Consider the following 70786-nt stretch of genomic DNA (forward strand, 5'->3'; position numbering starts at 1 on the left):
GGGAGGGAGCAGGGTTAGTAAGGATACACAGAAGGCTTCTATTATATCTGAAATATTCTAGTTAACTCAGCAGTAGGTGCACAGGATTTTGTAATATGTATTTATAAATATACCCAAGCCTGGGATTTGCGGAGATAATTTGGAGAATGAGAAGTCAAGAAAGTGATACAGGGGCTTCCCTGGTGGTTCAGTGGTTAAGAATCCACTTGCCAATGCAGGGGACGTAAGTTCAATCCCTGGTCCTGGAAGACCTCATACATCAAGGAGCAACTAAGCCCGTAGGCCATAACTACTGAGCCTGCGCTCCAGAGCCCAACATCTTCAGCAACAGAAGCCGCCAAAATGAGATGGTCCCAGTTCCCACCACTAAAGTGGGCCCACTCAGCAAGGAAGACCCAGCGCAGCCAAAATAATTAATTAAAAGAAAAAAGAAGGTGCCACATTGTATATCAAGATTTACAATAAAGTTACAGTAATTAAAATAGGATGGGGAATTCCCTGGTGATCCAGCGGTTAGGAACCGAGAGTTCACTGCCATGAGCCTGGATTTAATACTCCCTCATAGCTCAGTTGGTAAAGAATCCGCCTGCAAGGCTGGAGACCCCAGTTCGATTCCTGTATTGGGAGGATCCCCTGGAGAAAGGATAGGCTACCTACTCCAGTATTCTGCCCTGAAGAATTCCATGGACTGTATACTCCATGGGGTCTCAAAGAGTTGGTCACGACTGAGCGACTTTCACTTTCAAGGAACTAAGATCTGTCAAGTTAGCCCCGCAAGTGGTACTGCCAAGAGAAAAAAAAAAAGGTTAGACAAATAGTGCAAATGGGCAGAATAAAGAATCACTGGATGGGGGAGATGACTACAAAGCCAGAACCCTCAGAGCCCGTAAGTCACTGGGGCAGGAGGCTCATTCGCTCTCCTGGGGATGGCAGCCCTGATGCTCGGCAGTCCCGAAGCCTCCATGACTCCTCATCATAGCCTCAGTTTCTCTCTCTGACTCTCTCACTTACTCACCCTCCCTCAAACTTTGTGAGGTTGAATCCCATCTCTGCCTTTTAACATGGTCCCCTGAGCCTCTTCATCTATGAAGCGGGAATGACACCTCCAACCTCATTGTGGAATTAGGTCTGGAAAGGACCGCGCCTGGCCTCACTCTCCTCACTCCTCTTCCTCGTCTCCTCTCTCTCTCTCTCCCTCCTTTGGTCAGGGCTGAGTCCCAAGGGCTCCCTTGTCTCCAGCCTGGGCACAACTTGGACAGCAGTGAGAACTGCTCCCCTTCCCCTCGCTTGTAAGAGGAGTCACCTCATCCTGCGCTGGATCCTGAAAGGAAGCCTCAGGGGTGGGGCAGGGCCCCCAGGGGTGAGATAAGGGGAGAAGATTCAGGCCCAGGGGACTCAAGGGAGCAGGTCTACCTGACAATTTAGGGCAAGACAGGACTGAGGATGGAAGGAGCCCTCCGTTTTCCAGCCCCCACTGCTCACCCTGCTAGACTGCCCCGTTAAAAGAGAGGCTGGGAATTTCCTGGAGATCCCGTGGTTAGGCACTTTCACTGCTGAGGACCCGGGTTCAATCCCTGTTTGGGGAAGAGAATGAAATCAGGTGTTCTGAGAACAAGGATAAGAGGGAAGCATTTCACTGTGCGTTCTTTCTTTCATATCTACTGAACTTTTAACTGGCTCCTTTGTGACTTCTTTATAACAACTTTTTAAAAATTTTGATAAAAAAGAGATGGAGTCTGGCTTCACAACCCCATGAACTGTAGCCCACCAGACTCCTCTGTCCATGGAATTCTCCAGGCAAGAATACTGGAGTGGGTAGCCATTCCCTTCTCCAAAAGTGAAATTGATAGTCACTCAGACTTACCTAGATCTAAATTCCATTGCTGCCTGCTAGCTGTGGCATATCAGGCAAGTTTCTTAACCTCTCTGAACATCTATGGAAAAATAGCTATAAAATGAGGGTTATAATACAGTATCTATCTACTTCATAAAGGTGGTGGTAGTTTAGTTGCTAAGTCGTGTCCGACTCTTGTGACCCCATGGACTATAGCCTGCCAGGCTCCTCTCTCCATGGGATTTTCCAGGCAAGAATACTGGAGAGGGTTGCCATTTCCTTCTCCAGGGGATCTGCCCGACCCAGGAATTGAACCAAGGTCTCCTGTATTGCAAAGCTGCTATTCTTTACCGACGGAGCTATGAGCGAAACATTGTATTACTTCATAAAGGTATCACATGATTAAATAAGATAGTGCTCAGGAAAGCCGTGAGCTTGGTATCTGACCCCCGGTAGGCAGGTGATAAATGTTAGCTAGATTTTTAATATCAGCTTGTGCAGAGTCCCAGGATCGTCAGGAAGCAGCACTCAGCCAGCCAGGAAAGGCGTCCCCCCAGCCCATCATGCTCCATGACGTGGCCAGGACCCCCAGCTCTGCTCCTGGCTGCCTCCTCCCTGCCCCCGTGCACAAGCAGGGCCCAAGGTGGGAGGTGAGAAGTGGGGATAGCATTGCTGACTGGGCCCCAGCCCCTGCCTTAGCTGAGCAGTACCACCGAGGACCTCGGGGCCCTGTTTGGGGATGTGAGGTGCTTCTAGGATATGTGTGTGTGATTGCATTGATCTCTGTATATGTGCGCATGTGTCTATGTGGAGTAGGTTAGTCTGCTGTGAGTGAAGAGTGGGGAGTTTTCCTGTCTGGGCGTCTTATGTCCTGCAAGGGTTCATGTGTTGTGTGAAAGTGAAAGTGTTAGTCGCTCAGTTGTCTCTGACTCTTGTGACCCCGTGGACTGCAGCCCGCCAGGCTCCTCTGTCCATGTGGATTCTCCAGGCAAGAATACTGGAGTGGGTTGCCATGCCCTCCTCCAGGGGATCTTCCCGACCCCAGGTCTTCTGCATTGCAGGCAGATTCTTTCCCATCTGAGCCACCTGGGAAGCCCTCATGTGTTATATGAGTCAGTGCTACTGTACACATGTGTCTGTAAGGATGTATTTCGTTCTGGGGGTAGATATACATCCCACGAGGGACTGTTGTGTCAACTGTGACAGCATATTGTGTGTCGTGAGGAGTCACGGGCTGAGTCAGCAGATGCTAAGGGTCTGTCGTATGATGTGTGTTTGTGAAGGGCTGTGGATGGTGTCTGTGTGGGGATGACACCGTGTTTTCTATCAAGTGTGTGAGGAAATGCCATGTCTGTTGGTGACTGTGTGTGATAAATATCTATGAGGAGTGAAAAAGGATGTATGCTCTGTGAGTGATAAGGGTGTTGAGTGTCCATGAGGGGGTGCTGAGGGGAGGGAAATCCAACGTGCGCCTGACCAGCCTCAAGGATCCCAAGGAGCAGCCAGACAAAGCAGCCAAACCTGACCCTCTCCCCCAGGCCACCAGCCTCTTACCTGAGAAACTGCAGGAACAGTGGTCCAGGAGGTGGCAAAGAGGCTGAGGGGGAGGCGGGGGCCGCCGTCCTGCCGGCTTCTCAGGGGACTCAGGAAATGGGGCCGGGAACTGGGAGGAGGCAGAAGGCAGGCCCAGACCCAGGTGCATGACTCACTTTATGCTCCAATCCCCAGGGAGCTGTGGTAGATAATGGATTAGGGAAGGCCTGGCTTCGGGCTCTACTGGGTGGGCACAAGGCCAGGAAGCCAGGTCCTTGGGTGGGGCCCCAACTCCAAGGTCACCAGAAATACCCACATCCCGCAGGGAGTCTTTCTCTCTCTCTGCACATCAGCTCAGCCAACAACACTGGACTGGTCCATCTGGTGCAGAACCGCTCTGGGAGGAAGGGCTAGGCCTGGGCTGGCAGAGGAGGAAGGAACTGGGCCCCTTGTCTCAGGGGAAGATGGGCCCTGACAAAGGTCCCAGCCCTGTCTCAGGAGCCCAGGGTTCAGTGGGTGCAGTCTCGACTCCAGTGACCTCCAGGATGCTAGAAAAGGCCCAAAGCTTCTCTCTGAAGATACCCCCGTGTGAGGGGATGCACAGCCAGTCTTGCCCACAGGAAGCCACAGTCTAATGGGTGTGACAACCTGCCCTCAAGTGCTCCCAACCAAGGAGGAGACAGCCTGCCCTCAGGGATGCCCAGTTTGTTAGGGAAGAGGAAATTCTTCTTCCTGAAGCCAGCTCGTTGTAAGAGAAGACACATGTCTGCCCTTGTGAGCCCCCAGTTTGAGGGAAAAGAGAGATCCTTGCTCTGTGGAGTGTCTAGTCTGGCCATGGCAAAGCACCACAGTTTTGTCAAAGCCTAGGACTCTGCCTGGGCTCCAGCTTTGCACATTCTGTGCTGAGAGTTACTCTTTATCTCCACCGTCACGCCCCGCCCCAACCTGACCTTCCGAAATATCTGATGGGGCTTAGCAGGAAGCGAAGCTGTCAGGCCACAGAGAAAAGCAAAACTGGGAGGTGGCATTCTCAAATACTAACTCTATGAATCTATGAAACTAAGGTTTGACCGCTGCCTCTGGTCTTCAGCTGGAGCCTGCTCAGACCTCAATTTCCTGGGTCAGTAACAGTCACACATACTCCCTCCATTATCCTGACACAAAGCCTGGCACGTAATAGGAACTCAGTCAGTGAACCTGTCCCCTGAAAAATCTGTATTCGGGTCAAGAAGCAGCACTTAGAATCGGCCATGGAAGAGCGACTGGTTCAAAACTAGGAGAGGATTACATCAAGGCTGTATATTGTCACTGTGCTTATTTAATTTCTATGCAGAGTACATCATGGGAAATACCAGGCTGGATGAATCACAGGCTGGAATCAAGATTGCCAAGACAAATATCAACAACTTTAGATATGTGGACGATATCCCTTCTCTTGCAGAAAGTGAAGAGGAACTAAAGAACCTTTTGCTGAGAGTGAAAGAGAAGAGTGAAAAAGTTAGCTTAAAAGTCAACATTAAAAAAAACAAAGATCATGGCATCCTATCCCATCACTTCATGGCAAATAGAAGGGGAAAAAGTGGGAGCAGTGACAGATTTTCTTTTCTTGGGCTCCCAAATCACTGCAGACCCTGTCTGCAGCCATGAAATTACAAGACACTTGCTCCTTGGAAGAAAAGCTATGACTAACCTAGACAGCATTTTAAAAAGTAAAGACATAGCTTTGCCAACTCCGTATATTCAAAGCTATGGTTTTTCCAGTAGTCATGTACAGATGTGAGAGTTGGATCATAAAGAAGGCTGAATACCAAAGAATTGATGCTTTCAAACTGCGGTGCTGGAGAAGACTCTTGAGAGTCCCTTGGACAGGAAGGAGATCAAACCAGGCAATCCTAAAGGAAATCAACTTTGAATATTCATTAGAAGGACTGAAGCTGAAGCTCCAATATTTTGGCCACCTGATGCGAAGAGCCAATTCATTGGAAAAGACCCTGATTGATGCTGGGAAAGATTGAAGGCAAAAGGAGAAGGAGGTGGCAAATGATGAGATGATTAGATAACATCACTGACTCAGTGGACATGAATTTGAGCAAACTCCAGGAGACAGTAGAGGACAGAGGAGCCTGGAATGCTGCGGTCCATGGGTTCGCAAAGAGTCGGACACAACTTAGTGACTGAACAATAAGAAGTGACAACCACTTTATTTACCCAAGTTCCTGCCTGGTGTTGCTAATTGGAAGTCAAATCCATTCTCCATATCAGACTCAACTGGAGAAATTGTTAAAAATGAAAAGCAGTTTTTAACTGTTGAAAAAAAAGAAAAGCAGTTTCTCAGATTCCACTTCAAGAGTGTTTCTGAATCAGCAGTGCTGGCTATGGGACCCAGGAAATGCACTTTTTTTTTATTAGAGTGAGGAGGGACAAGGACTACTTTATTATTATTATTTTATCTTGGCTATGCTGGGCCTTCGTGGTGGCCTGCGGACTTCTCTTTAATTTCAGAGCACGGGTTAGAGCTTAGGCTCAGTGGCTGTCAAGCAGGGGCTTAGTTGCTCCAGGGCATGCGGGATCTTAGTTTATGGGCCCGGGATCGAAACCATGTACCCTTCGTTGGGAGGCAGATTCTTAACCACTGGACCATTAGGGAAATCAGAGAAATGAATTTTTAACAAGCACCCAGGTGATTCCAAGGTAGGAAGGTCGTTGCAGAACAGGCTTGGAGGGAGGCTGGAAGAAGCCAGGGACTAGGCACGGAGAGGCCGATTACCTAAAGGCTTTTGCTAGCTAGGTTTACTTGCTCTAAGTCAGAGGTGTAAGGCGAAGATTTTGACATCTCTGGCAGAAATCCAAGCTCTCTCCACCCCACTACCTCCCAATGGACTCTCTGCCCCTGCTTGAGTTTCCAATGCTGGCTGGATTAACCCGGAAGCTTGTTAAAGATCCAGTAGTCTGTCTCCACCACCCTGAATCCTAAATCCGAATCTTCAGGGAAACCCAAGAATGCTTTTTAACAAGTTTCCCAGGCGACCTCCACCCTCTGCTTTTCCACCCAACTCCTGGAGCAGGAACCACCCTCCCGGAGGAGGGTTTGGGGAGAATACCCTGCACCCCGCTGTGCCAGGCAGTGGATTCTCATCTCCTTCGCCCTTAGGGCAGCAGATTTAAGAGATGAGGAAGCTGACGCTCAGAGAAGCTTCAAGGCTCCAGTCTGCCTGACACCAAACACAGGCCTGTTGCCTGCAAGGTCTGTCTCCTCCATTTGTAAGGTCTGTTCTCCAATAAACAGAATCTCAATAAACAGAATCTCATTTGAGTTCATGGAACAGGGACACAGAAGGTATTTTTAGCCTCATTTTACAGAAGAGGAAGCTAAAACCCAGAGAAGGTAAAATGACTGGCCAGGATTACAAAGCCAGTGAGGGACAAAGCAAGGTGACCCTGAGCCCCTTCTGAGCTCTTTCCTCCACACTCAGGGCCAGATGTTCCCACTGTCCCCAAACCCACTGGTGAGAAGTGCCGGTGACCTCCTGCAAGGGGAGAGATCAGGTGGATGTGCTGGATGAAAGCGGGGCTGAGGAGTCACTGAGGTTCCACCCAGGGCAGGTCCAGACCCATCCGCACACACACACACACTCTCTCTCTCTCACACACACTCTCACATACACTCGCACACACACACACACACACTCTCACACACACATACTCGCTCACACACACACACTCACACTCTCATATACACTCGCACACACACTCACATACACACACATACTCACATACACACACCCACACACACACATTCACACTCTTACACACTCTTACACACACTCACTCATATACACTCGCACACTCACTCTCACATACACACAGATACTCTCACATACACACACACACTCTCACACACATTCACACTCGCTCACACTCTCACATACACTCACACACACACACACTCTCTCTCACACACACACACTCTCTCTCCAACCTGGAGTCCGTGAGAGGGGCCAGAAGGTGGTGCCCATCTGTGGCAGCCCCAGACAGCCTCGGAGAGTCCACAGCCGTGGGATTGGGGTGGGGGTTTTTGAGTGTCCAGACGGACGCTTTCAGTGGTTACTCCTCATTTTTTATGCCTTTTTCGGTTCCGCCGGGTCTTCACTGCTGTGCACGGACCCTCTTTAGTTGTGGCAACAAGTTACTCCTTGTTGATACACAGGCTTCTCATCACCGCGGCTTCTCTTGCTGCGGGACACAGGCTCTGGAGCATGCGGGCTTCAGTAACTGCATCTTGCAGGCTCCAGAGCGCGGACTCAGTAGTGGGGACACACAGGCTTAGTTACCCGCAACAGGGGGGATCTTCCCGGACCAGGGATGAAAACTGCGTCCTCTGCACTGGCAGCAGGACTCCTTACCACTGGACCGCCAGGGAAGTCCTGCCCCTCGTTTTATTTTTCATTTACTTATTTTAACCAGCTATCCATCTCACTTATATATATATATATATATATATTTTTTTTTTTTTTTTTTTTTTTTTTACTTTACAATATTGTATTGGTTTTGCCATACATTGACATGAATCTGCCATGGGTGTACATGTGTTCCCCATCCTGAACCCCCCTCCCACCTCCCTCCCAGTGCACCAGCCCTGAGCACCCTATCATGCAACGAACCTGGACTGGCATTTCGTTTCACATGTGATAATTTACGTTTCAATGCCATTCTCCCATATCATCCCGCCATTGCCCTCTCCCACAGAGTCCAAAAGACTGTTCTATACATCTGTGTCTCTTTTGTTGTCTCGCATACAGGGTTATCGTTACCATCTTTCTAAATTCCATATATATGCATTAGTATTCTGTATTGGTGTTTTCCTTTCTGGCTCACTTCACTCTGTATAATAGGCCCCAGTTTCATCCACCTCATTAGAACTGATTCAAATGTATTCTTTTTAATGGCTGAGGAATATTCCATTGCTACACCTCTTTTTAAAGGGACGGTTCTCACTTGACACGTGATGAAGCTGAGGCCTAAATGCCCGGGTGCGACCCCTAACTGGCTCAGTGTAGGGTGGCCCACAGGCAGCAAGCAGTGAGCTGCAGGCGGGGAGATGGGCGGTGCTGGGAACACCTCTTTGTTATTCACAGCAAACTGCAGGAAGAAGCATTAAGTGGTTCATCTAGCCTCTCATTCTTTCTGGACCCTGGCGTGCCTCCATCCAGCCTTTCCTGCCTGAGGAGCCCCCTCCACTATTCACGGATGAAGGGGCTGGACCAGTTGCTACAGCCATGCCTGGCCTAAGTAACATAGCTGGTTTAGTGCCTAACGCACACCTCTCTCTCAGGAAAAGTCATCGTTGAAAAGATTGCTCTGAGCAATGGGAATGGGCTGGGACCACTGCTGACCTCCCAAGTGGGTCTGTGGCTACCCTGTGCCAGAAGGGAAATGGAAAGGCGTTGGTCCGTCTGGGAAAAGAGGATGTCGTGGCTGAAACCCAAATTTCTTATGACTTTCTGATCTCTCTGGTCTCACCTCACCCCACTTCTCTGCTCCAGGCATGACAAAAGGGTGTTCAGTTCCATGAATTTTCTACACTCTTCCCTCCGGGGCTTTGCACACACCGTTCCCTCTGATGGAAACATCTTCCCCTCAAGTCCTGTCCTAAGCCAGTCAATCTGCCTTTTTTCCTTTCTTGCCAACAAGCCTTTACTGGAAATAGTAGGTATCCAGTCCTAAGGGCACACCCTGGTCTATGGGCTGCCCATCCTCCTTTGCTGTTTTCCCAGATTTACAGTTAGAGGTGGCCACATTGTACACTTTTGGGCCAATGACACCTCCAGGGGCAAGTTTTGCTTGCTGGATGCCTTCTGCTTGGCAACAGGTGTGAGCTATGGTGCTGCCACCACCCAAGATGCTGCAACTGTAAGGTGGTGAGTCCTGAGAGGAGAGGGGAGGCCAAGGAAGAGCCAGGCTCCTCGGTGGCACTGCTGAGGTCATGAACAACCGTGGAAACAGCCTGCCGCCAGACTTCTGTGAGAAGACAGGCCCCATTTGTGTGCAACTTCAAAAAGGTCACTTCCTCCAGGAAGCACTCCCGACTACTTAGAACAGGACCAAAGGTCCCCTCCTCGGAGAGTGGATGCACCGAACCTTTCATGCCGGTTCACCACCCATACGCTCCAGGAAGATGAGGTCAGTGGCAAGGGCCCATGGCGTTCACGTTTTATTCCTAAGCCAGGATATTTGTTGGGTTCACAAGCATACCTGGAGCTGATCACTGACACAACCTCCTTGGGGACAAAGATAGGGCCTGGTCCTCATGAGCTTACAAAAGCCAGTTGAACTGTGACCACCACATAACCTCCAGGAAAGGGGTGGGCAAGTACACACCCATCCTGGAGTGACGGGGGACGCTCAAGCTAAGAGACAATACGGATGTTCCCAGCGCAGGGAGGCCAGCATTGCCTCAGACATCACTCCGCAGGCTGGCCAGCATTGCCTCAGACATCACTCCGCAGGCTGACTAAACAGTTTCCTCTCTCCATCCCCGTCGGGTTTTAGTTAAAACCCCACCCAGCCACCCTGGTGGTCTCATCACCTGCAGTTTGGACTCAGATGGACTTAGAAGGACAGTAAGACACCCAAGCTTCTGCCCCCTCCCGTAGAGAAGCAAGTCAGAAGTTGGAGGATCTCTCAACACTACAAGACATCGTACCTCGGTGATTACTAAAATTCTTTACTGCAAAACTTTGTGAAAGTCTAGCTTCAAGTCACCCAGTTTCTATCTTCACATTTCAGGTGTCAACTTTCTTTCTGCATTGTCCCTCCCGAGGGCTAGTCCTGTCTCTCTCAGCCAGCAGGACACCAGAGTATATATACCATTGACAGGATGCATCCATATACTATTTCATTTAATCGTCAAAAGAATCAGTATTTTCATTTCACACAGAAATAACACTGGCAACACCCGCTGAGCACTACGGTAGCTACCTTATATAAGCTGTAGCTAATCCTCCCTAAAGGGGCCAGTGATCTATATTCCCATTTGCAGGTGCAAAAAACTAAGGTTCAGCACATAAATGGTCAGAAGCCAGGTCTGTCCAAATCCAAAGCACTCTGTGGCTGGGCCAAGCCCAACAAGAGACCCACCCGTGGAATAATAATACCTGAGCAATAGTACATGGGTGGTTAGGGTATAAAAATTTATTACACATACAGAATATTACCACTAACAAATGCAGACAGGCGAGGACACCACGGTACGGGATGGAGCACGGCTAGCTCTTTGGAAAGTGAACAGGTCGGGTGGCTTGGAGCCTCATGCCACGCGGGTTGGCCAGTCAGATGGGAAAGCACATGCCGAACTCCAGGGACGTCGGGGCGTTCAGTGACCGCTCTGGGTGTCGGCGGCCTTCCCATCTGATCTGGGGCTTCGAAGGACGCCACGCCCAGAAGCAAGGAACTGAAGCGAGGGGGCTTCCTAAGGTGGCCCAGGCTTGTCTCTGAACTCACGGCAACACCAGTGTCAGCAGCGTGTTTAATTGGATGATTTCCACAAACTACACACGACGCTTCTAACCAGCACACTTCAGTGAAGTACAAAACATTAAGTTACAGGCTGTGGGAAGAGAAGGCAGCCCCTTCCGGTCCCAGTTGGTCTGGGGGGTAAGAGTGGGGGGAGGTTTCTTTTTAAACCAAGCCCCCCATTTCAATGTACAAAAGAATTACTCTGATCGGTATTAAATTGTATTGAAAACAAAATGGACTAAAAAGCAAATACTACTCTATGTTGGGGTGAAAATGGGAGGAAAGAATGAGTCCTTCAAAGCAGGAGGGAGACAGTTGGGGAAGGTTCTGTGGCCGTGACCCTTGGCGGTCACTCACGCTGCTCCATTTTTACTTTTGGTGGTCTCAGGAAGGTCCGGTTTTTCTTCTCTTTCTTTCCTTTCGTATTGGCTTGGAAGTTTCGCCAGCTGTCCACGCGACCATCTCGACTTTCCTAAACACAAAAAGGGTCTGAGGTGAGGAAACCAGTTGGAGAAAGGAAGAGCTACACCTGCTCTGCCATCCCCATTGTATGCCGACCTGGCCTGGTCCTCTGGAATAATCACAGTATAACAAAGCAGAGGTTTCCCCCCACTTCCATGGGCCCAAGAAAGAGTCATACCACCCCCAAGAAGGCAGGAGAAGCCACAAGCTGAAAAGGAGGATGAGATGAGTAAAACTCATGACAATGAGGCTATCCTTTGCTGGGGACCTCTGGCCTAAGTATTTAGTGCTATTTCTAATAACAGTGCATGCTATTTCTAATCCTCATGTATGGATGTGAGAGTTGGACCATTAAAAAAAAGGCTGAGCACTGAAGAATTGATGCTTTCAAATTGTGCTGAAGAGAAGCACTCTTGTGGAGAAAGCTGAAGCTCCAATACTTTGGCCACCTGTGGCAAAGAGCTGACTCATGAGAAAATACCCTGATGCTAGGAAAGGTTGAGGGCAGGAAGAGATGGGGATGACAGAGGATGAGATGGTTAGATGGCATCACCGACTCAATGGACATGAACCTGAGCAAGCTCTGGGAGATAGTGAAGGACGGGGAGGCCTGGTGCGCTGCAGTCCATGGGGTTGTAGAGTCAGACACGACTGAGCGACTGAGCAACAGCATTTCTAACCCTCACCAAAAGCTGCGGTGTGTCATGCCACTTCACAAACAAAGACACCAGGGCTCACAGGCTGTATCCTTTTCTCAAAGCCACCTGTCTGGCCAACAGTACAGTCACTCTTTCCCCCACACCCTCCTTCTGCCCCCTAAAATTTGGACGGAGATGTGAAACCAGCATAATGCCTGGCCGGCTGTGCTGGGAGGACCACAGGAATCCTTCCCCCTTACAGAGGGGCCTTCTCATTTTCGCTCTCTGCACACATGCGGTGGGACAGAAACAAAGCCAGCATCTCTGGTTAGCCAATCCCTACCCTGAATCCTAAATGTTAACAGAAGATAAGACCAAATGTGGCTCAACTCAGGAAACCGGGCTGAGCCTCTGATGGATGAACCAGGATGTCAAAGAGGAATCAAGCCCAAAGTCTCTCTGCAGGCAGGACACTAGGGGTTACAAGAACCTCGGGTTCTACTCACAGACCTCTAAGTGGGGCACTGCTCCACGTTTATCCCTAAATTAAATGTGTGAACCACTGTCTTGAGCCCACTTGGCAGCTGTGCCTGTCACACCCCTGCCAACAAGCTCCAGAGCAGAGAGGCGGCTGAGCCAGGACTCGGTCCCCAAAGCCCCTACTCTTCCCCACACGCACCACCTCCCTGACAGTCGGCCCCAGGCAGTCCTGGGGCTGCCCAGCAGTCAAGTTTCTCAGCTGGGAAGCTTTCTCCCTCTGGAATAAGAGTCCCCCGTCACCTTGGAAATTTACCTCAAAATTTTTCTGCCACTCCCTTTCTCGTTTGGCTTTCTCTTGAGCTTCAATCTCTTCCTCCCGCTGTCGCTTCCTAGGAGGAAAACCAAACCACAGGATTTAGATGGCACTTGGAGACTGTGTTAACCATACAAGTTAGGCATCTTCCCCACAGAAGCCAGCATACAAAGTCAGACAACTCCCTAGGGTTCTCCTGGAAAGGGCTCAGAGCACTTCACGAATGTCTCATTCTAAAACACGCAGATGAGACCGTGGCAGGGCTGCGGGGCAAAATACAGACACTGCCGTTACAGAGACAGACAGATCAGGTCATCAAAGCCCAGCCAACACTAACTGGAGGTTCTGGGCTCAGACCCTGACAAAGCCATCCTGAGAACCCAGGCCACCTTACTTCCATGAGTGGCCATCACAGCAGCAAAAGTTCTCGTTCAAGAGGATTTCTGCACAAAACCCTATCCCCAAACAAGCCACTTCACACAATCCCAACTAACAAAACCTAGTTATTGCTGAACACCAATCAACAATACAAAATATGTAAACTAAATTAACCTCAAGATTTTTTTTTTTTTTTTGGTCACATTGCTTGGCTTCTGGGATCTTAGTTCCCTCAACAGGGATCGAACCAAAACCTCAGCAGTGAAAAACAGAGAGTTCTAACCACCGAACCATCAGGGAAGCCCCAGCCTCGAGATTTCTGATGAGGAAGACAAATCACATTTTAGGGCAATAAGTACATTGTAAGAGATCACACTGTACAGTACTAAATACTCACCAAAATTGCAGCCACTATTCACACAAAAGGCTCTGGCCTTAGTAACTGCCTACTCCACTCCAGGAAATCAGGAAGCAAACACACTCACTCTTGATTATAAACGCCCTAAGGACAAACCTATTCAATATTTCCCAGAAGTCTGACAGAATTCCTTACCCTGGTGATTCCAAAGTTTTGCTATTTCAAGTACTTAAATGATGTACTGCAGAGTAATTGCTTCATCAGAAAAATCCCCAAAGACCATCTTGGTTAATCTAGGTATTCAGACATGGCTTAAACGAATATACCAATATATACCTTTCATGCATCTCTTTGGCTTCTCTCTCTTTCCTTTTAATTTCCAGCTCAGCAAAGAGTTTCATTGTCTGTTTGTATACTGCTTGTTTGAACTACAAAAAAAAGAACAAAAGAAAAGTAAATATTTCATCAGCAATTTGAATTAAATATTTTTTGATAGAGCCTAGGACAAAGGCAAATTAGACCAACAAGGAAAAACTGATGCTGGCTCTCTCCTGGGAGATAAATAACACATACATCTATGAACTCTTCCACATGAGGATGATACAGAGGAGCTTTGCTCCGGTAAAAAAGCATCAGTGAGGAAAACAAAAGCAACTCAACCTGCTTATCAGAACCATGGAAATTTCAGAGGGCCCTTTCCAACTTGCAAAAATAATCTCCAATTTTTCTTTCTACACATATTTCATAATTAGTCTGAGTGAGGCCACTTGAGGCCTAGTTGTACCACTTGAGGGTGCCATCAAGCAGACTGGTCCCGGAAGTCTCTCGACTGAGGCAGAGCTACTAGCTATCCCCATCTTCACCCCATTATCTCTTCCCCCTTCTTGCACAATCCCTTATCTCAAGGCACATGGCCACCCAGCATAAATGCCTGCATCTCCCAGGCTTCTCTGTAGCTAGTTGTGGCCATGTAACTGAAGTTTCAGCGAATGAGTTGTAAGGAGAAGTGATGCAGCTACTTTCTGGAATGTTCTTGGAGGGAGCACACATCTTCCTTCCTGCCTTCTCATTCTAACCTGCCGTGCGTGAGGGTGACCACATCTCCTGGACTGCGAGAATGAAGTCGACACACTCGGCAGAGCTACAGAAAGGAGGACACCGAGGCCTCAAATCACACAGTCCAGCAGCCATGTCCCCAAAGACGGCTACACTGGGGAGAGAAAGAGCACCGACTCGTTCAAACCACCATCATTTGGGGTCTCAGTTGTATGCAGTTGAACTTGTATTCTGACTCACACATTGACAGAAACAGATAACACAATATTATATTTGTAACACAATATAAACACTTTGTATATTTCAATATACGAAGAAATATAAAAAAATAACCCATCATGCAGATTTCATAGGGTTTATATCCTAAACTCAAAGACACTAGAGCAACGGGTGATATATGGAGAAAAAGGGAAACAAAGGAATCCTCAAATTACTATCACTTCTGAACACTGTTACCTGCCAGGCAGTGCTCACGGAAAGCAATGCTGACAAAGTCCAGTCCCTAATAAGGACAATGAAAGAGGCGACGGAAGCCATATGAATATTTCAATATTTTTTAAAGTTCCTGGATGAACCGTTTCTGGTGATTTTAACTTTTTCATATTTCTCTGCTTTTTCTGAATCTTCTATCATTAGCATGTGTTCCTTTATAATCGGGGGAGCAGGGGGTGGGGCGGGGAGGGGAATAACTAAAAAAAAGTTAAGGTTCTTAACAACAGAGAAGGACCAAGGAATATACATGAGTCTTCAGAAAAGACTAAAAAGCATAAAGAGAAGGGAAAGTAGGGCTGAGGAGAAAAAAACTACAATACTGAAATGGAGTAAACCTACAATTCAGCAGAAAAGATGGCCTAACAGTTCTCAAGAAGCAGTGTTGCCACACAGAAGAGGGGGCCAGCTGCTGATGGAAGGAGCTGATAGGAAGCAGCCCTAGCAGGACAGCTGCCCCTCTGCGAATCGTTTAAGATAAGCGTGTGGGTCAAGTTACTTGACCTAACTTGAGGCAAGATTAAGATGACCTGACATTTTTCAGGCTAGTGAGGCAATGAGACACAAATATATAAGTAGAATCTCTCTCTTAACCAATCCCCACTGAAGAGCCCACAGGATCGACCGATGCTTGCCATCTCCCTGAAGCATATACCTGAAGCACGACGGGTGCCCACAGCTGGGAGACAGCTGTGCGCCCAGAGTCACTGTGTCTGCTCCCAAGCGGACCATCCCAGCTGCAACTGCACTGTGCTTAGGCGACTTAAAACATCACAGAAATGGATGAATGTGGTCATAAAAACAAATGCTTGCTGGTGCGTTTGTTTGCTGGCCCCTCCTGACTGCATGGGCTTTTCTCTAGCTGTGGCGAGCAGGGACTACTCTCAAGCCGCGGTGCACGGCTTCTCACTGGGGTGGCTTCTCTTGTTGCGGAGCACAGGCTCCAGGCCACGCAGGCTTCAGGAGCCGCCGCGCGTGGGCTCCGTAATTGAGGCTTCTGGGCTCTAGAGCCCCAGCCTCAGTAGCTGTGGCACATGTGCTTAGTTACTCCAAGGCCTGTGGGATTTTCCCAGATCAGGGATCGAACCCGTCTCCTGCACTGGCTGGTGGATTCTTTACCACTGAACCACCAGGGAAGCCCTTGTTGGTTCTTTTAAAACCAAGTGGAATGCTTCAGAAAAGAGTCAAACATAAGACTCTAAAAATAACTGCTGTTGAATTCAAGGTACAGGTGAGGTATCTGAAAACAACAATCTAGGATTCTGCTCTTGGTCTGCTTCACAGGTACCTCAGTGTGCGATGTTCTTCAGGAGAAATTAAAAGCAGGAACCATGGACGATGCTTTGAGTGTTTTATAAAGTCAAGTGTGAGCTCCAACAAGCAGACACATCCTCAAAGGAAAAGCCATAGTCCTCTGTCCCCCAAAGAGTTGGATTTTTCCAAAGGCAGAATGCATGTACGTGTTAACATTTTAAGGTAAACTGCTTCCAGCATGCGCGCATCAGTCTTCACACCTCCCTCTCTTTAACCCAGCGGCTGTGAAGCATTCACACGAGATGGCGTGGCCTTTCCCATTTCGAACCTACCAGCTCGGGGTCATCCTCCTCCACATTTGTAGGCTTTCCTTCCTTCTTTAATTGCTTTTTTCGCTCTTTCACCTAAAAAGAATTTTTTTTCCATCAAAAAATGAGCACTTATACTTTGACAATATCCATTAAGCTGCACACATATGATGTGTGCACCTTTCTACAGTTGTAACAAAAAGTCTGCATTGAAAAAAGATAAGCCCCTGCCTCCCCTCCAAACCAGCAATGCAATAGAAGAAAACGAGGAACTGGGGTCCCTTCTCCACCTCATCTAAAATCCAACACCAGGGGACAAACAGGGGTGCTGTCCCCAACTCACATCCCAGGCCAGATCCAAAGAGTCTTTGACACAGTGAACAGATTATGCATTTATCTTTCAGGGGTCGTGGTTACGTGTTTATAGCAAAGAAAGTAGATCTGTCAAGTTTTAAAGAAGCTACAGAATTTGCGGTATCAAATATGACTGTTTTCTGGCATTTCTACACCTGCATTCCGGGTAACTGTCACCGGGAAACCTCCTTAAACCAACAATTTTCACATCATTTTGGCCACCACTGAGATCCCCCCAGAAAATAAATATATCCATTCACATAAGAATGGCACTTACTCCAATAAATTACCATTCAGTCCAGCAAAACACCAAGTGCCTTCCAAGCTCAGAAAGGCCCTACTGCCACCCTGTGGTCAGACAGCCTAAGAGTGGTGGCTTCTTTACAGGCAAAATACAGAGGAAGGGTAACAATTACAATAATTCGTGGACAAATGGTCAGGTTCTTTCCTGGGTATCTACCAGAATTTGGCCCTCGAATTCCAGCGTCTGACCAACAAGACACAGTTATGGCAGTCTGTCTCTTCTTTTTACTCATTTCCTTCATCTAAACTGGCCTCATCACTATGACTGGTTATACAGTTGTTATAGATACCAAAGCTCTTCAAATAAAAGGTCACATCTATATTCATTCCGAAGAGAAACTGCCCTTATAAAACAGCCTCAAGAGTTTTGCCCCAGGTGAAAAATTAAAACAAAGACCTTTCTTAAGATAGCTAGTTAGAAAATAGTTAAGAGAGTTTCTTAACACTTCCCACCACTCAGGAGATTTAGGTATTTAGGCAAAAAAATAAAGCCAGCTATAAGTGAATTCATTTCAGGTGAGTCCTTCCCAACCCTGCTATAACACAGACATGTACCTTCTCCTGTTTTTTTATAAAAATGTACTCACATGCCCTTGCCAGACTTTCTCAAGCCCCTGTTTCAGCTCTTTCACAGAGACAAGGATAACAGTCCAGGGCCAACCAGCAGCATGGCTGCTCTAATGTTCCACTCTCAGAACAGGGCACAGGGTGGAGAAGACAAAAAGAGCTTTCCACACACGGGAGTGCTAGGGAAAGAGCTGGGTGCAGCGTCTTGGCCATGCACCCTCAGTGCCAGGAGTGAAGGCCAGCTTCAGGCACACACTGTGCATGACCACAACCACCACAAAGGAGCGGAGGCCACAGGGGCAGTCGGGCCAGGCAGGCGTTGCTATGTCAACAGTAACATTTACCCTCCTGCAGGGTGCCTGAGGCACACCAATACTTCCTGTAAACACAGCAGCACTATAAATACTTACGGTGTGTTCCACGTATTCTTTTCCTGCCTGAATTACATCCAGGGCCCTCTTCTTTTGTTCCTGATCCAGTAGCAACTTGTAAGCTTTGTCCACAGCTAATGCAAAACATTGAAATTAACTGTTTCTGCAAACACCCTCTCAAAGTCTGAACTCTACTCAGGCAGTGCAAATGGACTTGTGCCATCTACAAGCATTCCCTACTTTGTTAAATTATTTACTGTTGTTACACTAATTTAAAAACATACAACTACGGCAATGACTTTCTTTGAGAGCCTTGGAAGAAAATTAAATATACACTCAAGGCTAATTACACCATATCTAGATTTAATTTAGTGATCAAATTCTTCCAATTATTTTTTATGTTCAAAGGAAAAAAAGAATGAGCCTATGCAGTAATAGCCTTTGTTGGCACACAAAAGTTTTAACTAAGCAAAGTTAAGGCCTATTTCTAAACAGTAACATTCTGCTTTGAATGACAACTATTCTGAAAACCACAGCTTCTTCACGACCAGAAGACAAAACTACAAATTCTTTTCTTGATCCAGGACTAGGAACACTTAGTCCTTAGCATTGACACAATGTTACTCACAAGCAGGTAAATTTACAAATACCTTCAAAAGCCTTTTGTGCTCTGTCAGCATCATCTTGATTTTTGTCAGGATGCACCAGTATGGATAACTATAATCAGAGAAACGTTAGTTTTTCAGTAAGAGGAACTTTTAGTAACTCTTCACCTGCACTGCACCTCTCTACAACCAAAAGCTCTAAGATACTAGGGCAAAAACTGTTAGCCAGAAGCTTTTTTTTTTAATAAATGCCATAAAATGCCCAGAGGTATTACACTAGTCCTTAATAACATTCAATTATCCACAGGTAAATGCACACAGGTGGAAAACAGCTAGCTGAGAACAAATATCAGCCTGGCATCATGAAGATGCTCTGATAATTTGGGTGAGGGAAGGGAAAAATGAAAAGCACCAAGTTCCTTTTATGTTTCTTACATGGAGCACTACAGAGGATTAAACAGGTCTGAGATATCATCTCTTTCCTGAAAGAATTTCTAATATGAAGCAGTAGCTCTCAGTTCCGGCTGTGCCTGAACCTTGTGAACATTTTTAGGAATACAGGGGTCTACTTTCCAGCCTGAGACCTTCTGAATGAGTCACTGGCATCTGTACTTTTTAAATCTCTTTTAAATCTCTATAGACTGTGTATCACAGACTTCCCAGGTGGCTCAGTGATAAAGAATCTGCCTGCCAATGCAGCAGACGCAAAAGATGTGGGTTCCTTCCCTAGGTCGGGAAGATCCCCTGGAGTAGGAAACGGCAACCCACTCCAGTATTCTTGCCTGGAAAATTCCATGGGCAGGGCAGCATGGCAGGCTACAGTCTACGGGGTGGCAAAGAGTCAGGCATGGCTGAGCATAGCACAGCAAGAGACTGGGTATCAGATGATATTATACAAAGGAACTGGTGTTGATTTGTTAGGTGTGACAGGCAGTTATGCAAGAAAATGTCCTTTTGGGGAGGGGATATATGTATACTTATGACTGATTCACATTGTTGTACAGCAGAAACACAACACTGTAAAGTGATTATACTCCCAATTAAAAAAGAAAAAAGAAAATGTCCTCTTTACTTTGGTGGGATAACTGCTTCAGTATTTAGATGTTAAGTATCACGGCGTCTGTAATTTACAATCCAGCCAAAAATACACAGCTACTGAAGGAAACTACTGCATACAGATGGTGAATATATGGGCTCTCATTGTTTTATTCTTTTTAAAATATAATTAAAACTTCTTATGACTAAAAAATTAAAAACAAAACCCTCCACAGGTGACCCTTTCAGACAGCCAGGGTTAAGAACCACTGACCTGTCACTGACAGACAGAAACAGCTTGAACACAGGGATTGGGCTGGGATGGAAGCAAGTGGGCCTCTAATGCTAAGCCAGCACTACTGGAGCCAGAATCCTAGTTTCCTCGTCTATAAGTGGGGCAATACTATATACCTTTAGATCACTGGATTGTTGTAAAGATGAAATGAGATAATGCAAGTAAAGAACTTAGCGTACCAATACACATAAACAATAGCACATAAAGAAGACCTAGTCTAACTGCTTATGCGTGTAACCTCATTCAAATCCTTACTAACAATCCCAAGGTAGTCACTAGTGCTACATGAATTTTACAAATGAGGTAACAGGGCACAGAAAAGTTGAATGTAATTTGCCAGAGCTCACAGTGCTTGTAAGAGGTACAGCCAAGACTGAAACTCAAATCATACAGCTCCAGCATAGACTCTTAACAATTAGGGCCTATTAACGACTAAAGAAAAAATCTGAGTTCTTTGTATTGTTACATAAATAGTCTAAAGGTTTGACTATGAATTTGAATAAATGCTTATTTAACTGGGGAAAACTGCTAATGTACTACACTAGAAAACTAGAAATTTTAGAAAAAAAGGCAAACGCTGAACATAAGTGCAGAGTAGAACTCAGGAACCAAAAAAAACTATCAAGTTATATCATGGGAAATGACTGGGTGGGCAAAAATTAAAAACACCTTGGCTTAATAATAGATCTGAAGACAATTATGAGTCAGCAATGGAAAGGCAACGACTGTATTGAAAAACCAATCACAGGGAACTCCCTGGTGGTCCAATGGTTAAGACTCTATGCTTCTACAGCAGAGGGTGCAAGTTTGATCATTGGTGGGGGAACTAAGATGCTGCATCCTTCACAGTGTGGCCAAAAAAAACTTTTTAAAATAAAGTACATAAAAGATGTAAGTTGAAGAAAAAAGAAATTTTAAAGGCATGAAATATAAAGAAATTTTAATTTCCAAAGACATTAGAGGAAGTATGATTATTCAGCTCATAGAGGAAAAGGGTGGGGGTTACTCAGCTGTCAAAACTGGACTGAAAGTCAAAGCGTTAGTCGCTCAGTTGTGTTTGACTCTTTGTGACCCGATGGACTGTAGAACACCCAGCTCTTCTGTCCATGGGATTCTCCAAGCAAGAATACTGGAGTGGGTAGCCATTCCCTTCTCCAGGGGATCTTTCCAACCCAGGGATCAAACCCAGGTCTCCTACGTTGCAGGCAGATTCTTTACCGTCTGATCCAACAGAGAAGCCCCAGACTGGAAGGGTGTTTTAAAAGGCTACTACAAACTCTACAGCCTGAGTTACTGAATATTAGAAAGAGCAATAATCAGAGGTCTTGGATCTCCTTTCTGAGAGAACTTTCTGAAAGCACTCTTTATATTAAATCAGGTATCTTTTGAGTATTCATATAGGTTCACAAAAGATAGAATTATTGAGGAATGGGATCTTAAAAGTAAATCACTACTATGAATCATTTAACATGTTCTCTCCTAGAGAGATGATCCCCTTACCAAGCCAGGGGATTTGGTAAGTACTGTACAATATGACTCCGTGAAAGCTTTCTACGCTACCTTGTACTTTCCCCTCTTAATTAAGGGGTTGGAGAGATTCTATTTGGATGTAAAATTCATCCTATTCATAGGTAAGCTATGATCATTCAATTATTTAAGATTAAGTCACTGTAATTTGTTTTGAGAATTACAAAATTTAAGTAAAAAAAAATAAGTTAAAAGTTCGCCCAAAAGTTGTTTAACAGTAAGTCCGAAGAAAATCACATGCTCAACACATTTTCAAAAGGCTCAAGCTCTACCTATTACAGGAATAGAGTACCATACCTGCCGAAACCTCTTTTTTATTTCTTCATCTGTCACTTCAGGATCTATCTGAAGAACCTGGAAGAATCAAAATCAAAACTGTAAAAGAGATTAAAAGAATTTATAGATTTAAGAGATGCCCAATAATTATAATTGACATCTAACAGTTGTCAGCGTTCTAGAACAGTTCTAAAAAATGTTGAAGAAACAGAAATGAGTTAACCTGTAACAGAGTAACAGCTATAGTGTTTCACGGTTCTCAATTAATTCAGTGGTTACTTTCACTCCATCAGAAAAATAATAAATTACCCTATAACCAGTACACGCTTCCAGACCATGAGAAAAATGCCTCCTCCTTCATTCACTCCTTTTCATTAAGTAGAGCACCCACCCTCTACTTATCTTTGCAAATGTGGAGAAAGTATAGCAACTCAACAAGGAAATAATTTGTTTTTCTTAAATGAGGAAAAACTGTTGATTTTCAAATAAAGCACCCCCCCACAAGACTACCTGATTTTTTTTTAACAACAGTAAAAGATGTTTATCAGTTTTCACAATCAACTAAATAAAAGATAATTACAACTGCAAGCCATAATGTTAACATTTATAAAATTATTACATACAATTTGGAGGCTTAAGTAGAGTGATGTGGTAAGTGGAGATACACGTACTTGCACACATGTTCATCCATCCAGGCAGTCTATCTTTTGGTTGGTACATTTAATCCATTTACATTTAAGGCAATTATCAATATGTATGATCACATTACCATTTTCTAAATCGTTTGGGGTTTACTTTGTGTAGGTCTTTTCCTTCTCTTGTGTTTCCTGCCTAGAGAAGTTCCTTTAGCATCTGTTGTAAAGCTGGTTTAGTGGTGCTGAATTCTCTCAACTTTTGAGTGTTTGGAAAGCTTTTGATTTCTCTGTCAAATCTGAACAAGAGTCTTGCCAGGTAGTATATTCTTGGTTGGAAGTTCTTCCCTTTCATCACTTTAAATATATCCTGATTTTTCACCTCAATTCAGAAATGCAACTTGGCTCCATGTTAAAATTTACACAGCTCAATGGTTCTCAACCTAGAGTGGAAACCCGAGACCACTGCCTGGGGCTCACTCTGGGAAACTCTGATTCCAGCTCAGCAGAACTAGCGTACAGCGAAATGGCAGGGACATCTGTTATTTTCTGCGCAATACGGTTTAAAAACAAATTTTATCATTCTTCTCCAACCCTGGGTATCCTGGTGTTGACATTTCTCATCAAGGATTCTGATGCCACCACCACAGCACAGATTCATTCAAACATTTACACAGTAGCTACCACCTGCTGAACATGCTGCTATACCCTTAGAAATGCAAAGATAAATAAGGGAAAACATTTTTTAAATTACCATACATACAGTTTTTTAAAGAAGGGTTCATTATAAGAAATACAATTAAACCAGATGATTTCACAGTTTACTCCATAGATTCAACACAGCATCTATTTATTTACTTAGTATTCAAGGTGTAAGGAAGGGCAGAGGGTGAGAAGGTCTGTTGGAAATTCAGAAGAGCAGGCCCCATATCAGCGTGACTGAATCAGAATCAAGATTTCAACAAGATCCCCAGGTGATCTGAATCATATTACAGCTTGAGATTCCTGGTTAGGAAAGATGACAGAGGTCAGAAATAAGTGTGTTTGAGGTTAACAGAACTGATGATCAGTCATTAAAGGGGATAAAGAGAAAAAAAGATCTTGAAATGAAAAATACATACCAAAGAAGTTAAAACTGAAAAATAATCTGCCAAACTTAGTCAGATGCTTACAGGGTCTCAGAAAAACTTGACAACAAGTAATGTCAAGATTTATAGCAAGCTGTCCAAACATTCAAACAGCCCATCTACAGCAGCAGTTATTGGTAGGCAAGGAGGCTGAATGACCCCTATATTCAAGAGACTTCTGAAGGTTACTACAAGAGCACACCCATTCTCAAATACCAGGCATACAACTGGGGATGAGGGAAAAGGAAAATCTTTAAAACAAAGACTTTTCAAGAATGAGTGTGCCCCACCATACCACCCCAAGAGAGAAAGGAATTGGGAGTGGGGGGAGTCACTCAAAAGGAAAAATACAGCTAAATAAGATTTACAGACAAAGGGAGATAACTGCACACACACAAATATTTAGAGAACCCTACCTTTCCTGGTTCTGAAAAAAAGGAATGCATTGGAACAAACAAATGGAAGTCGAGCACACCCAAAAAGGTGTTCAGATGAATATGAAAGGATAGAAATCATCCCGCCTTCACAAAAAAAGAAAGCCTCAATAAAGCTACAGTCTAGAACCAATCATGCCAAATGTATTTCATAAACCTTGACTGGTTCCCTGGTTAAAAACTAAAATAGTTATAACCGAGGGTTTTAGAGGCTTTTTTTTAGGACAATTAAGAGTTATTTGAGTGTGGACTCTATCCCCGATGATGTTTACTAAATTGCAGTAATGTGGTCTTTCCTAGGTGTGGTAATAGTGTTGTGGTTATGTGGAAACGTGTTCGTGTTTGGAGAAGAGGAATGCTAAGATACCTAGGCATGAAGCATCAATGTCTACAGCTTCCTTTCAGATGATTTGGCAAAAATGAAGAGGGTATGTATAAATATAGGGTTTCCCAGTCACTCAGTGGTAAAGAATCCACCTGCCAATGCAGGAGACACAGGTTCGATCCCTGGGTTGAGAAGATTCCTGGAGAAGGAAGTGGCAACCTGCTCCAGTATTCCTGCCTGGGAAATCCTAAGGACAGAGAAGCCTGGTGGGCTACAATCCATGGGGTCACAAAAGAGGTGGACATGATTTACCAACTAAACAACAACAAAAATGTATAAATATACACATACCCACAGACACATGCCAAAAGTTATTTTTCCAAGACTCAGATCATAGATACACTGATCACTGCAACATGTAGTCACTGAGTGCCTTCAAAGTTAGCTAATCCAACTCCTTTCCTATCTTTAAGCATTGGAGGTGCCATATGTAGCCATGAAACATAGTAAAGACAACAGGCCTATACCAGCCCAAACCTCTTTGAAGCCAGTTTATACATTCAATACAAATTATAAGCAACACGGATTGCTAGATACTGTGCTCACTACTGTTCTCTTGGAATTTACGGTCCACAAAGGAAGGAACAGACAAGTCACAAGTAATTCTTACCAAAATGATAAATACTATGTCAGTCAGTATGACTCTAAGGAAGCACACAGGTCTGTTCAGACTCTTGGAAGATTCTTCTGAGCTCCTACTATGTCTCTGGCTTTGGGGATGCTGCAAAGAAAAATCCACAGTCTTGGACCTCAGAGAGTGAATAAATCATCACACAGAAAGGAAAACGCTTGACTGTGGTATTTACATCAATGTAAGTTCCTGAACTCAAACAAAGTGCAACTGTCACCTTTAGGATCTTCTGCTTGAAAGAGAAATCCAGTCTTAGGTCATATCTGAACTCTCTGACCTGTGAATAATGTGCAAGTTCCAGAGTCCTGTGAGACAAATATCTTTCTTTCCAAAGTGCCAAACAAGATAAACAGAAAACAAAAGTCTGCGGTGCTGCCTTCTGGGGCTTTAAAGTTAAATAGAAAAAAGAAACATGAAGAAGGCAGGACTCAGCAGGAGCACAGATTCATCTAAGCTTATGAAAGGAAGTGGGGGAGGAAACATTCTTAGAATGCATAAGAGAAAGATGCTCGCTTAATAGCTGAAGGTTAGAAATATGTCCAAATAGGGAGCTGCACTGACGGCAGGAGGCGGGGACAGGGAATGCCCTGTGGATTAGAATTCCTGTAATAAGACCCCTCAGCGTCCCTCTTCTACCTGCTGCTCAATAAAATGGTACATAGGACGACTACTCACATTTCAATTTACAGCCAACAGGACAGCTATTATGACATCACTTCTTCTTACCAGGAAAAGACCAGTCTGCTTACTTCTAGAGAAAAGCCTGATTCATTTAGATGTCTCCAGTTGTTCCATGAAGAAACAGAAGTATTTCCCTAAATTGAAGATTTTTTTCTAAATGGAAGATTTTTTTTTTTCCCCTCAACAGAAAGATTTCCTAAATTTCTAGGAATACCTAATCCTGACCTAGGGCCAAAAGTCAACTTTACAAGAAGACAATGGGGGTGGAGGGTGGATGAATTAGGAATTTGGGATTAACAGATACACACTTCTATATATAAAACAGATAAACAACAAGGACCTACTACTATACAGCATAGGGAACTATATTCAATACCTTGTAATAAGCTAAAATGGAAAAGAATCTGAAAAAGAATATATATTTACACACACACACACGCACATGCATGACTGAATCACCTTGCCACACATCTGAAACTAGCACAGCGCTGCATGTCACCTGCACTTCAATTTAAAAAGACGTCGACAGTGACATCCACGCTACACAGTGGCCGGCATATTTGTAAAAAAAAAAAAAAAAGGCAAAAGTTCTAACGGACAGTCATGGAGTCCTACAGACTTAAACACCACCTTGCACCTCCTCAAGTGTGCAACCCTACCTATTCTTTACACATTCACACACACTTCCTACAGGACAGGAGCTGTGGAGCAGGAAGTTCCATTACTGGCAGGACAGCAAAATCCTAGCATTCACGCTAGTCCCAACAGCGTTACTCCTCATCAACCACATCTCCACAGAACACACGAATTATCTTAACGAATAAAGGGGTAAGCTATACAATCAAGTGATCCCCTTTCACAGTATACACTATCTCAATTTAAAATACAACAGAATGGATATACCGCCAAATTCTTTCATCACCTTTCAAATATATCATCTTCCTCTCTGTCCTCCCCAAAATCATACCTAAATGATTAATGATCAGTTAAGTTAAGCTTAATTAATGATTAGTTATGATTAAGTTTCAGCTTTTTCATTTTCTCCTTCTCTTTCAAATATGTTAAGTGGGACCAGGTAAAGTAGACATCCACTTCGGGTAGGAAGTCAAGATGGCCAAAGGAGAGCGTCAGTCTATCTGGGACAAAGAAGACAAGAACCCCAGGAGGAGTGTCAGCCAGTCACGTGGCGCTGGAACCCAAGCTGGGTGAGAAGAGCATCCACAGAAGGGTAGCTCGACGGGAAGTGCCAAAGTGGGTTGAAGAGGGCATCTCTATGGACAGGCAGCCTGCCCCATGGTGTCAGAGCCTAAGCAGGGTGAGACTGCCAACATGGATGGGCATAGAGTGCAGCAGCCCAACAAGGACGTCTCCACGAAACCCAAGCCTAGCACGGGGTGTGCAAGCCGAGGCACCGCGAGGTGGGTGTCCACGGAGGAGGGCATCAAAGTAACACAGCAGCCCAACCGAGACCAGGAGCCCAGGTTTTACTGGCACAGAGAGCTGGAACATGAGCAAAGTGAAGAGGACCTCCATGCAGGGAGTGACCTGGAGTATGAAGTCAGAACCCAAGAAAGGTGACGAGGGTGCTCCCAGAGGAAGGTAGCCTAACACGGGGTGTCAAAGCCAGAGCAGGACAGGAAGGATGCCTGCCTGGTGGGGAGGATGCCGGACCCAAGAAGGATGAAGAAAGCTCCCGGCGGCTGGAAGGCAGGCACGGAAGGCAGAGCCAGGTGAGACCCACACCCAAGGTGCAGGTGACCCGGCAGTGGAGTTGAGAGTTCAGAGGTAGGGAGAGGGGTTTCTGCATAGCGAGGCAACCTGCGGTTGGTGTGAGAGTGAAGCAGGGAGAGGAGGGCATTCACATGAGGGAAGGGATGGGAGATCAGATTCATACAGGGGCATCAATTAAGTAAACATATATATTAGAGACAGTGGGAGGGCCTTGGTTAAGAATTTGCCTTGCAATGCAGGAAACAAGGGTTTGACCCCTGATCAGGGAACTAAGTTCCCACAGGCCAAGGAACGACTAAGCCTGCGTGCCACAACTACCAAGCTTGTGTGGCACAGCTAGGGAGCCCACGCAACGCAACCAAATATTCCATACAACGCAGGGAAGATCCTGTGTGCCACAACGAAGACCCGAGGCAGCCAAATGCACAAATAAAACACCAGTACTTTAAAAAATAAAGATAACAGGCGCCAGACTGCTATCAGAGAAGGGAACTATGAACACTGGAAGGAAAACGTCCTGGAATAAACCCTGTGTTGATGGGTTGAACTTTTATGTAATACCTGTATGTGTGTGCACACACAGACACACAAACGCCTTAGCCCTATCTACCAACAGGGCCTGGGAGTAATGACAATGGCAGCGGGCACGCTCAGCACCCAAACCTCGACTTCTAAAATTCATTCTTCATTAAAAGGAATTCAAGAGATCCTCAAAGAAATGGTTAACTCAAGGCTGGGTTCAGAGAAGTACAAGAGTGCCTATGAATCAAACAGTGATTTAAAAAAAAAAAAAAAAGACAAGCGCTGGCTTGAAAGTAACCTGCTGGTCAAATCTGGGATATCTGAGTGTCAGAATAAATAATACTGAATCATAACCCACTGAATAAAATAGGAAACCCCAGGTCTACACTGACAAATGAATAAACTGAAACCTCGACAAGGACAGTACATTCACACATCCTCAAAGTGTTCCTAGAAAGGGGAAAAAAGTTAATTTCATAAGCAAACCTAGCAGGCACTTCTTTAAGAGGTCAACTTAACACCATTAGTAATAGGCTAAATCAAAATCATGTTCCACTTTACAGGTGACAGAGAGAATGCAGTGTCACTTCTGTGCTATTCCTGTCAACATTGCATAAACTGAATCTAACGAGAAGCCACCATGACAAGAAGTCTGCACACTTCACTGAACAACAGTCCCCACTCACAGCTAGAGAAAGACCCTTTGCAGCAATGAAGACCCAGTACAACCAAGTAAATAAATAATACTTTTTAAAAAAATCTATACTTCAAAAAAAAAATTTTTTTTTAATAAACAGGTGTTTTCTTAGATGGAATTATACATGACTATTCTTGCTGTTTGTATATTTCTAATTTTTATAAGAAACATGAATTACTTTTACCATCAGGAAATGTTTGAAGTTATAAAACTAAGGAAATTCAAAAGTGTACATCCTTGTCTATATGATCATTTTTTGCTTGTTGAGTTATTTTATTGTGGTGAAACAGGAAAGTTTTAACAAATAAATTAAATCAAAGACCCTAAATTTACCAAGGCTAGCTATTCCATCGCACCTGAAAATAAATCTATATATATCTGCGTTACTAAAAGATGACAGCAAGCTCTGCTCACAATAAAGCCACCCAAGTTCAATTCCAACTATGCATAGTACCAATTAGGTATGTGTTTGAAGTAAGTCTGCCCACAGCTAGGTAAAATTCCTTACTGCAGGCCACGTTAACATCAGACAGCTCACCTCAAACGGGTTCAAATTGAAGTAGGAGGAACCAGGGCGAGTCAATCTTTCAATCTGATTTTTGGATGTTAGAACTGAATCTCTCTTCTCTATTTGCTTCACCTAAAATAAAGGGAATAAAAACCTCATTAGTAAAGCTCAGTAATGAACTATAAATTGTCATCTCAACAAGTAACTCACCGACATGGTCAGCAAACATTTATTTGCGTGTCTACATGTTCAAGGTACTTTGCTAAACACTTTAGGAATAATTACAACAGCTACCAATTACTGACTTAATATAATGTGAAATTACAAAAACTTTACAGGTGTTGATTCCTCTCAACAATCCCTTATGGTAGGTACCACCATTATCCACATTTTTCAGATAACAACCTAAGAGTTTGGTCAACTGACTTGTAACCACTCAACTTTTTTGTAACCACTCAGATTTTTGCCCAATCACTTAAGTTATAAACCAGAATTTTAACCCCAACAGTTGGACTCCAGAGCAGGGAGCAAGAAGATTTAAAAATAAATATGTCACAGCTATTACCTTCAAAGAGTTTCTACTCTAATGATGGAAGATGTACTTGTGAATGTTCGAACTTAATTCACAACTTTTTAAGAAAGGAAAAATACAATTACACTGAAATAGACACTAAAAAAAATACACCTAAAAAGTATGTGGGAGGGAGCAAATAACTCTACCTTTCTAACTCTAATAGAAAAATCCCTGACCTGAACACAATACCAAGGAGAACAAGCACCAGGCTAGCCCCAGAAAAACATCCTTGGTGCCACTGTCAGAACTGAAATTTTAGTTGGAATGAACCTCTGGCATAGTATATATACTATCTTTATTTCTATGGCCAAAACAGAGTTGGAAAGGATTTCAATAACAGGAAAAGCTACTCCTTCTCAGCACCTTCCCTCTTAACTCTTGTAAAACAGCACACCACTCCCCACCTTCGACGGTACTCTCTTTTTCCCAGTCTCATTTTTCCTCATAGCACTTACCACTACCTAACACTATATTATACATCTGTTCATTATTCAGCCTTCTCTGTAAGATGAAAGCCCTATGAAGACGGGATTCTTCTTTCTGCTGTCAACTACCATTTCTCCAAGGAGCTAAACAATACAGGACGAAGTGCATATCAGGTGCTCAATAAACATTAGTTGAATGATGATTAAATGGTCCTCCTTTAGACATTTTCTCTCATTAAACAAACCATGCCAGTGAATATGTAGATTAAAAAAAAAAGGTGTCTGCAGGGCAAGCTCTAGCACTGCTGGAGTTTCCTAAGAGATGTGGCTCATTTCAATGGGGCCACAAAAGGGAAAATCAGACACCCATGATGTTTGTACAGTACCTAATATGAAACCCATAGCCCATGAGCATATAACTCATTTCATGAAAACCGTTCTGTTCATAATCACGAGTAGCTAAGATGAGCGCAAACTACAGCAAAACAGTCATAAGTCATTGCCCCCAGGAGAAAATATTCCGTCCCACAAAAAAAAAAAAGTCATCTGTGCAATACAGCTCACAAACAAAACCGACATTAAAATTTAAACAAACCAGGATTGCTTTAAAAAAAAAAAAAAACTAAGAAATTAAAACAAGTTCCCCTATAATTGTTCAGTACCCATTATTGTTAGTCACTCAGTCGTGTCTGACTCTGCAATCCCATGGACTGTAGCCCGCCAGGCTCCTCTGTCCATGGAATTTTTCAGGCAAGAATATTGGAGAGTTGCCGTTCTCTTCTCCAGGGAACCGTCCCCGCCCAGGGTTCAAACCCCGGTCTTCCATATAACCAGCAGATTCTGGGCAGACTCTTTACCATCTGAGCCACCAGAAAACACTGGTACCAGCAAATTAACACTTCAAAGTGAATGAGACATTTTGAAAGTAGACTATAAATGGACGTACTATGTTGTTTTAAAATGTATTATTTCGGAGAAACTACTATGTAACAAAAGTGAAGTCGCTCAGTCCTGTCGGACTCCATGGTGTAGCCTGCCAGGCTCCTCCATCCATGGGATTTTCCGAGCAAGAATACTGGAGTGGGTTGCCACTTCCTTCTCCAGGAGATCTTCCCGACTCAGGGATGGAACCCGGGTCTCCCGCACTGCAGTAAGACTCTTTACAGTCTGCGCCACTGCTGCTACGTCGCTTCAGTCGTGCAACCCCATAGACGGCAGCCCACCAGGCTCCCCCGTCCCTGGGATTCTCCAGGCAAGAACACTGGAGTGGGTCGCCATTTCCTTCTCCAATGCAGGAAAGTGAAAAGCGAGAGTGAAGTCACTCAGTCGTGTCCGACTCTTAGCGACCCCATAGACTGCAGCCCACCAGGCTCCTCCGCCCATGGGATTTTCCAGGGAAGAGTACTGGAGTGGGGTGCCACTGCCTTCCCCGTCTGAGCCACTAGGGAAACCCAACTATGTAGCAAGCACTGTTACAAATACCAGAGATAAAAGGTGAATGTAACACGGTGCTTAACTTTGAATACATCACAGCCAGGTGGCGAGCAACTCCATTCCTCAAATCCACACCAAGCTAAAGAAGTTCACATCCAGCCTTGTTTTTAACTTTTACAAAGTAGCTTCTTCTTTATATTTTATGAAACTTTCTTTTAACCCTCATTAAAACTCGTTTTAATAATAAACTTCGTTCTACAAACGTGAAAATTGATTAGCAAAATCAATGGCTTGAAAGAATTGTCACAGTCACGTTAACAGCCATGCAAAAATCCAATCCCAGGTCCTATGACTCCAAGAGCCATCCTTTTCTTTATTCATTCATCCACTCAACAAATATTCACTGAGTAACTACTAAGCAGTACCCGATGGAGATGCGACAGTAAATGAGGCTCAAACCAAACTTACTTCGGTCCTAACATGATACCAAACTATTATCTGCTCTAAGACCTTGAACAAATTATTTCACCTCCCTAAACCTCAGGTATGTCATCTGTAAAATGGAGACAGTGCCTACAAGGCATGATGCACAATGCCTAGCGTTCTCGAAGGTCAGAAATAGCTACTACTAAAACTCACTACAGAGGACTAAGAGGAGAGAGTGCTTCCGTTTTGAATACAATGGGGGACCAACCCGTTTAACCAGCCTCCAGGTAGACCCACTCTCCCAGTCGCAGAAAGCACCCGACTACGCGAACTTGGGGAACTCTGCGCGCGCCCAAGCACTTCGTTGGCCAAACTCGACGCCTCCCCTCAGACGTCAGACCCCCGCCCCCTTTTAGTTTTCCAGGGGATCCCCCCTGCAGTATCAGAAGGAGACGCACACACACCCCGAATCCCCCACCTCCCAAAAGGCCAGACAGGAGGGGCCGCCCAACGGTCCAGGCCAGGAGGATCACTGCCTTCTCCCAGTGGGAGGATAGCCCCGGGCGGGGTCGCCCCGGTGCCGCCATTCCTCATTCCGTGTTTACCTCACTGTAGAAGGTCATAAATGCTTCCTCCGTGCTGCCTCCTCCACCCGAAGCCCCGCTCTCTCCTGGAGCCGCCATTTCCCCGGCCCAGCGACCACGTGACTCTTCTGCGCAGGCGCCACCTCACGTGATTCTTACAGGCCCGCCTCTCTAACCCCGGCCCTTTCCTTGCGTCTCTTAAAGGGGTCGCCGCCCAGCCAGATACCTTTAAATAAACTTTTAAATTGGGGTTCCCCAGGTGGCGATAGTGGTAAAGAACCCACCAGCGGCAGGAGACATAAGGAGACAGGGGTTCGATCCCTGGGTTGAGAAGATCCTCTGGAGGAAGGCCTGGCAACCCACTCCAGCATGCTTGCCTGGAGAATCCCATGTACAGAAGAGCCTGGCGGCCTACAGTTACGAAGAGTACAACACGACTGAGGCTACAGCCCATACGGTCGCAAAGAGTCGGAGACTGAAGTGATTTAGCACGCATGCACAGATGCCATACAGTTAACCATTTTAAAGTGAACAATTTAGTGGTCTTTAGTATATTCCCAGTATTGTGTAATCACCACCTGTCTAGTTTCAAAACAGTTGCATCGCCCCAAAAGGACACTTAGTACCTAATAAGCAGTTTCTTCCCATACTTGCCAATGTCTCTATGGACTTACTTATGCTGGATGTTTCATGTAAATGCAGTCATACAACATGTGACCTTTTGTGTCTGGCTTCTTTCACTTAGCATGTTTCCCTGGTTCTTTCAAAATATAGCACACATCATTACTTCATCACTTTTACGGCTGAATAGTATTCCATCATACGTGTATACCACAATTCGTTTATTCACTTGTCAGTTGATGGACATTTGGGTTGTTTCTATCTTTTGGCTATTGTAAAATGGTTCTGCTATGAAGGTGTGAGTACCAGTTTTCTACTGGGGGGAGGTATGTACCTAGAAATGAAATTGCTGCTGCTGCTGCTGCTGCTAAGTCACTTCAGTGGTGTCCGGCTCTGTGCAACCCCATAGACGGCAACCCACCAGGCTGCCCCATCCCTGGGATTCTCCAGGCAAGAACACTGGAGTGGGTTGCCGTTTCCTTCTTGAATGCGTGAAAGTGAAGTCGTTCAGTCCTGTCCGCCGCCCCTTAGCGACCCCATGGACCGCAGCCCACCAGGCTCCTCCGCCCATGGGATATTCCAGGCAAGAGTACTGGAGTGGGGTGCCATTGCCTTCTCCCTGAAATTGCTGAGTCATATGATAATTCTATACTTAACCTTTTGAGCAACGGCCAAGCTGTTTTTCGAAGTGGCTGAACCATTTTACAATCCCACTAGCAGTGTAGGAGGGTTACAATTTATCCACATCCTCACCAATGCTTGTTGTTTTCCATGTTTTTTAATTGCAGCCACCCTAATGCCTCTATGGATCTTTTGCACAAACTCATCAAGACCTTCCACTGGATGCCCACCCAGGAGATAATCAAAAAACACTGAGAACCAGAAGCAGAGTTTCTGAAACAGATGCTGTGCTGTGTGCTTAGTCACTTAGTCTCCTCTGACTCTTTGCAACCCCAGGGACTATAGACCACTGGCCTCCTCTGTCCATGGAGATTCTCCAGGCAAGAATACTGCAGTGGGTTGCCAGACCCTCCTCCAGGGGATCTTCCCAACCCAGGGATCAGTGCAGTGATCCTTCATTACAGGTGGACTTTTTACCATCTGAGCCACCAGGGAAGCCCTCTGAAACAGGAATGGCACTGAAGTATCTAGAGACATACACAGTTATTATCACTAAGTAGTGGGCTTGTGCGTGATTATTATTTCTAGCCTTCTGCTTTCATGCTTTTTCAAGTTTTGTGAAATGAACATTTGAAAATGTGCCCTGCAGCCATTTCCTCCCATGTAAGTCATACAAACCAGGGCTGGTATTTTTCCAGAGAAAAGGTGATCACTAAAAACACTTGAACAAAATCACAGAAAGCAGAGAAGATATTTTTATAATCATGAATGAGATCTGGCCCAACTCTCTCAACTAAAGGAGAAAAAAACTGGACCCAGTGGGAGAAAATGACATAGGGCAAAGGCTATGAACTACTATTATCTTGATGACATTTGTTAGATGGCTAACGGAAGACCAAGGTAATGTCTTCCCTAGACGCCTACCTATGCTCTTTTCAACTTGATTGCACCACACTGCAAAAGTCCTGTTATCAAGTCTATTTTTGATAACACATCAATACATCTCGCAAATATTAATTCAGTAATGACTTGACAACTTCGTAAACTCGAAGGCGCAAAAAGACAAAAAGAACAAAACAGTGAGCTATTGATAGAATGACGGAGGGCAGAGAAGTTTTCTCTGAGCTGAAGTTTTAGACTTGAGAGTGAAATGTCAGTGCAACAACAGCAAAGAAACCATAGATTCATACATCAAAAAAAAAAAAAAAAAATCCCCACAACTCTAAATGACTAAGTAAGGGCACCCTGGACGTCAGCATCACGGACAGAGCCGCCCACTCCGCCCCCCGCCCCCTTATTACCCATCTTATTGATGCTAGTAGTCCAGAAAAATGAAGGCTTCCTTTGGGTGTTTAACAATAACGTGAGAGTAGGAATGGTGAGGTGGGGGTGGACGCCACGCCTAGTTCTGATAGATCCCAAGAGCCGAAACCTTGGCTACTGCCTCTCTGTTCCACCTTTTCCCCAATCTCCTCCATTATTTTTCTCCAGTCCTTTGACCCTGGAGCCCTTGCTAAGGGTTGGCTAAGAATGGGCCCGCCCCGTTGCTGGATTCGTCACAAACTACAGGAACCCCGCCTCTCCCTCTAATGATTCGCTACTCCTGGCTTCATCCCGCCTCTCCAGCGAAACGATTGGCTGCCTGGCCAGCGGGCAGTTAGCGCCTGCGGAGAAGCTGCGCCTAAGGAGAAGCTGAACTTCAGGTCACTGGAGGGGTGCTTCACTGACTGCAATGGCAGCCACGGCGTTGGCGGCGCGTACCCGGCAGGCCGTCTGGAGCGTCTGGGCAATGCAAGGCCGAGGCTTTGGCTCGGAATCGGTACGCCAGCGGCAGGGTCCGCTGCCCCAGCCCTGAGCGCGGATTCCTCCTCTCCCTCCCGCCCGCGTCTGTACCAATGCCCCCGTCTCTCTCCGCAGGGAGACAGTGTTAGGTCCAGTGCGGGCGCGGTCCGGGACGCCGGTGGGGCCTTCGGAAAAAGAGAGCAGGCCGAAGAGGAGCGATACTTCCGGTGAGGCCCTGGGGACCCCGAGTCCAGCCCTAGATCCTTCACGGCCTTCCAGCCCCTCTTCAATTGTCAGTTGCTCCCACGCATCCCTCCCTGGCGTCCTGCGGCGTCCCATCCACACCCGACCCCACCCCACCCCATCTCACCCTCCCAGAAAGACCTAACAGGCCCCTGAACCTGTTTAACACCCAATGCTTGAGGGCCCGACTGTCGCCACCTGTGGGCTCCCGGTGGCCTGCCGAATCCCACGGCCCCCATATCCAAGTCATTTCCACCTGCGGGTCTGCAGACCTCGACTTATCTCTTCCTGAGTCATCTACCGTTTCCACCCATGGAGTTCTCCCCGCATCGTGCAGAATGCCCTCCAGATTCCTCCCAGAGCATCTAGATCCGACGGTTCCACTATCTGCAGACTCACTGAGCCTGACTCTCTCAGCCCTCATCCCAGGCCTTAGCTTGCCAGCCCCGCAAGGATGAATTCCCTGATCCTTCAGACCCTCAGCCATTTCTAGACCCTTCTGCTTCTGCAGCTCGCGTCAGCGAGTGGGATCGTAGCAGCATGTGGCAGCTGCACGTGGTTTGGACACCTGTCCCCCTTTTTCTTGGAGACTTGGCCCGCTCAGCCCAGCCCAGCCCAGCCCAGCCTTTAGGAGCATGGATTGGGCTGGGCCTGTCTACCCTGTTTACCAGCCTCGAGTTATCTTATACTGACTTGTATCCACAGTGGGGAGCAGCGTGGAACTAATCTATCTTCTGCTCTCCTTGGCCTATCTTTTCTGCCCTCTCTTGCTCACGATTAAGGATTATCGCCATGGCACCTGTCATACCAGAGAGATAAGGTGCAGCCCTTAGAGACCATCTAATTGGTCTCCCACATTTTACATTTATGGAAAACAGAAGCCTGTATATAGCCAAGCCAACATTTGAATCATCCATTCTTGAGACCTAAATTGGACTCAAGAGACCACTTTTATTTTTCCTCCCCTTCATTTTGGCCTTTACAGAGGGCCTTGCAGTCCTCAGGCAAAGACAGCCCTAGATAAACTGTGGTAGGACACATATATTTGTCCTTTAACTATGCTCCTTTATATCTCCCCACCTCCTTTTGCTCTTTTCCCCCCCAGAAAGGGATTCTGTTCTCTGGGTTGTTTCTCTCATAAGTCCTTCAGGTAGGGACTTAAGTCACACCTCTCTGGAGTTTTCTTCTGAATCTGAAAGGACTCCTTCATTAGCGCAGGAATTTCAGGCACTAGCACCAGGACAATGGAATCATTTTTGGCCATCTCCTGTAAATGTTGTATCTTAGGATGGAGTCGTCGTTCACAGTGGGGCTTGAAGAGGGTAGAAGAGGATGGTGAGCCAGACTCCTGTGGGGTTGGGATGCCTTTTTGCTTTAGGTGTTTCAGGTGCTTAGAGATCTCTTTGGGGTGAAGAATTGGGATTAAACCAAGAGCCACTCTGTCCTGTAGAGCTCGTGCTAAAGAACAGCTGGCCGCCTTGAAGAAACACCATGAAAATGAGATCTCTCATCATGCAAAGGAGATTGAGCGCCTGCAGAAAGAAATTGAGCGGCATAAGCAGTCGATCAAGAGACTAAAACAGAGTGAAGATGATGACTAAGTCCACCAGTTCTCCATAGAATGGCACCTATTACTGCCCACTTCTATGTAGACATAGTTCTGGTTTAACCAAAAGCAATCTGTGTGCTTCCAAAATATTATAATAAATTGTCATTAGTGAACTGTGTCTAATGTTTTTGTCTGAAAAGGGGTAAGGGGACACACTATTGGGCCACTAAAATGAATCAGAAGACAGGGTACCTGCAGTAGGGAACTTGGAGCCAAAGCACAGTGTGATGAGTGCTGTGCAGCAGAGGCAGGAAACAGCATGACAGGGAGAACAGAAAGTCCCTCTTCCCCGTCAGACACTAGGCAAGAGGCAACGGAGAGAGCTTCCTAAGGGATAGATGTCAACGTATAAGGTCAAGAGCAGCCTGGAAAACAGGAGTGGTTGCTTCAGTTCAGTTTAGTCGTTCAGTTGTGTCCGACTCTTTGAGACCCCATGAACCACAGCACGCCAGGCCTCCCTGTCCATCACCAACTTCCGGAGTTGACCCAAACTCATGTTGATTGAGTTGGTGATGCCATCCAACCATCTCATCCTCTTATTCATCCCCTCCTCCTCCTGCCCTCAGTCTTTCCCAGCATCAGGGTCTTTTCCAATGTGTCAGCTCTTCGCATCAGGTGGCCAAAGTATTGGAGTTTCAGCTTCAACCTCAGTCCTTCCAATGAACACCCAGGACTGATCCCCTTTAGGATGGACTTTAAAAGTTGTAATTCAAGGCACCATCAGTAATACCATTTTGCATTTATAAAATGGATTAGACAACTCCGTGTGAACTAATTACCCTTGTTCTAATTATCCTCATGCAGATTGAGAAGGCTGGAATTAGAAATCATGTCACTTTGGCATCCAGATGTTTAGACTCCTAATCTGTTAACAGCACAGAATCAGAATTATCACTGAAGTTACATTTTGCTTTGCTGAGCATCCTCTTGCTTTAGACTTAAAGGCCTTGATTATTATACAAACTATTTGTGTAACTTATAGACAAAAATGCAAAAAACAACTTCAAGTGACATATGGGCCATTGGCAAGATATTTTCAATTCACCAGTTCAATAGTAGATCATTTGCCCCAGAATTGTGATGTCATTTGTTTTAAGACAGATGACTTTTTGTTTACACAAAAGGCCTTAGGACCATTGAGTGATAACATCTTGGACAAGTCGTTGACCCTGTCCTTGCAGACCAGACACTTGATGGCTGTTTCCAAAACTTAACCATAGTGCTGCTGATGGAAAGTTTATTTCTAGATACTCTTGAGGTATGAGTGCTGAGATTCTAGTGGCCAGCAACAAAATGACGTTAAAGATGAGGTACAAGAAATGGTCATATTAACTCACATACCTTTTTAAAATTTTAAAACACTGCAAAATTTGAAATTTTAAAAACTGGTTGAGGAACACATAACATCTCCCATTTTGGACTTTTGTGACCAAAAAAAAAAAAAAATGGCACACAAAATCTTGGGAATTCTCTGGTGGTCCAGTGGTTAGGACTCTGCTTTCACTGCCATGGGCCTGGAGTTCGATTCCTGGAAATAAGATCCCACATGTCCCAAGGCCAAACAGGCAAAGAAAAAAAAATTGAAGATTATAGTGTTTGGTGACTTCTTATAATCAATACTTTCCTTATTGGGAATGATGTTCCTAAGTTGATTCCTCAACAGCAGTGTATCATCTACTCTTGTCCTGTTTTAAATGAAAATCAGTCTAATGATGATTGAATCAAAGAGTTGAAACTTTAAAGTGAAGACAAGGAATCATGGGTTCAATTTTTTTTTTTTTTTTGCCTCACCTGGCAACATGTGGAACTTCCCCTTGAGGGATCAACCTGAAACCCCTGCAGTGTAACTCCAGTGGTTAAAACTGAGCTTCAGCTCTTAAAAAAAGTCTTTGGAGCTGCCTAATTTAAAACTACCTGAGCTTTATAAAAATGGTAACTCGTGATCTTTTTGTTAGGACATACCTGTGGTTAGTTTTCCTATCATGCTATAGTAACGGAAGGATATAACTCTGTTTTAAAATACTTTAAAAAATTTAAACAAATATATGTTAAAATCCTAAGATAATTTATGTGATATGAACCAGTTACCACAGACATAACACAGGCCATGAGATTAACCAAAGACCCAGAAGCACCCTCAGGTGGTTCTTAGAATTTGAGAAATACTACAGCAAGGGATTCTTAAAGAAGCCACAAAGCAGCAGCAGCAGCATCACCTGGGAACTTGTTAGAAACGAAGATTCCCAGGCCACATCCCAGACCTGCTGAAACTGAGGGTGGAATCCAGCAATGTCATTAAACAAGATCCCCCAGGTGATTCTGATGTGCCCTGAAGTTTGAGGACCATTCTAAATTCTAATGAAATTTGCTGACATTCTTGAGCACAGGGCACTTTTAATAATCATCAGACATAGGCAACATATGTGTCAACATAGGCAGATTATTAAGTACAATGAAGATAACTATATATTTCATATTTTAAATATTATATCTATTTGGTTGTGCAAGGTCTTAGTTGCAGCATGTTGGGTCTAGATCCCTGACTAGGGATAGAACCCGGGCTCCCTGCTTTGGGGCATAAAGTCTCAGCCACTGGAGCACCAGGAAAGTCTCTAATAGAGTTCTTAATATGAATGCTATTTTAGGACTTTTTAAAAAATGTATTAAGAATTATTCTGTACAAAACATATTAGCATTTTCGAACATAGCATTCCACAGAATACAATTTGGAAAATGCTACACTGGTTTATTGCATTAGTTAAAATCTTTTTTGTTTACAAGTAACAGAAACCAGCACTGGCTGGCTTATGGAGGAGAAAAACAGTAATTTACTGGAAGAACAGGCTATTGCCTCACAGAATCTCAAGACCTGAACAAACAAAACTCAGGAAAGGCAGGGGCCAGAGAAGCCCTGAAAAGTACAGGAGATCTGTCTAAGTAGCTTTCTAACCACCTGTGTCAGAAACATTAAAAAAAATTTTTTTTCCTATGGAATTTTACACGAGATTATTTAACAATTATTTAATAATTGCACAACTATTTATGGAGCACTTTATAATTATTTACTCATTAAATCTCATGATATTTCTGGTAAATAGGTTCATACACCATAAGCTTAATTTTATAACCAAAGTAACAAAAGCAGGGAATTGGGAATAACTATCTCAAGGTCACACAAGCAGGTTTGTGCTGAGCAAGGACTTTACTTCAGAACTCCTGTTCCCACAGTCTTGAATTGCAGTGGTTCAGCTACCCGTTAGCTCCCTCCTCAACGTGGAACAGGTTGTGGGTGGTGGGTCTTGCCAGGACCATTGGGGATGACCCAGGGTTATTCCACTATTTTCAAATATGCATTGCTGCATATTCTATGGATTCCAGTTTCATACTTCTAAAATGTATTCATTTAATTTTCAATATAAAAATTATATTTAGTATCTACTACATGCTGGACACTTGTTAAACACTGGGAATTCAATTACAAAATAATTCCCACGGAGGTCCTTATGGAACCCACAGCCTATTGGCAAAGTCAAGTGGTTAAACAACAATGTCATTTTAATGGAGTGAGTTTAGAATGTTGGGGGAGGCCGTGGGACAGGCAATCAATGCTGACCTGGGAGAGACATAACAGCAGCCAGGTAAACAGGAGAGACTGGCATTCAAGACTGAGTGACAGAATCTGGCATTGAGAGAGGTCCTTGGCTCCTGGGGGTCGACAATAGTTTAGCCTTTCTATCTGCTGCTCGGAGGGACTGTGGCGGGGATGGGGAGGTGGGAGTGTAGTAAGTTCTGTGACTCTGCCCAGGGCTGAGCTGGCCACCTGTAAGCTGACTCAGTCACTGTGTCCCACTTGTCAGTTCTTTCTTTCTTCTTTCCATCCTCTCTCCCTCCTTTGCTCCTTTCCCTCTTCTTTTTAAGTACAGTCCTTTCCTAGAGCAGAAAACACCTAAACCACTTTTACCCTCGAGGAATCTTCAACCTCAAACACCAGAAAGGAACAAAAAGCTTGGGAGCAGGCAAAGGAACAAAGAAGTACAAGGAGACGTATGCCAACGCTTCACACGCTGGGCCACCCAGCACAATCTCGCAATTAGCAGATGCCACAGGTTCCCCCTTGCTCATCATCCTTTTTATTAACTTCAGATAAAATTCACATGACATAAAATTAATCATTAACCATTTAAAGTGTAAAATTCAGGGGCATTTAGTATATTCACAATGTTGTGCAAACATTGCCTCTATTTAGTTCGAGACATTTTCATCACCCCAGAAGGAAATTCCGTACCCATTAAGCTGTCACTCTCCATTTCCCTCTCGACCCAGCCCCTGGCAACCGCTAGCCTGCTTTCTGTCTCCATAGACTTGGCTATTCTGAATCAACATGCAAATGGAATCGTACAATATGTAACATTTTGTGTCTAGCTTCTCTCACTTAGAGTAAGGTTTTCAAGGCCCATCTGTGTAACATGGTTTAAACTTTTGTGTATTTATTTTTGACTGCACTGGGTCTTCGAGGCTGCACGTGGTGAGCAGGGGCTCTAGTTGCAGTGCCGAGGTTTCTTACTGCGATGGCGTCCCATGGCTCTAGGGCACACGGGCTTAGTTGCCCTGCAGCACATGGAATCTTCCCAAACCAGGAATGGAACCTATGTCACCTGCATTGGCAAGTGTATTCTTAACCACTAGACCACCAGGGAAGTCCCATTCCATTTTTAAAAAATTATTTATTTTTAATTGAAGGATAATTCCTTTACAGTATTGTGTTGGTTTTCTGCCAAATGTCAACATGAACCATCCATAAGTTTACATATGTCCCCTCCCTCTTGAACTTCCCTGCCACCTCCCTCCCCATCCCACACCTCCATTCCATTGTTTAATAGCAGAATAATATTCCATTGTGTGGCTATATCACACTTTTGACTATACATTCATCAACTGATGGACATTCGCCTTGCTTCCACCTTTTGGCTGTTGTGAATAGTGCTGCTAAAAATATTCCTATACAAGTATTTATTTGGACCCCTGTTTTCAGTTCTTTTGGATAAATACCTAGGCGTGACACAGCTGGATCATAGAGTAACTCTATATTTAACCTACTGAGGAACTGCCAATCTGTTTTTGCACAGCAGCATTTTGCATTCCCACCAGCAATGTACGGAAATCCAGTTTCTTCATACCCTCACTGACACTTGTTACACGTGATTTTTTTGATTCTAGCTATCCTAATGTGGGTAAAGTGGTAGCTCGTCATGGTTTTGATTTGCATTTCTCTGATGACCAATAATATTGAGCATCTTTTTGTGTGCTTATTGGCCACTTGTCTGTCTTCTTTGAATAAACATCCCTTCAAGTCCTGTGCCTATTTTGAATTGGATTGTCTTCTTGTCATTAAGTTTCCAGAATTTTTTAAATTAATTAATTCATTTGACTGCACCAGGTCTTAGTTTCAGCACACAGGATCTTTAGTTGTGGCATGCAGACTCTTAGTTGTGGAATGTGGGATGTGGCTCCCTGACCAAGGGTGGAACCCAGGCCCCCTGCATTGGGAGCTTGGAGTCTTAGCCACTGGACCACCAAGGAAGCCCCCAGAATTCTTTATATATGATGGCTGCTGCTGCTGCTGCTGCTGCATCACTTCAGTCGTGTCCGACTCTGTGTGACCCCATAGACAGCAGCCCACTAGGCTCCTCTGTCCCTGGGATTCTCCAGGCAAGAACACTAGAGTGGGCTGCCATTTCCTTCTCCAATGCATGAAAGTGAAAAGTGCAAGTGAAGTCGCTCAGCCCTGTCCAACTCTTCGAAACCCCATGGACTGCAGCCTACCAGGCTCCTCCGTCCATGGGATTTTCCAGGCAAGAGTACTGGAGTGGGGTACCACTGCCTTCTCCGATATATGATGGCTGCTGCTACTGCTGCTAAGTTGCTTCAGTCGTGTCCGACTCTGTGTGACCCCAGAGACGGCAGCCCACTAGGCTCCCCCTTCCCTGGGATTCTCCAGGCAAGAACACTGGAGTGGGTTGCCATTTCCTTCTCCTACTAGACCTTAACTGGACTTCCCTGGTGGCTCAGACAGTAAAGCATCTTGCCTACAATGTGGGAGACCCGGGTTCAATCCCTGGGTCAGGAAGATATCCTGGAGAAGGAAATGGTAACCCACTCCAGTATTCTTGCCTGGAAAACCCCATGGATGGAGAAGCCTGGTAGGCTACAGTCTGGGTGCAAAGAGTCCGACAGGACTGAGTGACTTCACTTTCACTTTCAGACCTTAATTAGCTATATAATTTGCAAAATTTTCTCCCACTCTGTGATTTTAGATGAGGTCATGAGAGTGGGACCCTTACAATGAGATTAGAGCCCTTCTAAGAAGAGACATCAGACAGCTTGCTTACTCACTCTCTGCCATCTGTGGACATCAAGAAGGCAGCCATTTGCAAGCCGGGACGAGAGCGCTCAGAACCCAACATGCTGGTACCTTATCTTGGACTTCCAGACTCCAGATTCTGACAAAACAAATTTTGTTTTTCAAACTTACCCAGTCTACGATATTTTGTTATGGCAGCCTGACCTAAGATAGGCATCAAAAATATTCACAGAAATAAACTTTGAAAAGTTTTTACAGTTAGCATCAAGAGAAATATACTTGTTCACAGTCTTTGACTCATGAATTTGCTCCTAGAAACTTAACCTAGGAGACTAATCAGGAATATAATGCAATATCTTATATGTAAGAGTTTCATCTCACTTTGACATAAAATATTGAAAAATGTCTAGCAATAGATATTAATGAATGTGACACGTAAACATTCTACAACCATTAAAAATTATGTTGTAGGGGAATTCCCTGGTGGTTCCGTGGCTAAAGCTCAACTCTTTCTGCCACAAGACATCAAGAACCTTCATGAAAACATCAAGAGCTTCATTTTAAAAAAAATTACTAAAAAAAAGAAAACCTATCAGTAAAATCACGTTATTATGAACTTTAAACAAATTAAGTTTAAAGAACATTTAATTTTTGAAAATCATCATGAATTATAGTAAGTAGCAAAAGCAGGCTCCATCGCCATACATAATTTTTATGCTATTTAGTTGTTCAATCGTGTCGGATTCTTTGCAATCCCATGGACTGTAGCCTGCCAGGCTTCTCTGTCCACAGGATTTCTCAGGCAAGAATACTGGAGTGGGTTGCCATTTCCTTCTCCAGGGGATCCTCCTGACACAGGATCCAACCCAAGGCTCTTGGGTCTCCTGCATTGGTAGGCAGATTCTTTACCACTGAACCACCTGGGAAGTGCACATAATTTATATACTGTAAATATAAACATAGTTTAAAGAATTAGTATATAATAGTAACATTATATTTATATATAATAAATATATGCAAAAATAAAAGCCAATGTGTTAACATTGAATCTCTCTTGGTAGTAGGATTAGAATTTCAAAGGGATTCTCTCTACCACCTTCCCCCCCCACTTCAGTTCTTTGAAAGTATCTTTTATTTCTTAAGTTACAAATGTACTACATCTTGGCTTTTAAGCGATTATTAAATAAGTGTAGTGTATAAAGTCTTTTAATTTCTCTATTATCCCTTTACCTCAGAGGTAACTGGATCCTAACAGTTTGTTGCAAACTGCACCTATTTCCAGACTTTTGTTGCCTCTGTGTAATCACCGACATATCTACGACATCATTCTGAATGTATCACTGTGCATTTGTTTTTTGTTTCTTTGCTTTAACCTAACATTAAATTCAGCACATCTTTTCATTTCACGTAGAGCACCTACAATACAGCGTATAGCTATCTCCTTCTGCTTCTGTGCGGCATTATGCTTCCTGTGTAGACCAACCTGTTTATTACTTTCACCAGTCCTCTTTGATGAACATTTTGGTTGTTTCTAGGTTTACACTTTCACAATGAACAGGAGTAATACCGGTTTAGGGTAGAAAGCGTCAAAAACCTTTTTTTAAAGGGGGGGAGGGGATATCATTTCGGGTTATTTCTTTTGTAGCTTTATCCTTTTCTGTACTTTCCAGTATTCTGCAATAATATATGTTACATAATTTGGAAAGGAAAAACATGAACTAAAACCAAAAGTTGATTAACAGAAGAAAAGCAAAAAAGGGTGAAAAAAAGAAATGGAAAGCTTACGGCGTAGTCCTCTCCCCTCCCCTGGGGGCGGGATCGGACGGAGGGGGGGCGGGCCGCCGCACTCCGCACCAATCAGAGACCAGTTGATTAGCGAGAAGAATTTGGAGACCCTCCACTCCCAGCAATCAGGCTAGGGGTTATGCTTCCCTCAGCGGCCTGGAAACCAGCCTGGGCCTATCCCGAGTGCCGCTGCGGGCTGCTACTGGCTGCCAGACAGCCCCGCCCACCTTCCTGCTCATTGGCAGCCACGGTCTTCATTAGGAGAGCCTGTTGCTGAGCAAAAAGAAGTAGGCGCCGCAGCTTTGGCTCGGAAGAGACTATTAGACCGCAAAGGTACTGGGCGCCCTTGGGTCAAAAAAGCAACATGACTAACCTTCTTTTATTCAGTCCCTGCTAAATGCCAAGCTTCGTGCTCCAGAGTTTTAAATGTAATTGTCATGACCACTTTCTTGAACACCCGACTATCTACCAGTCACTGAGCTAGGTACTTTAAAATAAGAACAGTTTAGTTCAGTCGCTCAGTCGTGTCCGACTCTTTGCGACCCCATGAACTGCAGCACGCCAGGCTTTCCTGTCCATTACCAACTCCCCGAAGCCTACTCAAACTCATGTCCATGGAGTTGGTGATGCCATCTATCTCATCCTCTGTCGTCCCCTTCTCCTCCTGCCTTCAGTCTTTCCCAGCATCAGGGTCTTTTCTAGTGAGTCAGTTCTTTGCATCTGGTGGCCAAGGTATTGAAGCTTCAGCTTCAGCATCAGTCCTTCCAATGAATATTCAGGACTGACTTCCTTTAGGATTCACTGGTTTGACCTCCTTGCAGTCAAAGGGACTCTCAAGCGTCTTCTCCAACACCACAGTTAAGTACTATTTAAATGATCATTACTGTTTATTGAGCACCTAATCTTCATCAAGCCTGGTTGAGAGACTCATATGCATTAACTCTTATCCACACAATAAACCCTGAAGGTAAACGTTATAGCTCCATTTTACGAAACAGGAAACAAGTTCAGAGAGGTGAAGTGACTTGACCATGTTCCCACAGCTCTAAAGTGTTGGAACTAGACCCTTCAATTCTGACATCCTGCTTCCAAGTACAACTGTGGGAGGGGAGGGGTGGATAACAAAAGGCTTCTGAGGGTAGGAAGAGGTGGAAAGGGATGGTGGCAAGGCTCTGGGGCACTGCTCCAGTGATAGGTCTCAGGGTGATTGTCTGCGAATGGAATATATATAGCCTCGGGGCCTGGAGGACAGGGGGAGAGAGGGTGAGCAAAACTCCAGTTCGAAGACACTTCTCTCTGGAAATGGGAGGCTCTTGGGGCAGTCTGCAGGTGGCCCTAATTGGGGGCCTGGATCCCAAGGTTCTAAATTCTGCTCTCTGACCAGCTTCTTGGGAGACCTTTGGCGAATGCCTTATCTCTGGACTTCAGGATTCCTGCCTATAAGGTGAGAGAGTAAGTCAAGATAACATGAAGTGAATTTGGGCAAGGGGCAGAGGAAAGCTGGGTGGTCTCCGGGAAGTCTGGTTCCTGCTGGCAGCAAGGGAATCCTCATAGTCTTAACTGTTGCCTGGCCTCTTTTAAGGATCTGACAATTCTGGGAACTCAAAAATCTACCTTTTTCCCGAGCCAGTTCTGAGCTATAACAGAGTCCTGCCTGCAGGGTGCGCTGAGGGCTCACAGCCTACTGAACCAAACTGGAGCTCAGATTTTGTTTTATTTTTTAAAAGGGAGAATTTTGTTTTTAATTTATTGGGGTTTTCGGGCCGCATCTTGATGAACTTCCTCCACCGAGGATCATCTCGCACCCCCTCCAGTGGAAGCAGCAGAATGTTAACCACTGGACTGCCAGGGAAATCCAAGAGGGGTGAATTTTTTGAAATCTGAAGATTTCTGTCCTCAGGATACAATCAAGTTACCTGAATTATATGTAATGCCCAACACCAGTTCTTCTCACACTTCCTCTGGAGAGTTAGAGCTATTTTCAATTCCTTTGTTTTCCAGATGAAGAAATAGATCCTAAGAGATTGAAAAAAAAAATCACTTTGGATCACATGGCTAAAAACTAGAACCCTAGTTGCCTGATTCCTGGGCAGGGCTCTTCGGAGAGGGTTGGTTCTGCTTTTGAGAGTCTGTGGCTGTTCTGCCCCCTAATGCACAATTCCTGGGGACAATGTCAATTTTGGTTGTATGGCTTGACAGCTCAGGACCTGTCAGCCAGAAGGCCCTCCCTCAGCACCTAGCAGAATGCCTGCTGAATGAGTAATTAAATGAATGAATGTGTGAATGAGCCACAGAGATTGAGTCTGCTTTGGTTTTGTCAAATAAGTCACCCGGAGTTGGATTTCTTTCCTGAAATTCCCTCAAGGCAGAAATGATATTCTAAAATGGAAGGGGAGGGTGTGGCAAACAATAAGAGCTCAGAAAATTATATCTGAGTTGATAAATCATAGCCCCAGATCTGGTCAGGGTATAAAAATATTCTATCATATTGCATTTGGGATTAGAAAATTAATTTATGAAGAATGAATTCAGAACAGATGAGAATTCCATTAGGGTTAAAATCTGTGAGAGGGTCTGAAGCTAAAGGAGCCTCAGAAACATTTCAAATAGCATCTAGATGTACCTTCAGGACTGGAATGTGACTGAGGAATAAAAGAAAGCTTTGACCAATCAGTGGCCTCAACAGAGCTGATGCAAGAGTGGAGAGAAGGGCAACAGAAGGTGGATCTTTCCTGAACCAAAAATATGAGCCATGGGGGAGGGGAGGAACAAACTTGGCAGTATCACCTGGGCTGGAAGCTTCAGTGCTGGATTTCCAAGTCCGGCTCAGTTCCTGATACACACTAGATGGTCAGTAAATGTTTAGTGAATGAAAGAGTGAGGGAAGAAGCCTGAGCCCCAACCAGCACGTTCGCTGTGGAGGTGGTTTAGTGATTCATCTTTTCACTGGCTCCGTTTTGCTCAGATTCCAACTAGCCTAACTACTTTCTGATGATAATTTGGCTTTTCATGGTATAAAGAGGTTCTGGCCTATCAATTATGAGCCACTTAACAATTATATTTCTCACTCCCAATTAATATATTGGAATTCTGCTTTACGCATCAGTTCCTTGTGCCAGCCTGCTTCTTACATATTCAGGTCTTTCATTGGTGATGCAGTGGAGTTTCTGCTTTGGAGTCATTCCTGTCTAGATTTGAATTCTTACTCAATATATTACTAAGCTGTCTGACATTTGCCAACACACCTCTCAAGCATAAGTATCCTCATCTGTCAGATGGGGGCATAATGCCTACTTCATGATATTGTGGTGAGAATTACATGAGATAACAGATGAATCCTGGACTATCCTTGGAGCTCAGTAAGTAGTAGTATCTGTGTTCCTTCCAAGCTTTCCTTCAAAGGAGATTGGGTCACAAAATCTCATTCAATTGAGAATATCAGTATCTTTTGCTTTTCACAAATTTACTGACTTTGTAAGTGAAGCCTTGGGAATGATTTAGTTGTTTCCTTGAAGGTTCTAAAGAGTCATTCTACAGAGGATGGCAACTCATACTCATTAATATAGAAGTAGTTCCCAAGGACTCACTGATGCTGCAGCGCCAATACTTTGGCCACCAGATGTGAAGAACTGACTCATAAGAAAAGACCCTGATGCTGGGAAAGATTGAAGGCAGGAGAAGGGGACAACTGAGGACAAGATGATTAGATGGCATCACCTACTCAATGGACATGAGTTTGAGCAGGCTCCGGGAGTTGGTGATGGATAGGAAAGCCTGGCATGCTGCAGTCCATGGGGTTGCAAAGAGTCGGACATGACTGAGCAACTGAACTGAACTGCGGACTCACTACATGCTAGTGGGAGACAGAAACATTAAGACACAGTTCCTGCCTTCAGGGAGTTCTGACACAGTCTGGTGCAGTCAAAAGAAGACATGTGACCCTGACACAAAGTTTTACTTTTCTAAGTTTGGGTTTCCTCACTTTGCAAATGTGGTCAGTAACATTCTACTGCTGGTTGCAGAGAAGGGGTAAGACATGCAAATATGATAACAAGACTGCATCAAATTTGAAGACCAATGGTACAAAAATGTAGAAACAATGTGTTGAGGAGTTAAACAGTGGTAGAGCTTATTTACAGCTCAGTTGGAAAAAGCAATACTTTCTATGCTGCTGCTGCTGCTGCTAAGTCGCTTCAGTTGTGTCTGATTCTGTGCAACCCCATAGGCGGCAGCCCACCAGGCTCCCCCATCCCTAGGATTCTCCAGGCAAGAACACTGGAGTGGGTTGCCATTTCCTTCTCCAATACATGAAAGTGAAAAGTGAAAGTGAAGTCGCTCAGTCGTGTCCGACTCTTCAAAACCCCATGGACTGCAGCCCACCAGGCTCCTCCGTCCATGGGATTTTCCAGGCAAGAGTACAGAGGAAGTGGCATTTTAAAGCTTTCATTCAGACCACAGTTACTAATAAAGGCATTAATTGCTGGGCTAGAGTTCAGTGGCCAGAGATTTGCAGAGAGAAAGGCTTGAAGATCAAACAAGGAACATGAAGGTGGCAGGTGATTAGGTTAGAAAAGATATATCGAGGCAGATCTTGGCAGATATTGAATGCCAGTATAGAGGTTGGACCTTCATTCTGTGACTGATGAAATACCTGTGAAGTTAATCTAAACATTTGACATTACAGAGTATATTTTAAAAGTAAAAGCTGAACCTGACATATTTGAGGAGGGTGACTTAGAGAGGAATTCAATAAGGAAGATTTAGTCAACAAGGGCATGTTATTGGCAGGATATTTTGTTAGGTGGCACAAGGCAGAAGACAACGATGTCAAGATGTGGACCCTGCCCTCAAGGAGCTTATAATAAAAACTCATGTCCACAGAAAAGTACAACACAAGGTAGACTGTAATAAGTGTTATAACAGAGCCCCAGCCCAAGGGTCTCAGCTTGGCTGAGAATGAGGTTAATTTACCTCTCCTAAGAGTCTGACCAAGTCAGGCTTGGGAAGCCTCAGAGGGTCTGTTGGAGGTCATTCAGTCCACTTGAGCTCCTGCTGGGATTCTCTATCCCTGGTAAACATTAACTTTGAAACAAAAAGTGGAGCTCTGAAGAAAAACTGTCAAGAGGCTGTGGGAAGTAAATAGAAGAAGGTGAAGTCAGCTTTGAGGTGCTGGTAGAAGCGACTTCTCCCAAATGGAGAGTTGAAGGCCAGGAAATGGATGAGATGGGGAGGGAGAGTGTGCCTGGGGAGAGGAAAGATGAAAACAGAAACTAGGGGAACACCCACGTTCCAGGAGGTGGGAGGAGAAAGAAGAGTCAGAGAAGGAGTGGCCAGAGAGAGAAGGGAGCGTGGGGGTGGGGGTGGGGGACAGTAGAATACCTTGTCACAAAGTTTTTAGAAGAGGGGGGAGAGAAGGCAAGGTGGGAGGCCCCAAGGGAGCAGAATAGGGGAAACTGCAGCAACAGGGTTTGAGGTTAGACATGAAGTTGCCACGGAGATTCCAATGAATGAAGGCTTCTCCAGAGACTCCAGAAATAAGCTGGATTCCCTGTGTCTGGTACATTCTAAGGTGGAGCCTTCCCGGAGGCCAGAAGAACAGGGCTGTGTGCTCCGATCTCCAAAGATCGGGCTGTCAGCTCTGTAATTAGCACTACCTCTCCTAACCCGAACCAGTCCCTCCAGGAACCGAAAAGCTGAAGAACATACTTGGGAGGGATTTCACACCCATGTGTTTCTGGCCCAGCCCGGTGAAGTCCCGTTTCATCATGCAGCTTTAGTGACTCTGCGGGGCTGTCACTCTCATCTGGTATTGCCAACATTCTGACTAAAGCCTCTTGCAAAAGTTTGCAGCATTCGCCGGAGGCTGACTACAGCTCCCAGAATTCCCCGGGAGCTTCCCGGTGCCGATTGGCTGAGCCCCAGGCTCCTGAGGGGGTGTTCCCCCGCCTCCCCGGGAAACAGGCATCTGATTGGCTGCGGTGCAGGGGCTTTTGTGTCCCCGCCCTTCCCCAGGGACCGCAGCGGGCAGAGCGGTTCTGCTGGTGTCAGATCCTGGCAAGCGCTGGCAGTTCCGAGGCGGAGATGCTGAGGAGCGCTGGGTTCGCTAGCAGCGCTGGCCACTGCGGACTCCCGAGGAGCTCCGGGCCGTGAAAATCCTTGCGCAGCGGCCAATCCCGAGGCCATTCACCCCTCCAGAAGCCAGACAAGCGGAGAGTCCAGCGCAGCGGAGGCTGTTCCCGGATCCTGGGCTTTCGGAGCGTTCTGGAACCCCGAGAGACACCCCCGCGGGCTCTAGAAGCTCCCACCGCGGCCCCTAGTCCCGGCTTCCCGCGCGCGTCTGTCTGAAAGCCCCCTCGGGTGCACGGGCGGTCGCCGAGCCGCGTCTGGGTCCTGGCGCACACCATGATCGTTGCGGACTCCGAGTGCCGCGCGGAGCTGAAGGGCTACCTGCCCGGGGCTGGAGAGGTAAGCAGCGAGCGAGCGACGCCACTCTTCCCTCGAACCCAGAGCCGCGTCCAAGCTTCGGGTTGTTGCGAGCTGAGTCTGTGAGCCGCCCCCTCGGCCGGAGGAGGGGGAATGGAGCGCGTAACCTGGAGTGGGGTTGCATCAACCGGCAGCCTCGGCCCCCTCTGCCTCCGCCTCCTCCCCCCTCCCCGGAGCGGGGGGCGGGGATGGGGTAGGGATTGTAGAGCCCTCCGCGGCTCCCTCAGACTCCCTGCCAGAGAGAGGGGAGCCTTCTCGAGGTTATCTTGGGTTTGGGCCCTCGTCTAGGGAGTGTTCAAGTCCAGGCAAATCCCGGCGCGTCGGCCGGACCACTCCTCCTCCCCGCCCCCTTCCGCAGGTCCCTTCCTCTAGGCTGGGGCTAGAGGAACCGTTTCTAGGTAATATGTGTACCGGCTCCAGTGCCCCCGCTCGGTGATGGGAGTACTTGGTGCTGGCCCACGAAGGTCGACCCCGTCCCTCGCCCCCACCTGCACCCCCGATTTGCACTGAGGGCGCGGGAGCTCCGGGGCCTTGGCGGATTGCCGGGTATGCCGCGGTGAAAGCTCGCGGAGGGGAAAAATCCTGTCCGTGGCTCCCGAAGCCAAGCGCCGATTTGGCTGTGCCCTACTAACTGATCTGAAGTCCCAGAAGTTTTGTTTTGCAGAGACTGCCTTTACAGTAAGGCTGGGAATACGGCTGCACCCAATCTGACACCCTCCTGCCCCATTACCACCACCACGGACCATGAACATCTTGTTTATTACGCACCTACTGGATGGCAGGCTCCGGTTCTGCCTTTTCTCTGAGTCCTCAGGACTTAAACTAGCAGAATATGAGCTATACTGTTACCCCTCCTCTAGGAGATGAGGAAATTGAGGCCCAGGAGGGGCTGTGGAGAGGCTTCCTTGGCTCACCCTGCAAAGCAGCTCATTCTTTGGCTGTGGTATGTTTAGGATTTCCCAGTGTGGTTGGCTCAGCAGGGAGTTTTGCTTGTTTCTTTGGTTTCCAGGCCTGGAGCCTGGTGCAGGTGTCTTACTGGGGTTGGGAGTCAGACCTGTGCTAGTCCTGAACTGTGATCCTGGGAATAAATGGCTGCACTTTTCTGAGCAGCTTGGTTTCTTGGGGTCCTCGGTTTTCTGTTAGCTTGTCACCCCGCCCCCCCCACCCCCCCACCCCTGGTTTAGGAGCCCAAGTGAAGGAAGGAAAACTGCTCCTGCCTCTTCTCAGCTGTGTGACTTTGACCAAGTCATCTTACTCTCTGAGTCAGTTTCCTTCTTTGTGAAAAAAAAATAGAAATAATTTTCTTTATTGAGAGCACCTGGGCACTAGAGCAGGCGTGTCCCCGGTTCATGTCCCCCAGCCCTCCTACTTTCTTGCTCTGTGACCTTGGCCAAGGGATCCCTTCTCTGATCAGCAGCTTCCTTGCATCGGGTTTGGCCCTGTCTCCGAGGGATTGTTGGGAGAGTTAACTGAGAAGACATGCAAAGGCCAGTGCACAGTGCCTGGAGCATAGCAACTAAGTCCTGCGTCAAACACGCTAGGTATTGTTAGAATGTGGCCACAGCATGTATTTCCCCTTCCCCAGAGTGTCTCTTGCAAGGGGGTGTCTGAGCCCGCCCCTCCTTCCTGAGGCGAATGTTGGCTCATCTCTCTTTGGGACAGCGTCTGGGAAGTGATATGGGGAGAAAAGCAAGCTCCAGGTGGACTGGGCTGACTCCGAGGGCGGGGCCTTTAGATGGAAGCTTGCTAGCTGTCAACAACAGAAGGGGTGGGGGAATTGGTAATGTCAGATCCCCTTCTGCATATTCTTCTCTCTCAAGAAAAGAGGACCTTGGGAAGATGTCTGTTTTAAGCAGAATCTTTTAGAAGACAGTAGGGTGCTGAACTTACAGAGTCCTGTGCCCAAGCCCTAAGGGAAGCTGGACAAGTACATACAAGGAATGTACAGTCCCCTCAACTCTCATACTGTGACCCACAAGTCAAGGCCTTCAGACACTTCACTCTAGTACTGTTAGTGTGTTCTCAGAGCCCTCCTGAGCTCTTGAAACATCACTGCTTCAAGGAAAGTCTTTCCTTCCCCACCTCTGCATACCGGCTTCCTGTCCCCCTTCTTCATTGCAAGAGCTGTTATCCCAGTTATAGTGTAGCAGTTGTGTAATCAGGCATTTCTTGTCTGTGTACCTTGCTAGACTGGAAACACTGTAGGCCCCATCACCAGCACTGTTCTTAGCACCTAATAAGTGCTCGTAACTATTTGCCCTTGTTGGCTTAGCTGACCCTTGTGAACTGTGCACAGGCTTTGAAGTCAGATCTGAGCTTGCCTGTCTGGAACAGGTCTCCAAAAGAGCCTCAGTGAGCTGTCTCTGAAGAAGGGATCAGTTCAGTTCAGTCGCTCAGTTGTATCTGACTCTTTGTGACCCCATGGACTGTAGCACGCCAGGCTTCCTTGTCCATTATCAACTCCTGGAGCTTGCTCAAACTCATGTCCATGGAGTCGGTGATGCCGTCCAATCATCTCATCCTCTGTCATCCCCTTCTCCTTGTGCCTTCAATCTTTCCCAGCATCAGGGTCTTCTCCAATGAGTTGGCTCTTTGCATCAGGTAGCCAAAGAATTGGAGCTTCAGCTTCAGCATCAGTCCTTCCAATGAATATTCAGGACTGATTTCCTTTAGGATTGAAGAAGGGATAAGAAGACCTATTTCCCTCCAGGTGGTTGTGAGAAATCAGCCAGATCATGGTGGGGAGATGAGTTTATGGCACCACTCACACATGCCTCTCCCAAAGGAGGACTCTGACTCCCTCTCAAGTGTAAACCCAGGCAAGTATCTTGAATTCATCAGCCCACGGGGAGGGGAGTCTCTACCCATGCCCAGCTGGCAGAGTAACCTCAAAGGAGTCTGTAATTCAGTCCTGGTGATGGCAGGCCTACCAGGAATAAAGGCTGAGGCTGATCCGGGTGGCACACTGAACCCTTGCAAGCCAGACTGAGCTGAATTCAAATCTTGAGTTGGCCACTTGTCAGCTGTGGCTTAACCTTTGGAACTTTAATCTTTCCTTGTGTGCAGAAGAGACCCCTACTCCCACTCCCGAACTTATGAAATTAAATGTAACCAGTGTGCTAGTGTCAGAGTTAATATGAAAGGGAATTGTGAGTTGACCTGTAAATCAGGAGCCAGGCACGGAGTGCTGAAGTGATTGATCCTCTCCTTACAACCATCCTGATGCCATCTCAGTTGAGTGACCTCCCAGCTAACTGACCTCAGTGTTCTCGCTGCCCTGGGTGGTCCTCTCAGTTGAAACTCACTGGTTTTTTTCTCTGCCCCACCATAGCTGTGTTGCCTTAGGTGGGTCACCTGCCCCACTCTCGTCTCCCCTTCTTCATCCATATAGTCAGGGAAGGGATCTTGCCTTTATCAGGTGTGTGAACATGGATCCTGAGCCACATGTGGCTATTTAAATTTAGATAAATTAGATTTTATTGAATTTAAAACAGTTTTTTAGCTGCACTCGTTGCATTTCAAATGCTCGGCCTCTGTATGTGAAAGTGTTAGTCGCTCAGTTGTGTCCGACTCTTTGCGACCCCGTGGACTGTAACCCACCAGGCTCCTCTGTCCACGGGATTATGCAGGCAAACATACTGGAGTGGGTAGTTGCTCCCTTTTCCAGGGGATTTTCCCAACCCAGGGATTGAAGTCGGGTCTCCTGTGTTATAGGCAGATTCTTTACCATCCGAGCCAGCACAGACGCCACCAAGGAAGTGACGTGGGGCTACCATCTTTATTGGACAGTGCAGATGAACAATATCCATCACTACAGAAAGTTCTATTGGACTTGCTGTGCTAAGTACTGGGGTCACAACAGGGAACTTGATCCAGGGCATGCTCTCAAGGTATGAAACAACGCAGGATAACTAGGGCTGTTACTGGGGCAGTGGATCCCCTGGACATGTGGACAGGGAGAAGGAGCCTCTCACTCCTGGTGAACCCCAGAGGCAAAGCCTTGGGGCCACTGAGACCTTGAGAAGTTTACAGAATGGGAATAGTTTCTGCAGTTGAGGAAATCTGATTTGTATCCTAACCCTGCTACCTCTTTCCTGGCTGAGTGACCTGACCTCTCTGAACCTTATTCCCCATCTGTAAAATGGGAACTCCTCAAGTGCACATGAAATAAAGGCTTAGCCCATGGCAATCAGTGTTGTTACCTACCATTATTATTGACTTCCTACCCCAGGAAATAGGGAAGGGCTGGTTTGGAGGTGTCATTTCTTGGCAGTGGGCCTCTGCTCTGTCCACTTCCTCTCAGGTTTGGGGTGTCTGGGTTGGGGAAGCAAGCAGAGTATTGGAACTCTAGATTAGAATCTACTCAGTCTTGCCTTCAGGGCTTTGAACTTTCCACTACCTTTGCCTGGAATGCTGGTTCCCTATATCTCTATAGGCCCTTTACAGGCCCATCAACTCATTTACATATTTGATATTTAGATACCAGCTTAAAGGTTGTCTCCTCAGTGGCTTCCCCTGTCTAGGACTGGAATACTGCACATACTTCTCCACCCCATTATACACTCTTATATTGCTCTTTTACTCTATAGAATCTGTGATTTGAAATTCTATTCGTCATTTGTTTAATTGTCTTTCTCCTTTGAATTTACACTCTCCTAGAATTTACACTCTGGTACTCTTGCTGCCTATAATGTAGTCATAAAAAATATTTGTCAAGGGACTTCCCTGGTGGTCCAGTGGCTAAGACTCCATGCTCCTGATGCAGGGGGGCCTGGTTTAATCCCCTGGTTAGGGAACTAGATCCCGCATGCCACAACTACAGATTCCTGATGCTGGAGCTAAGACCCAGTGCACCCAAATAAATAAATAAATAGTTTTAAAAATTTTCATTCGAATGAACAAATTAATTCTGGTTCTATCTGGAAAGCACTTTGCACAGTGCCTTATACTTGAGAAAGCAATCAATGAATGGAGTGAAACAATGGCCCTCCCTGGCAAATTATGCCAGGTCCCACCCAATTAAGTTAGAATTGCTGGGCCTTGGCATTGGTATTTTTTTTAAAAACTTCTCAAAGGGATTCTACCTGTACAGCTTGGGTTGAGAAGCCCTTGTTTGAAATAACAATGAGGTTAATGATCGCTGACTTGCTAAGTGCTTGCTGTGATAGAGGTACTGAGGTAAGGCCTCCATAGGCATTATCTTCATTAAATCCCCATGACTACCCAGTGAAAGTAGGTACTATTATTACCCCATAATTTGGAGAGGAAACTGAGGCTCACATTGCTAGCAGATAATAGGGGATGGAGTTGTCTTTTGAGCCCAGGCATTTTGTGTCAACAGTCCCTATCTTTTAAGGGTACTCTGCTTTATTGTCCAAATCATTATCATCATCTTCACTGAGGCCGATAACGTTGGTAGATCTGGACCTATCACGTAAAGATCCATAGGCCTCAGTTTCTTCCTTTGAGAGCTCCTGGGGCAGACTTTAGAGAGGGAGGGGCTTCCCGAAACTGTTCTCTGGCCCTCCCTACCTAGTACCCTGGTGGGCCCTCCCTGTCCCCCCCGCCCCGCCCGACCCCCCCAGTTCCTTCCTGCCCTTCCCCACCACACCTGGCTGTGGTTTTCTGTCTGTCCTTAGGTCGCCTGAGGGGGAGGCCCAGTTTGTGGAGTCAGCAATCCTTATCTCCCAGACAGAGCTGTTAGGCTTTTTCTCTTTGGTGAGGGAGGAGGAAAGCTGAAACAGGAGTGCTTGGGGATTGTGCTGGTTTCTAAGCCAGACTTGGACCAGCCTGGTCTGGTAGATCCCAGAAGTATGGGTTGCAAAGGACCTGAGCAGTCAGCCCAACTGCCTTCTTTGTCCAAGATTAAAGCTCAGAGAGTCTAAGTGACTTTCTCGGAGTCACACAGCAAGTTAGTGGCAACAGAATTGGTACTCATACCGGGGACTTTTGTACCCTTGTTCTTTCCTTTGTGGTCTTTCAGAGCCCCAGAGCTCTGCCTCCCTCAGGGGGCTTTTCAGTTCAGCCCCTCAGTCCTCTCCACCTTTTTGCAACCGCATGCACTGAAGCACACTAGGCTTCCCTGTCCATCACCAACTGCCGGAGCCTGCTCAAACTCATGTCCATTGAGTCGGTGATGCCATCCAACCATCTCGTTCTCTGTCGTCCCCTTCTTCTCCCACCTTCAATCCTTCCCAGCATCAGGGTCTTTTCAAATGAGTCAGTTCTTCACATCAGGTGGCCAAAGTATTAGAGCTTCGGCTTCAGCTTCAGTCCTTCCAATGTGTGTGTGATGGGGTGGCTTTTAGCTATGTGAAAAAGAAGGTTCACTTATCCTTAGTCTCTGGACACCTGGGGATTAACACTAAGTCTAGATTGGTATGAGGAGGGGTGAGTTAGGGCGACATCATCTCTGTTCAGTGAGGATATGACTCTGGCTTGGATAAACTGTTTCTAAAGCCAGTGCTGAGACAACCCCTGCCCCCAACCCCTGCCGCCCAGGTATGAAAACAAATGAGTAAATAAAATTGGTGGTTTCCATAGAGGCCCCTACACCCACGTCAAGATACAGCTGCTGCCATCAGCATTGCCCTCCATGTAGCTCTGGTTTCTTCATTCACAGACTAGTGTGAATTACCTGGCTCTGCTCTTCACAAAATGTAATCTGGAAATACGGAGACCTAAATCAGATAATTAGAAGGTGATGCTTTCAGAAGCAAAAGCACTGGGAATTGTGGGGTCACAGATGAGGGTCAGAAGAAGGTGCTCAGACCCTGGAAAATGGAGTTAATTCCACAAAAGGTGTGACCCCTGAGAGGGATCTGAGCCACTAACTATCTGGAAGGCAACAGGAGGTGGAGGCAGGATTTTAAGCCAGTTGATGAGATTTGCACTCGGGAAAGTTTACTCTGGCTATTGAAAGTTTGCCCTTGTTAGTAACCACCACAGTCATGTACTTACTAGATCTGCTTCTGGTCCCCGAAGTGGGGTTGCGGGTGGATGCTTTATTTATTCATTCATTCTGTTGTCTTGGGAGAGGATGGAGAAGGGGCCAGGGCTGTGGAGGCAGGTAGACCATTGGTGAGGCAGTGGGTGGTGGTCCAGACAAGGGTCAATGATGTCTACTAGGTGGTGGTGGATGAAAAAATGACAGTGAAGCTATATCATAGGAATCTAGGAGGCTTGGTAACCTGGTTTCAGGATATAAACAAGGGAGTTTCTCATACAAGTTCTCCAGGGGTACCAAAAGGTGGCCTCCTGGGAAAGTGCAACACTGTGGCTGTATAATTTCCTTTGCCCAGCCCCTGCAACTCAGTAGGGGGACTCCTGGGTCCCTTCCCAGTTCCTGAAGAACTCAGCCTGTGGGGTGAGCTCTCTTGCTTGTTTACCCTTTCTCCACCCACCAAGCTGCTCTCTATCTCCACCTGACTCCTGGTGCACCAGAAAAGTGATTCTAAAACTCACTGTGGGGATTTCCTTGGTGGTCCAGTGGCTAAGACTCCACACTCCCAATGTAGGGGGCCCAGGTTCGATCCCTGGTCAGGGAACTGATCCCATATGCCACAGCGAAGATCAAAAATCTCATGTGCCTCAACTGAGACCGGGCATAACCAAATAAATAAATATTTAAAAATAAAATTAAAGCTCAGTGTGGCCCCTCCTTATTGTGGTAAGGAGAGAGAACTATCTTCTTAGTCCTCCCTTTTACCTCTGACTGACCATGATGTGTTTCCTTCAAGGAGCAGAGAGAGAGCCGCGTCCGACGAGGCCCCCGAGGGCCCAGCGCCTTCATTCCAGTAGGGGAGGTAAGCTTGGCAGGGGTTAGGATTGTTGTTGGTCCCTGGAAGGAAAGGACATGGGGCACTGAGTGGGTGGGTGGGGTTTTCTGGTCTCTTGAATTGCAGCTTTGAAACTACCCCTTCAGGTTGCTGACTCATTTAATCCACAAAACAGCTCTGCTCGAAGCAGGCATCTCAGCCCCATTTTACTGGGAAGAAACAAGCTCCAAGAGATAAAATGCTAACAACACAGCTAGGTGATGAACAAACTTGTGGTTTCCAGAACAAGACTTGTTTTTCCTTAAGAAGGCGGAACTATCTGTAGTTATCTTCTCACCCTTGAATGTACATGCATTAAAGTGTTTTTTTTTTCCTAACTTCAAGTGTAATGGATGTTCATTATTTTAAAATTCCCAGTGTTTCAGAAAACTTCAGTTTCTTGTAATCCCAACCCCACTGAGATAATCACTGTTAACCATTTGCCACTGTTTTCCAGACTTCTTTTCATTTGGAGCCAAGGTCATAGTTTGTAACATGATTTTGTTAGTGTTGTTCATTTGAGGAGTTGGTTTTTTTTCCTCATTGGTTGTTATGTTTTGTTATTTACATAATACATCAGAGACATCTTTCATCTACTGAGTCAGATCATGTATTCATTTATTTAACAGGTGTCTGTTGAATGATTAATCTGTCAGGCACTGTTCTAGGTGCCGGGGATACAGACAAACAAAACTCCTTGCCATCACAAAACTGCCATTCCAGTGGGGGGTTTGTGGTGGGGAGAACTTCAAAACACACACACAGACAAATTAAAAAATAATCGTTTCCTTCTTTTCCTTTGGCCTTCACTGAACAAAGACAAACATTTCCTTGTCCTCCTTGCCTTCCTAAATGTGTAGGCCAAATAGTTAACGAGCTGTTAACAAATGTCTGACCTCTCCAGTTCCTTTCACCCTTTGTGAATGGATGAAAGCACACAGCCACCTGCTGTAGCCCAGAATGTTAAACTCAGATATTCTTATCTTTTTTTTTCATTGATAAATAACTACTCTTCTTCTGTAAGAGAGGAAAGAAATAGTCTTTGAACTTAATTGGGAATTGAATCCTGGTTCTTCATTTATCAGATCTGTAACCTTGAGCCAAGAATGAAACCTCTCTGGGCCTTGATTCTCTCATGTGTCAGTGGGGGAAAATAATACTATTCACCTCACAGGAAGTTGGGAAGAACTGATGAGATAATATAGACAGGGAAAGCTCCAAGCTCAGACCCGGCGTGGAGAAAGCACTCAAGAAATGTGAACTGTTTTGCATCTGCTTCCAATGACTGCACAGCTTTGCACCATTACTACCAAGGGCCCAGGTTCAATCCCTGGTTGGGGAACTAAGATCCCACAAGCCACGTGGCGTGGCCAAAAAAAAAAAAGAAGCTCTATGAAAGTAGGAGAAGCTGTATTCTAATCTCTGTGCCTGAGTCTTTCTATCTAAACTTGGAGAAAATAAGTCTCTAATTTCATAGTTATGAGGGTTAAATGAATCAATATATATAATGTGTTTGAATAGCAAGCATTGTATAAGTATCGACTACTATTGTATAAAGTGTCCAATAAGTATTTTATTAATCACTTAATGAAATATCTTTTCCTCCGCTGATCTCCTTTTTGTTGGACATGGTGGTTGTCTTCAGTTTCTTGCTATTAAAATCACAATGAATGCAGTGAATATGTTGGTTTCTCTGGTGGGGAGGGCACGAGGGAGTCACCCTTTCCTCATGTTTGCTTGGCAGGTCCTGCAGGAGGGAGCCGAGAGCCTCGAGCAGCACCTGGGGCTGGAGGCACTGATGTCCTCGGGGCGGGTGGACAACCTGGCCGTGGTGATGGGCCTGCACCCTGACTACTTTACCAGCTTCTGGCGCCTGCACTACCTGCTGCTGCACACGGATGGGCCCCTGGCCAATTCCTGGCGCCATTACATCGCCATCATGGTGAGCTGGTCTGAGCCTGACTTTCATAGGGGTGGGTTCATTGTGGGGTGCAGCCCTCAGATCTCTTTGCTGGGGGCTTGATTCCACAAACAGGAGAAGAGGAGGCTCAGAGCAGAGCCCTAGCTTTATCTGACCCTCCATCGAATTTTAGATTTTTTTAAGTAGGAAATTTAATTTTTATTAAATTTTTTTTTATTTTATGTCAGAGGATCATTGTTTTACAATGTTGTTTTAGTTTCAAGTGTACAGCAAAGTGATTTAGATATACATTTATCCATTCAAAAAGACACTGTTTCACTCAGGACCACCCAACCAGCGGCAAAGCTGGGGTTAGAACCTAAGTTTCCTGCCTCTCAGGCAACAGTGAGGCTTATGACGTTTCCCTCCATGGGGTGCCCACCCCGAGCAGGGCACAGGAAGAATAGGGTGACCTGGGCTCTGTCCACCACCTCCAGGCTGCTGCCCGCCACCAGTGTTCCTACCTGGTGGGCTCCCACATGGCCGAGTTCCTGCAGACTGGCGGTGACCCTGAGTGGCTGCTTGGCCTCCACCGCGCCCCTGAGAAACTGCGCAAGCTCAGCGAGATCAACAAGCTGCTGGCCCATCGGCCATGGCTCATCACCAAGGAGCACATCCAGGTGCAGTGGGCAGGGAGGCAGGTCCCCAGGGGAGCGTGGGGCTGGGATGGGGCTTGGCAGGCAGCCCGGGGCAAAGCAACTGAGCAAGTCTGGCCTTGCCTTTTCTCTCCAGGCCTTGCTGAAGACGGGTGAGCACAGCTGGTCCCTGGCCGAGCTTATCCAGGCCCTGGTCCTGCTCACACACTGCCACTCGCTGGCCTCCTTCGTGTTCGGCTGTGGCATCCTCCCTGAGGGGGACCCTGAGGGCAGCCCCGCTCCCCAGGCCCCTTCACCCCCCAGTGAGCAGAGCACGCCCCCTAGCAGGGACTCGCTGAACCACTCCGGGGTAAGTCAGGGGCTTGAGTCTTGCTGGGAGAGGAAGGGGTGGGGGGGGCCCTCCCTGCCTGCAGCTGCTTCCTTATCACACCCTGGGAGACCTTAGAAAAGTATTTTCTTTTCTTTTGTTTTTTTTTAAGGTGTATTTATTTATTTTTGGCTGCACTGGGTCTTCCTTGCTGTACCGGGGCTTTCTTTAGTTGCAGCCAGTAGGGGCTACTCTTTGTCACGGTTCGCAGGCACTGGAGTGCAAGCTCAGTAGTTACAGTGCACAGGCTTAGATGCCCTGCAGCCTGTAGAATCTTCCCAGATCAGGGATCGAACCCGTGCACCCTCATTGGCAGGCAGATCCTTAACCACTGAACCACCTGGGAAGCCCCAAGTCATTTGGTTCTGAAACTCAGTTTCCTTATGTGGAAGATGAGAATAAAGACTCCTTCTTCATTAAGGGTTGTGAGCCTGAGATGAAATAACCATGTGACTAGCCTCAGCATGGAACCCCTTGGGCCCAAAGCAGCTGACTTTCAACACTGTAACAATACAAAGGTTGCCTCTTATTCTGTAAAGTGGCCTTGTTTGTGTGTATTTTAAAAATACAGATACTTTAAAAAGCCCTTTCTTGTGAGGGGAGCTGACCCTCAGAGAAGACCTGTCTGTCTATAGCTGCTTAAACATTACTTCCAGAAGCACAGGCCATGTGAGCTGTCCAGTACACAGAAGGCCCTGCATGTGAGAAAGATGTGTGGGGTTTCTGGAGTCAAGGGAGAAGGGGCGGATGGTCACTGCCGGGTCAATCCTACAGGGCTTTGAGGCTGCCCGCGATGTGGAAGCTCTGATGGAACGCATGAGGCAGCTGCAGGAGAGCCTGCTGCGGGATGAGGGCGCCTCGCAGGAGGAGATGGAGAGCCGCTTTGAGCTGGAGAAGTCAGAGAGCCTACTGGTGACCCCCTCAGGTACAGGGTCACAGGCATCCAAGTTCAGGAGCTGCCCCCTCCTTGCACCCTCTCTGCTGGGAAGCTGGCACCTTCATGTTACTGCACCTCAGTAGCCACACCCCAGCCACCACTTCCAAGAAGTTCTGAGCATGGGCTCTGGGGTCAGGCCTGGGTTTGAATCCTGGCCTCCTAGCCTTTCTTCTTTCTTTTTGGCCAGGCCATGTAGTATGCAGGATCTTAGGGATCTTAGTTCCCTGACCAGGCATGGAACCCATGCTCCCTGCAATGAAAGGCAGATTCTCAACCTCTGGGCCACCAGGGAAGTCCCTGTTAGCTTCCCTGGCAGTGTGCCCACTGATAAGTCACTTACTGTCTCAGGTCCCAGTCTCCTCCTCCATGAGGGATTCATGTGTAGGGAAATGAGACAACAGAAGCAAAGTGCTGAGCACAGAGCCTGGCCCAGGGTAAGCGGCTCCATAAGTAGCCACTGTTGTTAGGATTGCTGTTATTATTATGGGGGCCTTAGCCCCTGGACCACGGGTCTGATTTACCACCTTCCCCAGGCCTGGCTCCTGCCGAAGTTCTGGTTCCACTCACTGTGGCGAGGGGCGTTCTTGGGCCCCCCTATTACACGTTCCCCAGCACCCCCTCCCCACTGATGATTAATGAGGGGTGGAGGCCTCTGTGCTCCATGCCTTGGCTTCACTGTGACCTCTTTCTGACATCCTCAGTGGACATCCTGGAACCCTCTGCAAACCCAGATATGCTGTGCTTCGTGGAAGACCCCACTTTCGGATATGAGGACTTTACCCGGCGAGGGACTCAGGCACCCCCCACCTTCCGTGCCCAGGTAGGTTCCCCCTACTGGTCTTAGCATTGCTTTTTTAAAATTAATTAATTATTTTTTTTTAGACCGCTCTGGGTCTTCACTGCTGTGTACATGCTTTCTTTAGTTGTGGTGAGCAGGGGCTACTCTGTTGTGGTGTGAGGGCTTCTCATTGCCGAGCACAGGCTCTAGAGCCCAGGTTCAGTAATTGTGGTTCAGGGGCTTGGTTGACCCATAGCATGTGGGATCTTCCCAGACCAGGGATCGGACCCATGTCCCCTGCTTTGGAGGGTGGATTCTAAGCCACTGAAACTCCAGGGAAGTCCCAGCATTGCTTTACAAACAAGCAGGAATGGGTAATTCCATGAAAGAAGTGGGAGACCCTGAAGGTGAAAAGACCCAGCCGGGTCCTACGCTCAGAGGATCTTGACCACAGGAAGGAAGTCATCACCAAGTTGCATCCTCCTCAGCTTCTCAGGTCCAGACCAAGCAGCGGGTTAGATTTGTGGGGGTGGAGAGAGGCACTATGGAGATATCAGCTGTGCTGCAGAAGATGGCGTCTCTCTGGCCAGCCTCAGGCCCCAAGGATTCTACTCACTGACTGACCCCTTTCCACGTTTCTCAGGATTATACCTGGGAAGACCATGGCTATTCACTGATCCAGCGGCTCTACCCTGAGGGTGGACAGCTGCTGGATGAGAAGTTCCAGGCAGCCTATAGTCTCACCTATAACACCATCGCCATGCACAGTGGAGTAGATACCTCCATGCTCCGCAGGGCCATCTGGAATTACATCCACTGCGTCTTTGGCATCAGGTAAGTGAAAGTCCCCTCATCCAGGCATGGTGTACCACAAGCCCTCTATCCGAGCTCACAATTGTTTCCTTTTTCTCTTTGTCTTTCTTTCCCTTTCTTCCTGCCTATACTATTCTTCAAATCAAATATATTCCTTGGCTGATTATAAAAGATAATAGCCATCCTCAGTTCTTAAAAGGCTTTAATTCCACCCCCAGGAATAACTAGGGAGATTTTACACACACACACACACACACACACACACACACACACACACACACACACGTATACTTACATACATACACACATATATACATACAAAGAGAGTTATGTTTGTATTTCCATTCTAAGTAGCAGTTCTTCTCTCATAATAAAGAAAAACAACAGAAATGCCCAATGGTGAAATTTGATTTTTAGTAAATTTAGAAAAAAAGAGATAATGAAAAGAAGAAAATAAAAATCATTCATGATCCCACCTGCTCTTACTATTGTCAGGTATTGGCTTGGTCAAAGAGTTCATTTGGATTTTTCCGTCAACAACTTATGGAAAAACCTGAATGCATTTTTTGGCTAACCCAATATTTCACTGCGTGGGCTGAGCTGTGCTTTATTGGCCAATCTCCCGCTGGCCAACCTCTTTCACAAGTCTCCAATCCAGGAGAAGCCAAGGATGATGGGCATCTTAGGGTGTATATGTGGCACACCGTGGCCTCCCTTGGTGCCCAGCTCCCAGGTCCAGGCTGCTCCACTCTGCAACATGGCCCTTGCTCCTAAACCAAATCTGCCCTCTAGTCTAAAACCAGTCTTCCTCATCCACACTGATCCGTGATGACTCACCGCCTCGCTGGACTGGGGAGGAACAGAATAGCTTCTAGACTTGTCACCAACTTGCTCTTTGACTTTGAACAAGCTGATTGCCTTCCACAGGCTTCAGTTTGCCCATCAGTAAAATGACTACCAACTCCTTTTTCCCTTTCCCTCTTCCTTCTCCAGGGTAAACATTCACACTGATCTCCTGCCCCATCTCCCATGTATGGCCTTAGCTATAAAGTGGTGACTATGAGCGTGGAGGCAGGCAGAGCTGGGTTTGAATTCCATTCCCAGCTGTGTGACCTGGGACTTCACTTCTCTGAACCTCATTGTATAGTACAAAACTATAATAGTTTTGTATCCAGTCCTGTACTGAAGTTTCGAGGATGCTGTGAATGTATGTCCACATGGTCAGTGCAGCGTGCTCAGCCTCTGTGCATTCCCTTGCGAGTCCAGTGGCCTGTGATATATGACATTAGCTGCTTTTCTAAGAGGAACCAAGCTTCTAGCTGCTTCCTACCTTCTGCCTTTTCTTGCTGCTCTCTGTCCCCCTTCTGCAGAGTGGGGCTGGGGGAGAGGAGTTCTGTGGGAGCAGAGGTGTGAGTGATTCTTTCTGGGTCTTTCCATCCAGATATGATGACTATGACTACGGGGAGGTGAACCAGCTCCTGGAGCGGAACCTCAAGGTCTATATCAAGACGGTGGCCTGCTATCCGGAGAAGACCACCCGAAGAATGTACAACCACTTCTGGAGGCACTTCCGCCACTCAGAGAAGGTGCGGCTCATGGGGGAGGAACAGGATGGAAGCCTGTGGAGGAGGCGAGGGCTCGGGACCATTGAGGTCCTGACCCAGGGATCCAACCTGCGTCTCTTCATGTCTCCTGCGTCGGCAGGCAGATTCTTTACCACGAGCGCCCCCTGGGAAGCCCATTTACTCACCTGTAAAATGGGTGTCCTCAGTGGCAGCCAGAAGGACCTGGGCTCAAATCATAACACTGTCACTTGGGAGCTGTGTGACCTTGGGCAGGTCATTTTGCTTCTCTGAGCTTGTTATCTTGACAATAAAAATTTAAAAACTGCCTGTATTTCAAGGTCACTGGGAGGATGAAGTGAGAAAATGAAGGTAAACCTCTGATCCCAAATAAATGCTCAGAGGTAGCTGTTGTTTTTAGCTTTGGGGGATAAAGAGGTTAGTCATGATCGGGATAAATATGCTTGAAATTCTCCCACAGTCCTTGCACCAAGTTACTCAGAGCCTTAGGAAAGGGAAGGATGAAATGGGTGGTCAGGGATGATGGCACTCTGGCAGGGAAGGGGATGGTGAGGAATGACATCAGTTGCCAACAAGCCCTCGTCTGTGCCCCCAGGTCCACGTGAACTTGCTACTGCTGGAGGCCCGCATGCAAGCCGCCCTGCTCTATGCCCTTCGCGCCATCACCCGTTACATGACCTGACTCACGTGCAAGATCTGCGCCTGAAACAGCTGACTGTGGGGGGCATCCTTCTCACTGCAAGGACTTCTCTGTTTGGAGACAGACCCTAATCTCTTACTGTCCCATACCCACCTACCCTACTCTGGGGGTGGGCCTGGGGTGTGACGTGCAGCCTCCCCAGCCACACCCTCCTTCTCACTGGAATGGACAGGACCATTGCACTGACTCTGGTATCTCAGCTCTGCCCCTGAGGCGTCGGGGGCTGGAAGAGGACCATAGCGGATTCCCAGGTGCCAGCCCCTTCTAACCGCCCTTACCCTCAGAGGCCAAGGGCACAGGAAGGAAAATGGACTGAGCGTGGACTTGTGTGCCAGCAGGCGGGGGCCCAGGCAGCAGAAGCACTTTGGCCTTCCTGGCCTGGGAAGTCCCTGGCTGGCCCCCAGGGAGAGGGGCAAACACCTCCAGGGACTGACACTCCAAGCAGCTTCACCTCTCCTCCAGCTCCCTCCTCCACAAGATTTCATTACCTCCCACCTGCCATTCACCCATCAATGTGAAAATCAGGGTCACAGCCGGTCTGTGCATCTGGCTCCCCAGAAGCCCGTTCTGTCCAGCAGCCCACAGACCCCTTGCTCCCTGGTCACGCCAGTCCTAGTTCAATTCCCTTGACTCCCTTTGCCCTCTTACCCTTTTCTCCACCACCTGGTGGAGTGAGGCCCCAGGAGAGAGACCAAGCACATCAAGCAAGTAGATTATCTCTAGAGTTCGAAGTCTCTGTTGGTCACTTTGCCTTCAGATGAGGAGGGAGTATTATATGATAAATTCTCTGTGTTTTGGTTTTACGTGGGTGAGGTTCTTTGCTGCCCACCCCTAGAGCCTCAGGCAGTGTCTGAGGGCAGGAGTGTTTCCCCAGAGCTGACCTACCTGGCGGAGGCTGGCACCCCATGCTGTCTCATCTCCCCTGGCCCTGCCACAGACATTTGCCAAAAAAGTGAGCCTTTCCAGGTGGTTCCAGGGACTCAGGGAGACAGGCAGGAGACCCCAAGTTTCTTGTGTAGGCCCTGTCATGGCCAGGTGAGCCCCATTTCCACAGTTACAGACTGAGGGGTAGGACCACATTTTGTGATATCTGGGCCTTCACTCAGGTTCTGAGCCCAGCCTGCCAGCACCCAGCTGCACACATTGCAGGATCCCGAGGGCCTCTGGGGATTTTACACACACACACACACACACACACACACACACACACACACTGCCTGCAGTCAGTCTGTCCGGGCTACCTGCCAAGGACCTTCCCACCCCCATCCCATTTTCTGTCCCTTCTCAGTTGCTTTTAGGTGGATCCCTTGGAGGCAGAAGCAGCCAAGGACTGATCCCAGGCACTCTGTAGCAAACAAACTGTGAATTCTGACTTCCCTTGCCCTTCCTCCAGTCGTAGGTGCCTCCCCTCCAATCGGCTGGGAGGAGACTGAAGAAAGGCAAGGGCCAAGATGCTGCTGCTTCTGACCCTCCTCTCTGGGGCAGGGCAGGAGAGGAGCCTGGTTCATTGTGCCACATTTCATACCCGTGCAGGCATGGGTGAGCGACTGGCACCCCTTTCCGGCCTCAAAGCCCTCCCTACAGTGAAGCTGGGCAGGAGGAAAGAGGCCCCAGCATTGGGGTTTGGATTCTAGAGGGGACGTGATGACCGGCAGTGTCGAGTGCAGTGATCTTTGCCTTTGCTACCATTTCTGTATGATGAGAAATAAAAGTTCACCAAGGTTTTGTTTTGTACTTCTTGTTAATGGGCTGTTTTTCCATTTCCTGGGGGTCATGGTTCACCTCTTAGCATAAACAGGGAGCTGCGATTGCATCAGGGACCTGACCTAGCAGCCCGTACCCTGCTGAGCACTTGTGCCCGGTGACCGCAGGGTTGGGAGTGGTTGGCACTCAAAGTCTACTTTTGTCCCTTGGGTGTCCAGCCCCGCCACCCCTCTGTGGCTGGCCTGGTGCTGTGAAATAATAATGGCTGTGTTATTTTTCTCACTCAGCCTGGCCCTGGGCTGGGTACTTGGAGGTCATTTCTCTGAATCTGCAGCAAAATCTTTCAAGAGAATTGAGACTCATGGGTCAAGTGGCATTACTGAGGCCATGTCAGGTCAGTGAAAGAGCCAGGATTCCAGCTGGGGTCAACCTGATTGTGAAGCCATGGCATTTCACCTTGCTGTTTTCCCACTACCAAGATCCTGCTGAGGCAGAAGGAGGATATGTGAGAATTTCTTGGGGGACCCTCTGTTTCTCCTGCCCTGTCACTTCATTCTTTCTGGTTTCTCACCCCTTCCCTCGCTCCCTCCCCAGAACCAAGGAGACAGGCATGAGGAGTTAATGTGACTCCAAGTTGTACCAGTGCCATTTAGTAATAGCTGTGTGACCTTGGTCAATCATCTTAGCTTCTCTGGGCATCAGGAACTCCAGCAAACTTATCAGAAAAACCACATTGTGACTAAGAGTTAAGACCGCTCCTGCTGGTTTCCCACTTCCTCTTAATGCTGCCGTCACAAAATGAAAACCAGGTCTCCTTCAGGAAGCCTCCCCTGATTGACTTCCCTGTAACCCTTTCCTCCCTTCATCTTTTAAAAATTCGTGTATTTTAAAAAATATTTATTTGGCTGTGCCAAGTCTTATTTGCAGCATGCAGGATCTTTAGTTGTGGCATGAAAACTCTCAGCTGTGGCATGTCGGATCTAGTTCCCTGACCAGGGACTGAACCCCCCTGTCCCCTGCATTAGGAGCACAGAGTCTTAGCCACTGAACCACTAGGGAGGTTCCCTTTAAATTTGTTTTTAATTGAGGGATAATTACTTTATATTAGTGTTGTGTTGGTTTCTGCTGTACAACAACGTGAATCAGCCATATGTCTACACGTATCCCCTCCTTCCATCCCACCCCTCTAGGTCATCACAGAGCACTGAGCTGAGCTGCCTGTGCTATGCAGCAGCTTCCCTCTATCTATTTTACAGGTGGTAGTATATATCCCTGCTTCATTTT

General features: G+C 46.4%; 3 protein-coding genes and 1 non-coding gene across 5 annotated transcripts; 3 read left to right on the plus strand and 1 right to left on the minus strand.

The window, feature by feature from the left end:
* On the minus strand, nucleotides 10537–32870 carry DNAJC8 (DnaJ heat shock protein family (Hsp40) member C8). The gene is made up of 9 exons (XM_005676779.3): nucleotides 32764–32870; nucleotides 29330–29431; nucleotides 21973–22029; nucleotides 18864–18930; nucleotides 18253–18347; nucleotides 16643–16714; nucleotides 13848–13939; nucleotides 12776–12851; nucleotides 10537–11354 (listed from the first exon to the last, which is right to left on the minus strand). The coding sequence occupies exons 1-9, from the start codon at nucleotides 32839–32841 to the stop codon at nucleotides 11232–11234; spliced, it is 762 nt and encodes a 253-aa protein (XP_005676836.1). The 5' UTR covers nucleotides 32842–32870; the 3' UTR covers nucleotides 10537–11231.
* ATPIF1 (ATPase inhibitory factor 1) lies at nucleotides 35598–37731 on the plus strand. Its single transcript, XM_018056878.1, has 3 exons — nucleotides 35598–35803; nucleotides 35902–35993; nucleotides 37460–37731. Exons 1-3 carry the CDS (start codon nucleotides 35717–35719, stop codon nucleotides 37608–37610), a joined length of 330 nt encoding a protein of 109 aa, XP_017912367.1. The 5' UTR covers nucleotides 35598–35716; the 3' UTR covers nucleotides 37611–37731.
* On the plus strand, nucleotides 51733–69532 carry SESN2 (sestrin 2). 2 transcript variants are annotated; one of them, XM_018056884.1, is made up of 10 exons: nucleotides 51733–52229; nucleotides 59987–60052; nucleotides 61809–62006; nucleotides 62462–62644; nucleotides 62757–62969; nucleotides 63762–63912; nucleotides 64626–64744; nucleotides 65346–65536; nucleotides 66957–67101; nucleotides 67694–69532. In XM_018056884.1, the coding sequence occupies exons 1-10, from the start codon at nucleotides 52167–52169 to the stop codon at nucleotides 67778–67780; spliced, it is 1416 nt and encodes a 471-aa protein (XP_017912373.1). In that variant the 5' UTR covers nucleotides 51733–52166; the 3' UTR covers nucleotides 67781–69532. The 2 variants fall into 2 exon arrangements, with proteins under 2 accessions (XP_017912373.1, XP_017912371.1); XM_018056882.1 differs by lacking the exon at nucleotides 51733–52229 and adding an exon at nucleotides 55911–56137.
* TRNAG-CCC lies at nucleotides 59722–59794 on the plus strand. Its single transcript has one exon. It is a non-coding gene; the product is annotated as a tRNA-Gly (tRNA).

Source organism: Capra hircus, chromosome 2 (assembly GCF_001704415.2).
Source record: "Capra hircus breed San Clemente chromosome 2, ASM170441v1, whole genome shotgun sequence".
In the NCBI taxonomy this organism is placed as follows: Eukaryota; Metazoa; Chordata; class Mammalia; order Artiodactyla; family Bovidae; genus Capra; species Capra hircus.

Coding starts and splice junctions, on each gene's coding strand:
- SESN2 (XM_018056882.1), top strand. CDS start 56,042: ATGAACAATATCCATCACTACAGAAAGTTCTATTGGACTTGCTGTGCT. Junction 65,537..66,956: donor CACTGCGTCTTTGGCATCAG/GTAAGTGAAAGT, acceptor CTTTCCATCCAG/ATATGATGACTATGACTACG. Junction 67,102..67,693: donor ACTTCCGCCACTCAGAGAAG/GTGCGGCTCATG, acceptor CTGTGCCCCCAG/GTCCACGTGAACTTGCTACT.
- DNAJC8 (XM_005676779.3), bottom strand. CDS start 32,841: ATGGCGGCTCCAGGAGAGAGCGGGGCTTCGGGTGGAGGAGGCAGCACG. Junction 22,030..29,329: donor TCAATTTGAACCCGTTTGAG/GTGAGCTGTCTG, acceptor TGATTCTTCCAG/GTTCTTCAGATAGATCCTGA. Junction 12,852..13,847: donor GCCAAAGAGATGCATGAAAG/GTATATATTGGT, acceptor TTTTCCTCCTAG/GAAGCGACAGCGGGAGGAAG.
- ATPIF1 (XM_018056878.1), top strand. CDS start 35,717: ATGGCAGCCACGGCGTTGGCGGCGCGTACCCGGCAGGCCGTCTGGAGC. Junction 35,804..35,901: donor GAGGCTTTGGCTCGGAATCG/GTACGCCAGCGG, acceptor CTCTCTCCGCAG/GGAGACAGTGTTAGGTCCAG. Junction 35,994..37,459: donor GAAGAGGAGCGATACTTCCG/GTGAGGCCCTGG, acceptor TCTGTCCTGTAG/AGCTCGTGCTAAAGAACAGC.